This window comes from Marmota flaviventris, chromosome 5 (genome assembly GCF_047511675.1).
Source record: "Marmota flaviventris isolate mMarFla1 chromosome 5, mMarFla1.hap1, whole genome shotgun sequence".
Lineage (NCBI taxonomy): Eukaryota > Metazoa > Chordata > Mammalia > Rodentia > Sciuridae > Marmota > Marmota flaviventris.
The window spans coordinates 60,725,462-60,797,550 of NC_092502.1; the positions used below are offsets into that span (position 1 = coordinate 60,725,462).

Genomic DNA, 72,089 nt, shown 5'->3' on the forward strand with positions numbered 1-72,089 from the left:
TAACCTCCAAAAACAGCAGAGTGAGCGAGTTAGAATGGATACGCTTGGCAAAGCACACAAAAAGCATCAGACTCAGTGTCCCTAACTCAGGATTTTATCTACCTGTGAAGGTCACAGCAAAGACAGTTGGAACAAAAACAAAGCAATGGAAAAGAACTCATTCAAGAAACATGCCCATTCCTTGAGGGGAGGTAGAAAGACAGAATCCTTGAGTAATGCCTTGAGGCTTGGGTCTCCAATAACCAGCCTCTAAAGAAGGCACATGATGGTAAGAGGACTAGAGCAGAAGAATTAACTCAGTCTCAAAAAAAAATTAAAACTCCTCTCTCATAATATAGGTCTGCTCCTTCATAATTTTCATTACATGACCACAAAACTACCAGGAAAGCAATAGTCACCTAAACATGTCTCTACTCTAGGTGGCACCAAAGAACCTAAAACAGCTGCTTGAAGTTATGGTCAGTCTTGCTTAACATTTAACCTACTTCATCAGGCAGGAGAGCACACATGCAAGGTAATTTTGAAATAATGCACTATATGTGAAGTAATCAGCCTTCTTTTGACCTTCATGAAGCTTCCATCAGATTGTCATATTGGAGGGAAGAAGGACATCTGCACAAACATTCTGCTCTTATTCATGGCAGCAACTAACTAATTGATGATCATTGCATTTCCCAAAACCTGGTCCTTCCCTTTTGCTCATGCAGCTGTATATTTGTGACTGATTAAAAGATGACTCAACCCCTAAAGGGGTCTGGCACGCCTATTTCACACATTCAAATATGAACACATACTTACACACTCACCATGCTCCAGACACATCAATGCACCCTGCAACAAAAGCTTGGTATGTGCCCTCACCCATCCCCAATCATGTTCCTTCTCACGCCCACACACAGTTGGCATATTCATGTGCACACTCACTTGCACTTCATGCATACATCCATATAGACTCATTCACACTGACACGTTTGCACAATCTAACATACTCAGGTTAACACATGTAAGTTCTGCTACATATGCACTCATTTCATCTTTGTTGCCTACACTCACACATTTGCTCAGTCAGCAAAAGGTTCATTTACTCCTCAGAAACACTCATTCACACACTCGTTCATGGTGACACATGCTCACACAAACTCATGTTTGGTGCAAACATACACACTCACACAGCACACACAGAAGCACTCATGTAGACTAATGTGGTCACTCATCCACATTCATTCATGCTCAGTGTGCATGATGCCCACACACTCTCATATGACACATGCTCACATCCTCACACAAATACAGGTTTTTCCTCCTCCATGCCTGGGACAATGAATTTACCCAGTATTTGGCTTCTATTAGATGTTCCTGTAAACAAAGAATTGGGTCATCTTTGAGATGCAAGGAAATGGATCAGAGGAAATGGATTAGCGATCTGCTGTTCTTTGGACTATGCATGAATCTTCCATTTCTTGGTGTGTCATTGTCTTGAAAAGATTTGTGACCCACAAAATGGCAAGAGTAGCAGCTGCAGGTGGACTTTCCCTGTGTCAGACTTCCTCTGAGACTATAGGAAGCGTCTCAATTGTAACAGTGTTTACTTGGGTTTACAATAACAACTAGTTTCGTTTCATCCAATATTACTTAGATATATTTTTTTTTTTTAGTGAATCCACAAAAGTTAACTTTTGGAATGTAAAGGAAAGTGTGTAGGACAGTTGTCAGGTTGGAGTGGAAGTCCCTCAGCAGCCTGGAAGGAGCAGTAGGGCTGGCTTTTATCTCTGTGTCTGCATATAGCCTGTGGGTTGGCTAAGGGGCAGAGCCAAGTGCCCCTCCCCTGCAACATTACTCCTAATATGTGCACGGGGAGTGCATGAAAGTATAGATGGAGCTCAGGCCCTTGGCTGAGCCATTTTTTCAGCTAAATAGTCCCAGAAAGTATTCCTTCATCTGTCATTAACTGTTTGCCATATTAATGCACATGTGGGCCTTGGCTCTAGCCCACTCATATTCCTCCTATTGCAGAGCACACTCTGCTGGGTACCAGCAATTGTGGGGTATTGATGTGTGTGGAAATCAGTGTAAAGTCCTGTGGTCACCCTTGCATATCCACAGGTTCTGCATTGGTGGATTCAACCAACTGCAGATTAAAAATATTTTTCAAATAAAGGTTATGTTGTTGCTGGCAGGTATTACATGGTCAGACCTTGTCATTATTCCCCAAACAATATAGTGTAACAACTATTCATACAGCATTGACATTGTGCTAGGAATTATAAGTAATCTAAATTTAAAGTATACAGGATGCTGCACATAGGTCATATGCAAATACTATACCATGTTAGGCAAGGGAATTGGGCATTCACAGTGATCTCTAGAACAAATTCCCCACAGATACGAAGGGATGACTTACTTATCCAAACTGTTTCTATGGTTGTGTCTGTGAACCAGCACAGCATGCCCAAACCTGTTTTTCTACCTGTTAACTGCCACTGATCCCTGTAGAGGAGACCCTTAGACCTGCAGACCTAGTCCCAACTTTCTCTCCCTCAATCATTATTAATATAACCTATTATCCCTTGGTGGGGCCTTACCAGCTGCACACTGATGGCACTGAGCTTCAGTTATAGGACCTTCTGTGGTTGTGCCTACCCAGGCCCATGCAACACTTCCAGGCATGGTTTGGTCTGAATCATAGAGATCAGAGTGTGTGCCACATAGTGCCCCTGTGCCTATGGGTTTGTGTTCATGAACCTGCAGGAGCACTGACCTGGAGGTTCAGGAAAGATCACCAGAACATAGCCTGGAGGCAACTGTCCCCAGGCTCTCCCCTTTGAGTATCCTGCCCAAATGTTATTCCTGGATTCTCTCCTCTAGACAGAGGCTAAGGAGTCCTTGTGAGGAGGAAGAGGCCCTTCTGAAGGAACCCAGGAGCCAAGTTGAACTAGGAGTGGCAGCCATACCCAGAGAGAACTGGACACCATAGGAGCATCCTACTAAGTTCAAGTTCACTGAGTGAGACTTCCAGTAAGGAATGCATTTCATAGAGGAACCAAGTATACATGCACACAAATGGGTAGCATTTGTCACAAAACAATTTGCCTTATATCCACCTCATATTTTCATCTCTTCTACTCCATTCTGTTGCACTTCATAAATGTTCTTTAATGTGTTTATTTGTTTTTTAATGTTGGACAGAAGCCACTAACCTGATTTCATGAGCCAAGGCATGCAGAATGAAGAGCACAGATTAGTGGATTCTACATGCAAGTTTACATATTCTTCATTTCTTGGCCAATTATCCATATGGCCCCCAAAGAGTACTTAAAGTAGGACCTGGGATTAGCACAGTTGTGGAATCTAGGCATCAGACGACTTCATAAATGCAGAACCCATTGTAAACCAAGTCCCAGGGTTTTTGCCATGTTCAATCACTATTATAAAAGGCTGAGGGGAAAATCAGTATAATAATTTATTCAGAAACAGCATAACAAATTTCCATAGGATCAGTGGGGTATGTGCTGGGCAGGACATTTTCTGAACATGATAAAAACTGCCAGGCCCCTTCTGTTAATACACACACATACACACACACACACACACACACACACACACACACCAAAGTCATCTACAAAGGAAAGATTAAGTGCTCTGTGGTAAGGGCAGGACTCTCCACTGCTACTTTGACACCTAATCTCGGAAAGTCTGTCTCCCAGGTGTTACACATTAGTGATCCCGCCTGGCAAACTGATTGATGTACTATTTAGGCTACATTGCCTGGTGCTGATCCTGATCTCCAGATCACATCTATATGTTGAATATCAAGAGATTCCAACTTAGCATCTGAGGAACATGAGTGGCATAACAAAGAAATGCCCATCAGAAAACTACTAATGCCAGGACCATCCAGGTGGGAGGGGCACTGTCTCCCACTCTCATGAGTTGGTAGAGTTTAGGGCAACAAAATGTCAGAAATGAGATCTGCTCTGAATTGGTCACTGAAATGAAACAAGTCAGATAGAACCTAAAGCTCACTTATGTTGGTTCCTAGGACTTCATCGCTTCAGGTCTTCAGAGGAGCCTGTTTATTTGCCAACTTGTCATCTTATCAGCCCTCTCACTTAAGCTTCTATGGTCCCTCATAGAAGGTCAGCAGTGACACACCCTTCCCAAATCCAGAGGCCATTGGGGCCAGACTGACATGTAACATGTAAGTGACACTTTTCCTCCTTTTGACAACTGCTCTTCCTCTCCATATCCCCCTATCTTTGGCCCACACTCCATACCCCCCATAAAGATCCAAAACTGTGGAACCACATAGCAGAAGATGTAGAGGAAGAAAAAGATCCGAAGCTGACTCCTTTTGATCCTTACTGCTAATTTCTCAGTGTGAGGTAGGACCAAGCCTGGCCAAGGTAGATTCTAGTGCGACAAGGGTCTACTCTTTATTTCTTAGGATGTGTGATTCCCTGAGTCGGCCGTGGAGAGAGGATGCTCCCTAGATGATATTTCAGCCAACTCTTAGGGAGGGTACATCTTCTGACCACAGCAGTGCTGAGGGTGTAGTGATGAGGAGGAGTTGAGTTGCTTGCAGTGGCTTCAGGCAGATCCCTCAGCTCTGTCTCACTGTGTCCCTAGTGCCCAATGGCAGCTCTCCATAGTCAACAGGAGTATGGGTGGAACAGAGATCCCAGCCTGACCAGCATTCATGGAGGGAAAAAGGCCCCAGAACTGAGCAGCCAGGAGAAGAGGTTCTTACTGGCATTTGCACTGACGCCAGAATCCATCTACCCACGCAGAAAACAACTGCGCTTACTGAGAGCAATCCTCTTCATAGAACTCTGTGCTAGGTGGCCTCTGTGTCATTAAAAGCCCTGGACCTGGCCCAATTGACTTTTTGCCCTTCATGCTACACTGAGCCATCTAACAGGGTGGCCTGACAAGTGCTCACAGAAACTTTCAGTTTCCTATTCCTTGAAATACCTGCTATGTTGGGAAAAGAAGAAAACATGTCTAATTTCACTTCCCAATCCTATTGACATTTGAGGCTTTCAAGGAAAAGCCAAAGACGTTGTTTATTGTCCAACATCCTTCCACTTTATCATCCCACATCAGACTTTCTCTTCCACTGACTTTGTTTGCAGAACAATCGGATGTGAGGCTCACTCTGCCACCCCCACCTGAGGAGAGATTGGGAATTCATAAGCTCTGCATTGGGCCTGGGCGCCTTTGCATATTAATCAGCAGTGACCGCTTCAGGGCTGTGGGAGTCACATTATGAAAACCTCTGAGGTGCCCTGTGACCCAAGGGCCCCATGCAGGCTTCACTCCCCAGGGCCCCTACAGTTCTTGCCACCACCGACCAGCCCCAGTAGGCCACAGGGTTTTGCCAGCCCTTCTTCCCTCCTTCTTGTGACAGCAGCCAATATTTGGGATAATGCTGTATGGTGGAGTGGGCTGGCTATCGCAGGAGGGGTTCCTAATGAAAGGATGGTGTCTGACCCCTTCCCTCTCTTGTCTGCATGTACTCTTGTTATTCCACTTGCAGCCAGGAAACATTACAGCAAGAAGGTCCTGGCCACATGTGGACCCCTCAATCTTTGGACTTCCCAGACTCCAGAACTTAAGAAATAAATTCCCATTCTTTATAAATTAAAAAAAAAATTAAAAGTCCTATCCTGTGGGCCCTTTGAGGCAGTGTCAAGGGTGACTGGTCTTTCTTCATATGGTACCAGTTTAGCTGCTGGCTGCTTAGGGAGTGCTGGGGGTGGGGGTGGAGCTCAACAAGCACAGCATGTGTCTCTTGCTCCTACTGGAGCTCAATTATTTCTCATGAACTTAATTTCTATTGTAAAGCATTCTATCTGTTTCAGGCTTCGCATGATACATTTGAATGACCAGTCTTTGAAAATGAAATTTATTGAACTGTAGCTAGAGGAAAACTGAACGCTGCTCCCATAGTTGTTCTAGGAAACATAGTTAAGCACGTGTGTCTCTTTGTTGTGTCTGATTTCGGTCAACCACCCGCCACCAGCTCTGAAATAGCCTGTTACCCCGAGTCCCTGGTTGGATCTTTTATCACAGAAATCTTTCAGACAGTCTCCATGGGATCCTTCTGGCTGGAACTCAGTCAACACTTTCCTGTTCAGCTACTGCTCCTAATATAGAGAGCTGATTTACTATGTGTTCCTTATAAATTTTGCTCCAATATGGAATTAAAAGCAACTGGGTCAGATCCAGGGCTTTCAATGACCATGAGATCACCTAGCAGAGCCCTAATAAGAGGATTGTTTTCAGTAAGTGTGGTTGTTATCTGCTTGTTTGGAACTGGGTCAGGTCCAGGGCTTTCAATGACCATGAGATCACCTGGCAGAGCCCTAATAAGAGGATTGTTTTCAGTAAGTGTGGTTGTTATCTGCTTGTTTGGAACAGGTTCTGCTGTCAGTGCAAATGACAGTGAGCGGCTCCCCTTCCCCTGGCTGCTCAGCTCTGGAGTCTTTCCCCTCCAGGAGTGCTGTTGAGGCAGGATCTCTGTTCCACCCACACTCCTATTGACTGAGGGAGAGCTGCCATTGGGCACTAGGGACCCAGGGAGAAAACTTCTCTATATGTCTGAACTTATCTGTGGCCCCAGAGCTCATTTAGGTATTGGACGTTGACAGTCACTCTGGACTGAGAACTAACACATAAGGACACAGTTAGGGGGAAAAGAGGCTGCAGCAAGTTGGCTCAGGCAGCAGGAATCTCAAAAATGCCTCCTCTGAGCATCTGGACAAAGGCCAGTGGTACTTCATCTTCTGCACCATTTATTTGCCTCCTATTGTTTCTACCGTGAGAAAGTGAAACCCTGTGCAATCCTGCTTTTTCAGAGACAAAGCTGATTCCAGAATAGAAATCAGAAACTGTCCTCATTTGATACCCTTCCCACAGATGTCACCTGGAGATGAGGATCAGCACCAGGCAATGTAGCCTAGAATAGTACATCAATTAGTTTGCCAGGCTGGACCACCAATGTGTAACACCTGGGAGGCAGGCTTTCAGAGATTAGGTGTCAGATTAGCAATGGAGAGTCCTGCCCTTACCACAGAGCATTTAATCTTTCCTTTGTAGATCATTTTGGGATGTGTGTGTGTGTGTGTGTGTGTGTGTGTGTGTGTGTGTTAACAGAAGGGGCCTGGCAGTTTTTATCATGTTCAGAAAATGTCCTGCCCAGCACATACCCCACTGATCCTATGGAAATTTGTTATGCTGTTTCTGAATAAATTATTATACTGATTTTCCCCTCAGCCTTTTATAATAGTGATTGAACATGGCAAAAACCCTGGGACTTGGTTTACAATGGGTTCTGCATTTATGAAGTCGTCTGATGCCCAGATTCCACAACTGTGCTAATCCCAGGTCCTACTTTAAGTACTCTTTGGGGGCCAAGGAATGAAGAATAAGTAAACTTGCATGTAGAATCCACTAATCTGTGTTCTTCATTCTGCATGCCTTGGCTCATGAAATCAGGTTAGTGGCTTCTGTCCAACATTAAAAAACAAAAAACAAATAAACACATGACAGAACATTCATGAAATGCGAAAGAATGGAGTAGAAGAGATGAGAATATGGGGTGGATATAAGGCAAATTGTTTTGTGACAAATGTTACCCATTTGTGTGCATGTATACTTGGTTCCTCTATGAAATGCATCCTTTTTGGAAGTCTCACTCAGTAAACTCAAGAAAATGCTTTCTATGGTGTCTGGTTCTCTCTTGGTATTGCTGCATTGTTGAACTTGATCCCTAGGTTACCTTCCTAACGGCCTCCTCCTCTTTCACAAAGACTCCTCAACCTCAGTCTAGGGAAGAGAATCCAGTGATATCATTTGGGCAGGATACTCAAGGGGAGAGTCTGGGGACACTTGCATCCCAGGCTGTGTCCTGATGATCTCTCCTGAACCTCCAGGTTAATGATGCTTTCTATTGCATTTTTTAATTTGGTTTATTGTTTCCTTCATTTCAATTATTTCTGATTTTTTTTGCCCCAAAATCTCTGCCTCTTTATTGAATTGATCTTTCACTTTCTTTTTTGTCTCCCTGATTTCATTCCTTATACCATGCTTCACTTCACAGATCAGTTTAACTATGTACATTCTAAAGTTCTTCTCTGACATTTCTTCCAATGTAGTGTTGATGGATTCTGTTATTGGAGTATCTTGGGTTGTTTGGGACACTTTTCCCCTTGCTTTGTTGTGATGTCTGTGTTTCTACTCACCCCATAGTATGGATCTGAGAAAGGAGAGTTTCTACCCTGTGGACTTATATGATATCCCTGAAGGTTTCCATTACATCACTGTTTAGAGGGAGACAAACAACATAAAGACAAACAGTTACTACTGTGATGTCTACACTGTTAATTATCACAATAAACAGAAATGATATGATTAGTTATTTCCTACAATACAACAGCAAGTTTGCAAAAGTGTTTACAGTTTCAAATGGTGAACAGGGAGATAAGAGATGTGATATAAGATGTGATGACTATGAGGAAGGAGGAGAGAAAAGAGAAGTAAAAGATTAAAGGAAGAGTGAAAGAACAATAGAAATTGTCTGTTAGTGGAAGAAAATAGAGAATCAAGAGAAACAGATTGTAGAAAATATATATATACATAAGTGAAATTTTTTAAAAATTAAAAAGAATACATTACAAAACTAAAATACATTAATCAAACATCCTAGTTCATGGAAAACAAATTCATTAATAATAACTGGCTTCAGAAATGCTAGAAATGAGAAAAAAACAAATATGATGATGTATAAATGTACATGTACCATCAAGGTCACATCAAACAGAAAAAGAAGAAAAGAAAAGAAAGCAATATTGATGAAAAGTTAAAGAAACCTTTCCATTGGAGCTTAGAATATTCTCAGCTTCTCTTCTCAGCAGTTTTCCATGGGGTCATCTGGGGTGTGATGCTCCACCCTCTGGATTGCTGGAGTGACAGAGGTAATCCCCTAGGCCAGAGTCCTGGAGGCAGGGTTTAGGCTTAGATGAGTTCCAGGGTCTTTGCTGAATACCAATTGTTCTGAAGATGTTAAATCAGGACACCTCCAGTGCCCAGTGCTTTCTATCCACACTTGAGAACTTTACCCCAGGGAGTTTCCCAGGTTCCACTCATGTGGTGGAGGAGCCCATCCTTAGTCATCTGTGTCACCTGCGGATCCCATGTTTCCTTGTCTGGGGTTCACTCTTCAATCAGTTTCTCAGCCCTCGCCCTTCTGAGTTCCTGGCCAGATGTGTCTCTCTCAGGCAGTCCTGCAAGCAGTCAGAATGGAGGAGGGAAAGAACCAGGTGGGATTCTGAGATCAGTTGTCCCCTGTGTAAACCTCTCTCCATGTTTGATTTTCTCCTGGTCACTTAAGCACACTCTATGCTGTGCAGTGTGTGTTTCCTGAGCCTATATTTCAGACCAAACTCAGGTTTGCCAGGAATCAACTTCCTCAGCTGCAAAATAGTTCCTCCCTTTGTCCTCTTCACAAACCTGGGGAGAAGGTGGCTTCTTTCCCTGCACACAGACATCGTGCAGCACATCTTTCAGGTTTGTTGGGCAATAAAGTCCTTGATCTCTAAATGCTCTGTACCCACAGGTCTCTACTCAGATTCCTTTAATTCCCTCATGGCTCTACTATGCTCATGAGGGAATTCTCTGGCTGCACTGTGCCAATGGGGATTTTTTCCTTATTTTATTATATCCAATCTCTTCAGCCCCTGGTCTACTTTGAATGACCACTTTAAATTCGAGTAAAGTCTAGAATCAACAAATGGGACTTACTCAAACTAAAAAGTTTTTTCTCAGCAAAAGTAAATAGAGAGCCTACATCCTGGGAACAAATCTTTACTCCTCACACCTCAGATAGAGCCCTAATATCCAGAGTATACAAAGAACTCAAAAAATTAGACAATAAGAGAACAAACAACCCAATCAACAAATGGGCCAAGGACCTGAACAGACACTTCTCAGAGGAGGACATACAATCAATCAACAAGTACATGAAAAAAATGCTCACCATCTCTAGCAGTCAGAGAAATGCAAATCAAAACCACCCTAAGATACCATCTCACTCCAGTTAGATTGGCAGCCATTATGAAGTCAAACAACAAGTGCTGGCGAGGATGCGGGGAAAAGGGTACACTTGTACACTGCTGGTGGGACTGCAAATTGGTGCAGCCAATTTGGAAAGCAGTATGGAGATTTCTTGGAAAGCTGGGAATGGAGCCACCATTTGACCCAGCTATTCCCCTTCTCGGTCTATTCCCTAAAGACCTAAAAAGAGCATGCTACAGGGACACTGCTACATCGATGTTCATAGCAGCACAATTCACAATAGCTAGACTGTGGAACCAACCTAGATGCCCTTCAATGGATGAATGGATAAAAAAAAATGTGGCATTTATACACAATGGAGTATTACTCTGCATTAAAAAATGACAAAATCATAGAATTTACAGGGAAATGGATGGCACTAGAGCAAATTATGCTAAGTGAAGCTAGCCAATCCCTAAAAAACAAATGCCAAATGTCTTCTTTGATATAAGGAGAGTAACTAAGAACAGAGTAGGGACGAAGAGCACGAGAAGAAGATTAACATTAAACAGGGATGAGAGGTGGGAGGGAAAGGGAGAGAGAAGGGAAATTGCATGGAAATGGAAGGTCCCTCAGAGTTATACAAAAGTACATACAAGAGGAAGTGAGGGGAAAGGGAAAAATAATACAAGGGGGACAAATGAATGTCAGTAGAGGGGGCAGAGACAGAAGAGGGGAGGGGAGGGGAGGGGAGGGGGGATAGTAGAGGATAGGAAAGGCAGCAGAACACAACAGACACTAGTATGGCAATATGTAAATCAATGGATGTGTAACTGATGTAATTCTGCAATCTGTATATGGGGTAAAAATGGGAGCTCATAACCCACTTGAATCAAAGTGTGAAATATGATATATCAAGAACTATGTAATGTTTTGAACAGCCAACAATAAAAAAAAATTTTTCAGAAATAAATAGAAGGAAAAAAAAAAAATTCGAGTAAAGTCCCACTGCCTTTTGTTTTTTGCCCAATCACCTTAAAGAGAAGCTGCCTGTCTGCTTTTTATCATGCCATGGAGCAGCCAGGAACACAACTTATATTATCATTTTTAATTAGTGCATTATAATTATATATAAAAGCAGGATTCACAGTGGTCTACTCATACATGGAAATAAAATAGCATAATTCAGTAGATTTCATCCCCCCAAAACTATGGCATCTTTTCCTTTCTTTCCTCTTAATCTGCTTCTTCTACTCCATTTGGTTTCCTATTTTTCATGAGATCCCCTTTTTTCTTTTTCCCAGTCTTTTTTTTTCTTTTTTCTTGTCCTTCCCAGTTTCTACATATAAGAGAAAACATTCAACTCAGGACTTTTTGAGTTAAGTGAAGCTTCCACCCATTTGATACTTCCCATTGTGGATTAAATTAACTCAAGAAACCTTGGAAGACACACTGAACATACTTACACCACAGCATCTGGGTATGTCCCACTTTACTATTTGCAGACACTTCTTTGTTGGTTATGATAACAGATAATGCACAATCATGCTTGCCTGTGTATTTTGGTACTTACATAGTGTAACCACAGGGGGCATTGAGCCAAAGGGATTAGAAAAGAAAATCTAGTGATTGAGTAAGAAAACGAAATAAGCCTGGAATGGGAAATTTTGCCTGGGACTTGGGGTCAGGAAATTATAGAACTTGGATTTAGAGAGAACCATAAATGACTGTAAGAATAATGAGACAATTATCTTAGCATCATCCCAAAAGTGTGAGACAACATATGGAGGCTTTTGACAAAAAGAGTGAAAATACAAATTTTTAAATCTAAATTTGTTGGCTGCCTGGAAAAATAGTCTGATAATAAATAATAGAGTTTTAAATTTTTATCTATTGAAATCAGTGCTTGAGCTTAAGGTAGTAATTCAGTGCTAGAGCACTTGCCTAGCATGTGTGAGGCACTGGGTTGGATCCTCAGGACCATATAAAAATTAATTAATTAATTAATTGTGTAATTAAATAAATGTATTGTGTTCACCCAAAATCAAAAAGAAAGAAATTAGTGCTTACTTTACATTTATTTAGCTGTGAGGAATTATTTATATTCATGAAAGTAGAGAACATAAGTGTGCTCATAGGGAAGAAGAATACATGAACATATTTTATATACTCCCAACACATGTTAATTCATGTTTTCACATTTAATATCCTTTCTAAAGTTAGCAGAAGTACCATCTGGGGGAGACAATGATGCTTGGTAAATCAGACAGAGTACTATTTCTTGCTATGACTAAAGAGTCTTAGTATGCTTTTCTCTAAACTCCCTCCCGCAACCCCAGCTCCAGAAATAACCAACTCATTGGAGAATTACTAGAAGGAAAAGAAGAAATAATTGCAACATTTATGTGGTCATAGAGGAGTGATCTGGTAAACATGGTTACAAATAATGGAATAACAGGTGTGAAAATTAAAGCACTATTCAGTATAAATGGTAAGTAACAAAAAGTAAAATACAAAATTGTACCTTTTCAATGACACCCCCAGAATTTTTACATAATGGGCTAAGAGGTGATAAGTTACTTGGAGAATGGAACATGAATCTATAATATTTTATAGCCCTTTATATAAGACTGGGAATGGTCAACTGCTCCTGCAAAATAACGCGGGAGAGCTGCAAATAGAGATAATATTTTGAATATATATGCATCCAAACAAGAGTGGGAAGGAAAATAGAGAAGATCTAGACAACTTTACTTGGGGCAGAGACATTATGGTGACCACTTTCTTTCTGTTTGTCTCTTCATTAGTCACAATTATCTATAATAAAGTTATGAATGCACGTTATCATTAATGAATTTATTTCTGTGACATTTGTTCCATTTCTAGTTACAGGGTAATTTCTGCTATTGTATCTTAAATGTAAAATGTCTTCATTAGATTTACTTCTTCAACTAAACCTGTGTCTTTGGAAACCTACATTCCAAGTGCATATCTCTATACATACCTACCTAGTCCAAAGGAATACAGTTTGGGAGATTGTGTGTGTGTGTATGTGTGAATGTGCACTCCTGTGTGTTTAAATGAGTAACTTGATCCACCTGAAACACAAGTGCAGCTTCTCACATTATTTGCTTAACCATCCATTTAGTGATAAATATGTTTTGTAATACACAGATGTTGTAGAAATAACTACAAAGCACACAGAACATCTTACCATTGTTATGTTTCTAGAAATAGTATTTAGTATTAATTGTCACTAATGTATTGTTTTTTACATAGCTTTATTGAGATAAAATTGAAATACAATAAAATGCATGTATTTGAAGTATGCAGTTTGATAAGTTTTGACATGTTTCAACACATGTATATCCAATACAATCAATATAAAAAATATTTCCATTATTTTTTTCATTTCAAATCATGCAGACTATGTTTTCTCCATGATTTATTACTTTAGAAATCAATTACCACAAGATATGTAGAACCCCACCCCCACATCCCAACTACTTCAAAATTAAATGGCACACTTATAAACATCTCACAGGTGAAAGAAGAGAACACAAGAAAAGTAAGTAAAAAGTGGTTTGAATTAAGTGATAATAACACCTTAAAATATAATAATACCTGAATTGAAATAGTACTCAGATAAACATTTATAACTTAAAATATTTGTATCAGAAAGAAGCTAAATTAACAATCAAATTGTTTTCAGTTAGGTAGTGGGAAGGAAAAGATAAGAGTAGGAGCAGAAATATATGAAATAGAAAAGAAATAGAATAGCTAAACGTTGCTAAAAATCAAAGATGGGCTTCTTTCTCCATTATAATTAACTTTGGCTTTGAAGTACACTTTATTTGATATGAGGATAGAAACTGATCCATGTGAGTCACATGTTTTTTGCCCACACTTTTACCTCAGTCTGTGGATGTCTTTGCCTATAAAGTGAGTGTCTCAGAGACACCATATTGTTGGGTCTTGTTTTTTAATCCAATCTGCCAGTCTATGTCTTTTGATTGATGAGTTTAGGCCATTAATAGTCAATGTTATTATTGAGAAATTATCACACTGTACAGAAATGGTGAATTCAATTATGATCTACAATATAATCAGCAGGTTTGTAAAAGGGTTTTCAGTTTCTGATGGTGGACAAAGAACTGGGGGTGAGGTGAGGGAAGATAGGCTGAGGAGGTAGAAGGTGAGAATATAGAGTTATTATATCTTAGGAAGTGTGAAAGAGGAAACTAAAGAAGAAGGATAGTAGCAGGAAAATAGAGAAGAAGTAATTTTTGGTAGACAAGTAGGTGGGAAGAGAAAAGAGTACATAAAACAAACACACATATATATTAAGAAAATTTTTAAAATGTTGAAATAGTAAAAACTGGAGAAAAAAAGAAAAAGAAAAAAATGAATATAAAACACAACTGTGGTATACTATTCAGTCATCCCAGTCCTGAGTATTCTAATTCATGCGAAGTTCTCGGTTTCACATATGTTGGGGATGTGAGGGCGGGTGAATAGAGAGGGAGAAGAAAAAAAATTCTCAACGGAAGAAACAAGGATTGTTTTGGTTGGAGATCAGTATCTTTCCTGCTTCTCTTCTCATCCAATAGGTTCTTCTGTTGTTACCTGGTGTCTCTGCCCTCAAGATGGTGAAGGTAACCAGGGTGGGAGGGTTGGTCCTGAGTGGAGGGCACATAGAAGTGGGGTGTGGCACCTATCCATCCCCGAAAGGAGACTGCACCTCAAGGATCTCTTTTTGGGCCCTCTCATGTGATGTGAGTGCCTGGTCTTATCTCCTTATTTTATACAAAGAAAAGAAATAAGAAAAAAAAATAAAATGTTTAAAAATTGTGTCCATTGAAATTCAAAAGATTTTCAGCTTTCTTTCCCAGCAATGTTGGGTAAGGCTGCTGGGATGAGATACATAATCCTGTAGGTAGAATCCTGGAGGTGGGGTTTAGGTTTAGGTAGGCTCCAGGCTCTTTGCTGAATGCCAGTTGGTCTGGAGACTTTAAATCAGCACACCTCCAGAGCCCAGAAATTGCTGGTTCACACTGAAACACTGCATCCCAGGGATCTCCCCTGGGTTCCACTCATGTGGTTGAGGAGCCAGTTCTTAGTCAAAGGATGTCTCCTGCACTCCCCTCACATCCTGGTCTCAGGTTCGGTCTCCCAATACAATCTCTCCCACTTCTCCCATTTGAGTTCCTGGCAAGGTGCACCTCTCCCAGCTGGTCCTGCAAGCAGTCATAATGAAGGGGAAGGGGTAGAGATGGGTTGGTTTCCATGACCAGTAGTCCCCTGTGTAAACTTCTTTTTACATTTAATTTTCTCCAGGTCACATAAGCACACTCTATGTCATGCAGTGTGAGTTTTCTAGGCCTGTATTTTGGGCTAAACTGAAGTTTGCCAAGAATTAGCTCCCCCACCTTCTGCCCCTGTGCTGTGGCTGCAAAATTGTTCCTTCCTCTATCCTCTGCACACAACATATAGAGATGATGGCTTCTTTCCCACACAAGGATATTGTGCTGCACACTTTTCAGTTTAGTTGATCAGTGTCTTTGATCTCTAAACTCACCATACCCAGACATGCCCCCAAACTCCTAAAAATGTGGATTCCTTTGATTCCCTTGTCTCTCTACTTTGCTCACCCAGTGACCATTCTTCTGGTGCTCTGGCCAGGGAAGCAGCAGTGGGCCTAGGGATTTCTTCCTCATTATATCCGACCTCCTCCATTCCTGATCTGCTTTGAATATTCAGAATTAAATTCTAATAACCCCCCCCCCTTTTTTTTATTCATCCAACTTGCTAAGAAGCTGCCCATTTGCTTTCTTGGTTTTATATTACATAGCATCCTGAAAAGTAACCTTCTGTATTCTACCATCTTGGAACTCTCTGAACTAATGAGTTACTTTTAACTTGAAACTGGAAAGATCATCTACTTTGGTTGATCATGGACCATCCAGTCATGATGATATTAATGGTTGAATGTCAGAAGAAGGTAATGTGAATGGTTGGAGATCCTTAATGGTTGAAAGCTTCTTTTTGTTTTTTTAAACCAAAATTTTTTGAGGAACATTGTAATCAAAAGTTGGTGTCTGTCTTTTTAAATCCATCAACAAGTTTCTGCAGAGGTTGTGACCTTTGTTGGTCATGTGGATAAATTTAATTTGCAGTCTCTCTGCCAAGAGTTGAAGCAGTATGAAACCTTCACCAGATCTGAGCAGATAGTTGCCAGTGCCATGCTTGGACTTTCTAGCTTGCAGAACTGGGAGATAAATAAACCTGCTTTTTTTTTTATAAATTACTCAGTCTCAGGTATTCTGTTATAGAAACAGAAAACAAACTAAGACTGCATTGCTGAATTTTTAAAACTAATATACACATGTTTTATTTAGCATTTTAAAACACAATATGTTTATATAGTAACACATCTGTCACAGAGATCATGAATATTTGTACTTTAGTACTACAAAATGGAGAGATATAGAGAATGGTAATTGACTACCCAGCTTTCATTATTGTTGAACTTACCAGTGGGATAGTTGGAGACCACCACAGGTACAAAAAGTAAATGAACTCTTGGGCCTTGCATATGCCTTGACAGCCATTAAAAAGTCCCAGCTTAACCCACAATTTGTCAGATACCAAATGTGCTTCATTTATTCACTTTCAAATGGTCTTGCCACATGCTTTACAGAGAGCTAGGGTGACCTTGCCGTATCTCTTCCAATACTAGAAGGGTAACGCTGTGATTCCATTTACCTAGCATTATGTGAGAGCTAAAACTATACTATGTTACTACATAAGCATATTGTGTTTTAAAATGCTAATGGAGGAGACGCTAAAATGGAAAATTCCCAGGCCCTTAACTTGCTACTTGTTCTCTCACTTAGTTCATCCATCTCACCGTTTAAAGATGTTTAAATTAGAGTACACCTAAATTCAATTCACATCCTAGACTCCAGTCCACTCTTGAAAGATGTCAAGAAACCTAGCTCCTTCTGTTTCAGCAAGCCAGCCTGCCGCTTTTGGGGTGGGAGGTGCTGGAAATTTGACCTAGGGGTCTTTTACCCCTGAGCCACTACCCAGCCCTTTTTATTTTTTGTTTTGAGAGAGGATCTTGCCAAGTTGCTCAGGGTCCTGCTAAGTTACTGAAGCTGGCCTCAACTCAAATTTGTGAACCTCCTGCCTCAGCTTCCTGAGTTGCTGGGAATATAGTCATGTGCAAGCACGCTGGCCCCTGACATTTGCTTGTTGAAGCTATGTCTCCCTTCCCATGTGGTTGTCCCAATAAAGGCTTTGCCTGTATGTTTATACTCATATGACTGGATTTTGTTTTTATCATCATCAAAGTTTTCAGTGTCTAGCATCATTAACAGAACCCTAATGTGATTGGGACCAAGACTCTTACTGCTTTGGTTTCTTTAGATTCTGGGGAAAGTGAAGACAAAAGTCTAGCACAGTGTTTTCACCTTAACATTGAATTATCCTTAATTTTTGACTGAGTCTATTTTTATTTATATCACTTGAAAAATCTTTTTAAAATTTATGAACAGTATAATTGACCTGTTTGCTATGAGATTTGAAATATATATAGACTCATGTAATCATCACTGCCAACAGGATAATATGCATTCTCCACACCCCAAAACACTGTTATAATTTGCTTTTTAATAAAATCATTCCCCCTGCCCCAGTACTGGGGACCAATGCTGTGTTCTCTGCCAGTATAGTTTTAGCTCTTACATAATGCTAGGTAAATGGAATCACAGTGTGTAAACTTTTGAGTCTGACTCCTTTGACAGTGTATTTTTTGAGATGTATCCATATTCTGTGAATCAATACTCTGTTCCATGTTGTACAGAGTTGTACCACATATTGGTTATCCATTCACTAATAGGAGGACATTTGGGATGTTCTCAAGTTTGTATTGCAACAAAACAGCAACTTGCCTAAGATGTGTGAGGCCTAGGTTCAATCCCTAGTATTGCAAAAAAAACAAACCAAAATAAGGTCTTTTACAAACTAAAAATAAAATTCTTAAAAATATCAACTTGACCAAGATTTGAAATATTTTTTAAAAATTAGTGTATATTGAGGCAAAAAACAGGCTTTTTAAAAAGAAAAACCTTCTTTTCATTATGAAAAAGAGACATCTTTATAAAAATATTTTTTAAATTTTACAGTAAAATGCATTTTGACATATTTTCACAAATGGAACACAACTTCTCATTCCTCTGGCTATACCTGGTGAATCATTCCAATAGTATAATCATACATGTATATAGGGTAACAATGTCTCATTCTACAGACATTCTCATCCCCACAACCCCATCCTTCCCCTCACTCCCCTCTACACAAACCAAAGTTTCTTCATTCTTCCCTATCCCCCCAAGTCAAAATAATTTTTTAAATTATGCTGAACAGACAATGCCATATAATTCTAGTTTTCTAGTCAATAAACCAAAAGCAAGCACTTAAGGTCTTCAGCATTGATATTTTGTCATTTCTTATTGCTGCAGTTCCATCTTCATTTCTTCTTGTTGGATGACTAAACTAGAAGAATATAGAGATGTCTTCTGGCATTCACTAGTCTTCCCTGCTCAGCCTATGGGGCTGATAAATACTCAGCTAATGCATCAGTAGCTCTTATCTTTTTGCCATCACATGGTTTAGGATTTTCTGGTATTTGTGTAGGTAAATGAAGCTGTAGTTTCATTACTAAGTTACTCCTGATGAAGTGGCAGCTGACCTTGGATCTCATTTCCTTGGTTTTCTCTGTCCTCTTCATTGCTGTCCTCCCTAGGCCATCTCAGTGAGAAGGGTCCCTGTGGACTGTGGCCTACAACTCCACTAGATGTTCTGTCTCACTCTTTCATCTTGCTTTCCTGCAGCCTGCTTGTCATCAGCCTCTAGCACTTCTCCCTGCACAAGAGGGTTGAAGCCTCATTATGCAATGCAGCAACATTGGATTAATAAATTGGTGGCATTATTGGAACGAGGCAGTGGAAAATTTTACAATGTAGGACCAAGTTGGGAGAAGAAGGTCACCTGAGCATGCTCTCTCAGGGTATCTCTTATGCCCTAGCCCTCCCCTCCCTCTTTGTCCTCTCCTCTCCCCTCCCCCTCTCTCCTTTCTGGTTGCCATGAGATGAGCAGCTTTCCTCCACCATGCCCTTCACCATGATGTTCTGTCTCACTCAAGCCCAAAGGAATGGAGTGGACATGCAATGGACTGAAACTTGTGAAATCATAAGCCAGAATAAATCTTCCTACTCTTAGTCGTTCTTGTTCAAGTATTTGGGACATAGTAACAAAAAGCTGACACAAACATGAAGACACATCCTAGTGGTATTCTTCTTGATGCCAGCCTGGTACATTGCCTTTGGTGTCATTCCTGTTGATGAAATCATCCCCTTTTCTTACATTGAACCATTTTGTTATATTCCCAAACTTACATTGGGAACCTTGTCCAAGCCAGTAGATACCACTCATGTTTTCCCAAGTAACCACTCTTTGGTCTACTGTATATGGTGGTGGGATGAAGGGGCACAGCACCAAGAGAGGAAGCATCAGTTGAATGATGGGTCTAGACCTCAATGCCCATGCTTCAGATGATAGTGACTATGACAGGCTGCAGTAGATCTGACTCCGCCTATGTTTGAAGATAAGTAGATCTGCAGAGCTATAGATGCTCATGGCTCTCTGGGGTCCACTGTCTGTTCTCAATATTGATAGAAATTAGTAATATAATCTTGAGAAGGAAGTTCTGTGTGGAAGCAAGATTTCTGTGTATTAGAAGGAGAGATACAGTTGTAGATATATACCTGTTTATAATAGAAATAGGTCTCTATCTCTGCATCTATCTATACCTCTCTTTGGAATAATGCTAAAATCTCTAATTTGGGATCCTACCCTTGGTAAGGAGTGAGAAACCACAACAATGTCTTAAAATGCAATAAATGATGATGACTTTGATTTAAAGCAGCCCATGTAGTTAACTATAGATGCTTTTCACATTGAGTACCACATCTCTTGAAATATATCACTATAATATGCTGAAAACATGATAAGATTTGATGTAATTTAATAAGTAACTCACCAGACTCAGATGAGTCATCTTTGTATCCTGTGGAGGAATAGCGGAGGGTTGTATGTCTTCCAAACTACTTCAGTGGCTTTGTCAATCTAATGTACAGAGATGCCAATTGGGAGGGTGTGAAGATCATTGCATTAATTTTGAATCTATGTTTATTATTCCATTTTCAAAAGTAAGCTAATGAAAACATTAACTAAATAAGTATGCCATTCTGAAACCTAAATTTTAAAATTACTAAAAGAATATATGGGGGGGGGGGGTGATCCAAGATGGCTGAATAGAGATTATGTTCCTGGCTGCTCCATTGGGTGAAACCAGGAAAGCAGACAGGCAGCTTCTCCACAAGGTTGATGAACAAATAAAAAGGAGGAGGGTACTTTGCTGGAAGCTGAAACTGGACATTCAAAGCAGATTGGGGTACAAGAAGTTGGACATAATAAAATAAGGAAAAAATCCCCAGTGGCACAGCTGGGCTGCACACTACAGCCAGAGACATCCCTCCATGAGCATAGTAGAGGGAAAAGGGAATTAAAGGAACCCACATATTTTGTGCTACATGATATCTGAGTGGGGGAAAGAAGCCACTATTTCTCCAGGTGGTATTCAGAGGGTAAAGGAAGGAACCATTTTGCAGCTACAGCACAGGGACTGGTTACTGACGAAGCCAATTCCTGGAAAACCCAAGTTTGGCCCAAACTACAAGCCCAGCAAACATACACTGCATCATATAGAGTGTGCTTAAGTGACCCAAAGAAAATCAAACATGGAGACAGGTTTACACAAGGGAATACTGGTCATGGAAACCCACCCAGTTCTACTCCTCCCCCTCCAACCCAACTGCTTGCAGGACTGGCTGTGAGAGTCACATCTGGCCAGAGACACACTCAGAAGGGCAGGGAAAGGAGAAATTGTTCGGAGACTGAACCCAAGACCAGGAAACGTAGGGGCTGCAGGCGACTATAGGGTACTAAAAATTGGCTCCCCCACCACAAGAATGGAACCCAGGAAAGCCCTAGGGTAAAGTCCTCCATCATGGACCAGAAAGCACTGGTCACTGGAGGTGTGCTGGTTTAAAATCTCCAGACAAATTGGTATTCAGCAAAGCTGCGGGAGTCCACCTAGACCTATACCCTGCCTCCAGGAAATCTGCCTATGATATTACCTCTCTCAATCCAATCCGGAGTATGGAGGATCACACTCCAGAAGATCCCATCTAAAACTGCTGAGAAAAAAAGCTGAGAATATTTTTAACTCCAGGGAAAGAATTCTTTAACTTTTCATCAAGATTTTTAAATTCTTTTCCACAGTTTACTTGTGACCTTAATGGTACATGGACAGTTATACAGTTTCCTATTTTTTTTATTCTCATCTCTAGCATTTTTTTAAGCCAATTATTTTACTTGGGTTAATTTTTGTGAACTAGGATGTCTGATTAGTATATTTTAGTTTTGTTTTGTATTCTTTTATTTTTATCATTAGTTTTTTATTTAAGTTTTGGCTTTATGTATATTTTTTCTCTCATGTTTCTCTGGATTCTCTCTTTTCTTCTGCTAATAGCCAATCTCTATTGTTCTGTCTTTGGCCTTCTTCTAATCTTTTACTTCTGTCTTCTCTCCTCCTCCCTCATATCATCACATCCTATATCACTTCTCTTCTCTCACTTTTCACCATTTGAAAATGTAAACCCTTTTGCAAACTTGCTATTTTTATTATAGGCAGAACTGATCATATCATTTCTGTTTATTGTGATAATTAACATTGTAGATGTCACAGTAGAAATCTTTGGCTTAATGCTGTAAATTGTTTGCATTAGTTGTTTTTATTATTTGTCTCTCCCTAAACAGTGAGATACTGGAAATCTTCAGGGACACTATAAGTCCACAGGGTAGAAACTCTACTACCTTGGATCCATACCATTAGATGGGTAAACACAAAAACAACATGAAAAACCAAGGGAACAAATCACCCCAAGCAAACCAAGAAACTCCAATGGCAGAATCCATTGACACCATAGTATAAGAAATATCAGAGAAGAATGAATGAAGAGTCAAACTGATCTATGAGAAAAGGATGACGTAAGAGAGCAAATGCAGGTAGCAAAAGATCACTTCAATAAAGAGATAGAAAAAAAAAGAAATCCTCAAAATGAAAGAAACAATAAATCAAATTAAAAATTCAATAGAAAGCATCACCAACAGAATAGACCATTTGGAAGGCAGAACCTCAAGCAATGAAGAAAAAATATATAATCTTGAAAATAGAGTTGACCATAAAGAGAAGATGTCCAGAAACCATGAACAAAATTTCCAAGAATTATTACAAGAAAAGACCAAATTTAAGATTTATTGTGTTAGATGAAGACACAGAGATACAAACCAAAGGAATGCAGAAACTTATAATAAAATTATAAAAGAAAACTTCCCACAGTTAAAGAACAAAATGGAAAATCAAATACAAGAGGCTCACAGGACCCTGAATGTACCAAATTACAATACATTCACAACAAGCTACATTACAATGAAAATGTTTAGCCTACAGAATAGGAAAAAATTTTAAAGGCTGCAAAATAAAAATATTCAATTACAAAATATGGGGAAACAAACTTGGAACTCAGCTGATTTCTCAACCTAGACCCTCAAAACTAGGAGGTCCTTGCATAACATATACCAAGCTCTGAATTAAAAAGAATGCCAACCAAGAATCTTATATCCAGCAAAATTAAGCTTCAGATTTGAAGATGAAATGAAAACCTTCCATGATAAACAAAAATTAAAAGAATTCATAACCAGAAAGCCTGCACTTCCAAGTATTCTCAAGAAAATATTCCATGAAGATGAAATTAAAAAAAAAAACCTGAAAACCAGTGAAGGGAAGAACTACACTAAAGGATCAACCAATCAAAGGAGAAACTAATACAAATTAAAAACTAGAAATAAACCAAAATGATCAGGAACACAAATCATATTTCAATAATAACCTTGAACATTAATAGCCTAAACCCATCAATCAAAAACATAGAGTGGCAGATTGGATTAAAAAACAAGACTCAATGATATATTGTCTCCACAAGACTCACCCCATAGGCCAAGACATCCACAGACTGAAGGTGAAAGGATGGGGAAACCTATCACATGGATCACGTAAACAAGCAAACAATTCTATCCTTCAAAATAGACCAAGTTATGTAAGCTATATAATTGTAATTAAACAATTGTAATATTACCTTAATACATTTTCAGTGTCTGTAGGATTGTTTAGAATAGCTCCCTTTCCATTGCTTTTTTTTTTCTTGCTTTTCCTTTCATTAGACTTGTTAGTTTTTTATCAAATTTTAGCTGTATTATTTCTTTTCTATTTCAAATATTTTTGCCTTTCTACTACCCAATTAGAAAATAACTTAATTGTAAGTCTATCTTCTTTTGATACAAATACTTTAAGTTAAAAGTGTATATCTGAGTACTTGTCATCCCAGAGACTCTGATATTTTAAATTTTATTATGAGTTCACAGCACTTTTTATTACTTTTTTGTGTGTTTTATTTTTGAACTGTCAGATATTTGTAAGTGTGCTGTTTAATTTTGAAGTAGGGGAGACATAGGAGTGGGGTTCTATGTATCTTAAGGTGAATGATTTCAAATGTAATAAATTATGCAGGAAACACAGTCTGTATGATTTCAAATTTTTTAAATTTCTCAAAGCTTATTTTATGATAGAATATAGTCTATCCTTATGAATTTTCTACTATTTTCTACATTTTTGTGCATACTTTTCTACATTTTTGTGCATAGTTCTTTATAAATAGGTCAAGGTAGCTGATAATGATGTTAATCCTTCTATATCATAACTCCTTCCATCAAAGTGAAGGGGTTTAAAATCTCTAAATCTGACTGTGGATTTGTCTTTTTAGTTTTATTAATTTTTACTTCATGTATTTTAAAATTTTGTCATTAGGTACATACACATTTAAGATTATTAAACTTGGGCTGGGGATGTGGCTCAAGCAGTAGCATGCTCGCCTAGCATGCTCGGGGTGTTGGAACGTTTTTGTTGCAATTATTCATTCTCTCATTTAACATATGGTACACAGCACCACATACAAATAAAATAAAGATGTTGTGTCCACCGAAAACTGAAAAATAAATATTTAAAAAATTCTCTCTCTCTCTCTCTCTCTCAAAAAAAAGAATGTTAAACTTACCTGAAGAAGTTACCCTATTATGGTTATGAAATGTTCCCCTTTATCTCTGAAAATACTTTTTCTTGAAATTATTTTATATAAATAGCTCTATTTTAGATTTCTCATGCTTATTTTCACTTCTTTTGTTTTGTAACCTATTGGTGTATTGGTATTTCAAGTGTAATATATGTATAGAGAATATATTTATTAATTGCATTTTACACATGTTGAACATTTATACCTTTTAATTATAATATTTAGGTCATTTATATTTAAATTAATTATTGATATTGTTGAAAAATAAAATAACACCTGGCATGAAGTTCAGTGGAAAACTGTGCAAATGATAAGCTTGATGATGTAATATTTTGTGTGATGTTTTGTTTGTTTGTTTTTATATATGACAGTGGAATGCATTACAATTCTCATTACACATATAGAGCACAATTTTTCATATCTCTGGTTGTATACAAAGTATATTCACACCAATTCGTGTCTTCATATATATACTTTGAATAATAATGATCATCACACTCCACCATCATTTATAACCCCATGTCCCCTCCCTTCCCCTCATATCCCTCTGCCCTATCTAGAGTTCATCTATTCCTCCCATGTTCCCTCTCCCTATCCCACTATGAATCAGCCTCCTTATATCAGAGAAAACATTTGACATTTTGTTTTTTTTGGATTGGCTAACTTCACTTAGCATTATCTTCTCTAACTCCATCCATTGACCTGCAAATGCCATGATTTTATTCTCTTTTATTACTGAGTAATATTCCATTGTATACACAAGATGCCACAAGATAATGTAATATTTTGAAAAACATGTTGTACAGTCCTGCTGTCAGGTTCAGAGAGAAGATTTTTGGAACGTTTTTGTTGCAATTATTCATTCTTTCATTTAACATATGGTACACAGCAACAAATATATTTTATTATTTGTTAACATGTTTTATTTTGCAAATGAAATATTGTATATATGCATATTATATTTGTATATATTATATATTATATTTATATAATATGCATATAATATATATATATATATATATATATACACACACACTTATATATTACAATAGGCACTCACTTAGGTATTCTATTATGGCTTAAATATAAAATTTTCTAATAAATATTGCTGGGAATTTTTTCATATGTTTATCTGCCATTTGATTATCTTCTTCAATGAAATACCAGTTTATGTGTTTTGTTTATTTTTAATTGCATTATTTGCTGATTGTTGAGTTTTTCAGTCTTTGTATATTCCTAAAGAAGTACATGTATTGCAAATGTTTTTTCACGGTCTATGGATCACGCCTTTATAAATGATTTGTTGATTAAAAAAAAATTAAAAAGAAGAAAAAAAGAATATATGGATTGTTTATTCCCAAAACTAGAATCAGGCTTAAATCAGATTTGAAATCAGATTGAAAGATTTTTGTTTATGTCATTTCCTTTAATTATATTTCTATAAAAATTTATTATTTAACATGATAGCATATTAAATAAATTTAAGATCTCACCTTTTATTTATTTGTTTGTTTGTTTAGATGATTCAAGATTTCAATTTTAGAGAGCAAATGGTGATGACTATAGTGTGGCACGATCAGAGGCTAGGTACTTTGATAAGATAGAAAAAGATCCAAAAAGAGAATCAGAGAGAGAGACAAAACAAGGAGGCAAGTTTCCCCCTCACCCAGTGGCCACTGACCTCCCTTCGGTGTTTTTCCCTTCTTCCCACCTCCTGAGTTTGCATACCTCTTTCCTGACTAATGATCAGTAGAACAGAAAGGTTTCACTTTCCCATTCCCAGCACTGGACTCCAGATGTACAGCTTTCTTTGTCATGTTGACCAAGGGTCCAAAGACTGAGCTCCTAACACTGGCAAAAGAGCCTTCACTTTTCTCCAAGGATGATGCCCAGACACTATTACAGGGCCTAACATAGCCTTGAGTCAAAAGGAATTACCGTAATTACAACTGCGGGAATGAGCTTTGTGGTCCCAGCCAAATGATAATATCACCATGACAGACATATGTATTTGAATTGGATGATCTCTCCTGTCTTAGCACCTGATCCTACTCAATATTGTCCAGCAGAGCTTCCTTAGGGCACTTAAGGTCTTGGAATCAGTTGTTTATAGTGACTTATGTCTTCTTCCTCACGAATTTCAATTTCCCTCTAGATCTTCTTATCATATGGTACACAGCAACAAATATATTTTTGTCATGCTGTTTTGTCATTCAACATTAGCTGAATGACAAAAATTCAAAGTGGAGTTTAAATCTCAAATCTTCCATCTTACATCTGTGTGATTTAGGGCAAGAAACTTAATTGTTAGAGTGCCTCAAATATTTGAACTGCAGTGTGAATAAACACCACCTCTTCCTGGAGTTAATATTAAGTGGCATGCAGAGTGTGCCCCTGCTCCAAGTGTAACTCTGCTCAATGGAAGGAATGAAAAATGTTGAATCAGAGGTAGGAGAATAAGAACAGGATATGAGAGACATGGTGATGTTCCCTAATACACTGAGGAAGAAGACACAAGTCATTATAAACAACCGATTCCAAGATCTTAAGTCCCCTAAGGAAGCTCTGCTGGACAATATTGAGATTTAAACTCCACTTCGAATTTTTGTCATTCAGCTAAGGTGGCTGACAAAAGTGAGGATTTGCATATGCACAGTAGAATAAAACACACAATTTTATCAATAGTGACTTCCCTATCCTTTCTGTCTTCTCATGACCTCACCACAAACTCCCAAACCCACTATCCAGTTCTCTCTCCTGTCTATAACAGCAGTCATGAGGTCTGAGGGAAATAAACCCACAGTAGTCAGAAAACTGAGCTACCATCACCAAGGCTGGATCGTAAGACTGCTGTTGTGTGACTCTTAGTTCAGGCTGCATCTGTGGAGTCTGGGATCAGAGAAAGTGACCTTTCAGGAACTGTGGAAGGTATTCCAGCCTTGTTAATAAGTTGCTTCTCTATGCTCTCACTTGTCAAGTCATAAAATTTAGGTAGGTTATTTGTGATCACAAGACTGTTAAACTTTTCCTTCACAGAACTGAGTTCCTGGTAAGACAAATTTTGGTTTCACTTTTCTGTTCTTGGAAATACAGTCGATTTTGAAATGGGACTAAATCCACCCTACTTCATGATTGGGCAGCAGCACACAAAGGATGGGAGAGAAGCCAAGTGAGTGTATAAGCCCTGTCTAGCAGCCTCGTATTTGCTACTTGGCCCAGATGAAGAAGAGGTAGGTTTCACATGAAGAGACTGGACTACAGCAGAGGACTGTTCCTGAGCCTTGAACAACAGGGAGCCATCAACCAGAATCAGGATTTTCTGCTAATCCAGCAAGGGCATTCAGAGCTGACTTCTGACCCAAAAGGTCTCTTTCCCTAAGAAACCTTTGGTTATCAAGACATTTAGGAGCATAGGCTGCAGGGCTGCGATGCTCAACTTGAAAGATAGGGAGCTTTGATCAGAGGGAGGCAGAATGGGCTAATAGTCCAAGCTGATCACTGAAGTTCAGGTAAATCTACAGCAAGTGTTTTGGATATTATTTACTTGGTGAAATGCTTTTCCATTTGTCTTGGTCTGTCTCTAGCACCTCCCCCTGGAGTGGTTGAAAATGCATGTGTCACAGTGTATTAGGGAACATCACCATGTCTCTCATATCCTGTTCTTATTCTTTTACCTCTAATTCAGTATTTTTCATTCCTTCCATTGAGCAGAGCTACACTTGGAGCAGGGGCACACTCTGCATGCCACTTAACATTTATGGCTGGGGAGTCTTTCATTTTTCAAATGGAAAGTAGGAATGCTAATGATCTCCTGTGATGAAAAGTAGAGCAAGTCAGAATACATTGGGAAAATAATGTCATTGACACATGTATCCTTTTGTAACAATTAATAATTTAGATCCTTGTCACTTGTGCTCATAGCTAGTATAAAAAAAATCTAAAACAAATTATGGAGTGTGTCATTATTGGTAGGCTAAGAGAGAAAAATTGAAAATGAGAAATCTGCTAAAAACAGCATGTGCTCTCAGGGACCTTCTGAACATTCCTGGAGTGTTCTTGTCTCTTTCCTCAAGTGAATGTGGCTTTGGTATTTTTTTCTCTGTGTCAATTGCAGGTTTTGCATCTCTATTCCCTTCCTCTCATCTTTCTGATCAACAGTCAGAATGATCTTGTCACAGGAAAATAGGGAGTGGAAATTCCAAACCTCAGTTCTTATGTTCCAATGAAAAAAAAAACTTAAAGTCAGACACACACACAAAAAAAAAAACATGCAAAAGAACTTTATTATGGGTGAAAGGTAAGTAAAAGCAAACTGAGGCATAAGCAGAGAGTACTCTTAAGAGATAGTGAGTCATCTCTGAGCAGAGAACAACAAAGAAGATAGTGCTATCTCCAAATTTGATATTTACCAGGAGAGCTGGGAACCACATTCTGTACCACAATCAGGTGTTCAACTCCTCTTCACCTTGACAAGGGAGTTGGTCCTCTCCAGAACTGTCATGGTGGCCATCCTATTTAGGGAAACTTCATTTACAAATCAATCCCATGCTAATGTGGGCACTGAGGTTAGTAGCTTATCAGAAGTTACCTTAGTGTGTCTTTGCTACTAAAGGGATCTTCTTTGCTCAGTGGTAGAGCACTTGCCTAACATGTGTGAGGCACTGGGTTCAATCCTCAGCACCACATAAAAATAAATGAATAAAATGAAGGTATTGTGTGCATCTACAGCTAAAAAAATATTTTTTTTAAAAAGGAAACTTTAAAAAAAAATATTTACCACACAAAGGAAGACACATTTAGCCATAGTTCCTAGCTTCACATCAACATCAATGAATCCTGTCAAGAGTTAGTCCCATTAATTTCTTTTGTTGTATTTTCCCATTAGCTCCTTTGCTTCTGTTTATTTTCTACAAATTAAATACAAACTTTGCTTTCTCTTCTTCTTTGAAAGTAGAGTAAATAAGACCCTAAAGTAATTTAAAAACACTTGTGACCTCTCCATGCATTTCATTGCTCATTGCTAGCTACCAGCTACCAATCTCACCCTGGGCTTGGTCCAAGATTCAGCAACTGGTTCTTCCCACCCCAGCTTGTCTGTTTCTCAGGTGCTCTGAGGTGGCTCCCATGACCTTCTGGGGTCAATGTGGGCCCATCAACCCCCAGGTTACAGAATTCAATGGGCTTCACAAGCACCACCCAGGGGACAGGTTGCCAAGCTGCTTGCTTTATGCTTCTGAGGTTCATCATGTTCTTTATTATCCTCCTCATCTTCCAATCTTCCCTGGGGATTGGTTTGAGAAGAAATTCCCTGATTGCCACGTGAGGTCTGCATAGTTCCCAGAAGTTGCCCTCATCCCCATCCTCCCTCTTCAGTCCAACACCCTGGATGGATTCCTTCACATTTCTGTGTGTTTTCCTTAGTTTCAAGCAGAAAAATTGGCACCACTATTAAGGAGTTCCCTGGCCAGACTTCGTAACTATGAAAGTAATTTTTTTCCAAATCATGGCTCTGCCCTGCTCAGCCCACCCCAGTACTGTGATATGCTATAAGGTGCTTAAAGGAAGAAAGACTGGATTCCCACTCATCTCTTAGCATTATTGACATTTGGAGCCTGATAATACTTCAGTGTGTGTGTGGTGGGACATTAAGCAGCATCCCTTGTCCCTGCCAGTAGCATCTCACCTCCCAGTTGTGACAACCAGAGACTTCTACATAGACTGCCAAGTGTCCCTGTGGGCTCAAGTTTGCCCTGATAAAGAGCCATTGCCAGAGGCACATGCATTGACCATGTTCTTTAATATTGGTTCTAAAATTCGATGTACTGGGCCCTTTTCCTTACTTACAGAGTTAAAATAGAATAAGAGAGAAAGAAGATCAAGGATTACTGCAGAATTTTGCTGTTTTCTTGAATAATGGTGGGGTCCATAAGTCATATGGGAAGACTTCAAAGAGAGAGGGTAACTGTAAAGGTGCCAATCCTGAGCTGGTTGAAAATCCTTCTCAACATCATCTTGTTTCCTCCAGCTTCCAGAATGTGACACTCATGACTAATTGCCTGTTTATTTATACCTACTATTTTTATTGTGTGTGCACACATATGATGCTTTCAGATATCCAATGTTATTATTTATCACTTTTCTAACCCTAATTATAATTAATGTTGGTCTGTCATCTTTTCTTCATTAAGTTTTATCATCAGTGTATTTTATATTTAAAATGAATTAAGCATGGGTAAAACATTTTTACTCTCCTTTCCAAATTTACAATTATATACAAAGATACTTTCTGAACTTTTATACTTGGTAGAATTTTTTGAACCATTTCAATCTGAGCTGTTTTGTAATAAGGAAGTTTAATTTTTTTCTTGGTTACAGATTGTATGTCATTTTGTATTTCATCTACAACTAATTTCCATATGTAATGTTTTCCAAAAACATATTTGTTTTATATGGTTTATTTTTTCAGTTCAAACTGTTAAATTTTAGACTACATACTTTATGTTCCCATAAAGTAAAATAGAGATAGTCTAAATCAGTGTTAACAGAAAAACTTCATGAAATGAAAGTTTATGCTGTTTGATGAATAAGACTATGCTATGTTTAAATATACATGCTCTTTTCTATATTCCTGGCATCCAGGATGAAAAAAAAATCTTTAAATATACATCTAATGTAGGTAATAGGTTCTTTGCATGTCTCTCTTCAAAAAATGCTTTATAAGCTGGGAATGGAACCACCATTTGACCCAGCTATTCCCCTTCTTGGTCTATTCCCTAAAGACCTAAAAAGAGCATGCTACAGGGACACTGCTACATCAATGTTCATAGCAGCTCAATTCACAATAGCAAGACTGTGGAACCAACCCAGATGCCCTTCAATAGACGAATGGATTAAAAAAATGTGGCATTTATACACAATGGAGTATTACTCTGCATTAAAAAATGACAAAATCATAGAATTTTCAGGAAAATGGATGGCACTAGAGCAGATTATGCTAAGTGAAGCTAGCCAATCCCTAAAAAACAAATGCCAAATGTCTTCTTTGATATAAGGAGAGTAACTAAGAACAGAGTAGGGACGAAGAGCAGGAGAAGAAGATTAACATTAAACAGAGATGAGAGGTGGGAGGGAAAGGGAGAGAAAAGGGAAATTGCATGGAAATGGAAGGAGACCCTCAGGGTTATACAAAAGAACATACAAGAGGAAATGTGGGGAAAGGGAAAAATAATACAAGGGGGAGAAATGAAGGTTAATAGAGGGGGTAGAGAGAGAAGAGGGGAGGGGAGGGGAGGGGAGGGGGGATAGTAGAGGATAGGAAAGGTAGCAGAACACGACAGTCACTAGTATGGCAATATGTAAATCAATGGATGTGTAATTGATGTGATTCTGCAATATGTATATGGGCTAAAAATGGGAGTTCATAACCCACTTGAAGCAAAGTGTGAAAGATGATATATCAAGAACTATGTAATGTTTTGAACAACCAACAATAAACAACAACAAAAAATGCTTTATAGCAGCATATAAATTGTTTACATACACATTTAATTTTACAATTTTGCCCCCAAACAATAGATCTGTTTTATTTTTATATCAATTTTGCCCAACATTTATAAATATGACAATGTGTTGAAATGGAAATGTTTTTGTCATTCACAATAGAAGTAGCAATTTGACAGGGGAAAAAAAACCTACAGTAACCCTGGTCAGTTGTTTAACCTGAGCATTTGACCTACTAGAGAGTAGCATCTTCTTGCTTTCATAAATGCTCACATCCACATCACCTCTGCACACAGGTTGGGCACATGCTTCCAGACACTGGTAGACCACAATGTCCTTCCCATTGCTCTAATCACTGAGAAGCAATGTGGCTGATGATTAACCACACTCAGTACACAACTAGCCAATACCTTAAGACAGCCATTGTAACGAAGGGCAGATTTGATATTTCATATCAAGTCAACCTATGTAACTCATAAACACTCATAAAAACTCATACAATTTTGTTTTTAACCCTCCAAAATAATGTTTTAATTTTTTTTAATTTTATGCAAATTTCTAAATATTCTACTATTGAAAGCAAAGAGTTCACCTTCATAAAAGGTCAGAAAATAGGCTTATGTTTCTCCAGAAGCATTTCACCTTGCACATTATTTTTTTATTAACACACATAACTTTTAAGGGTGGACATTGGAGCCCCAACTATGTACTAAAAATTATTTCTAGTAAAAAAAAAATAATAAGTTTTTCAAGGAAATAAATTGATTTGAGTTATGGACACTGGAGCTCCAAAATCTAAATAATTATTTCTATTAACAAACACAAGTTTTGAAAATGTGAAGAAAGGACCAGAAAAAAAGCAGCTTCAAATGCAGGAAAGCAAAGTAAAATGGGGGGTGTGGGGACTCAAGTTTATTAATACTGAAACTTTCACCAGGACCAACTTTCATCTTTTTAGGAATTTAGAGGAACTCATTTGTAATTTTCTATAAATAAACTTAAGTTAATTCATATCTTCTGGTGCAAGCAGAGTTCTGGAGCCATGATTGCTTGCTGTTGGTCAAATCCAGTATTAGTCTTTTGATGTGAGCCAGTTTGTTATGAAGATACTCACATCTGTATTTTCCTTAGTAATCAGGACTGCAGTGCTTGATTGGCTGATATTCTTGTAAGACTTCTTCATGAACCTTCTGATACTCTTTTATCTGGAGAACGGTGTGTGTTCTTTTGTTTGTTTGTTTGTTTATTTGTTTGTTTTGCACAATGTTTGATAAAACTTCTAGCTGCCACTTTCATCTTGGCCAGCAAAGTCCTGTTCTCATCATACTCAGAATTGAAATTGTCCTTGTAGTTCCCTCATTGCTTATAGCAGACGATCACAATATAGTTATCCTGGGAGTTCAATGTTGAAGAAGGCACCAACCAAGGCACCGACCGTGGAGGCAGTGCAACCTGCTGTAACTCCCTCACAGCAATCCAGACTGGAGTTACTCAGCTTGGCAATTTCTTCTGCTCTTCAAACGTCTTCCTTCTTCTTCTAATTGTCGCAATGTTAAGTATTTTCCCTTATGTTTTTTAGACTGGTGGGGGGATGGGGTACCAGGGATTGAACTTGGGGGCACTGGAACCACATCCCCAGCCCTATTTTGTATTTTATTTAGAGACAGGGTCTCACTGAGTTGCTTAGTGCCTTGTTGTTGCTGAAGCTGGCTTTGAACTTATGATCCTCCTGCCTCAGCTATTGGGAACCACCCTGGACAGGACTATGTACACACCTTTAAGTCCTGAATTAAAGAGGTGCTGGGCTGGTATTGCATCCATTGCAATGCAAATGGACTTTACCTCTGATCTGATAAGAAAGGTGCAGCTCTGGAGTGGGCAGTCGCCTGATGGGGTTGAATTACACCCACCAACCTGTTTGTTGGAACCTTACCCTTTTTACCCTTTGCCCTTTTTTGACAGAATGTACTTTGGAACAGCTTCCCCCAATAAAACTTGGGTTGGAGGCATGCTCTCTCTCTCTCTCTTTCTTGCCTGCCTTGCCTCCTTTGTGGCAACTGGATCAGAGGGACCATCACAGAACCCAAAGAAAAAGATATTTCTCTGTCTTTGTGTGATTATTTCATGCCAGCCCACTTCTCCTGGAGGGACTGACTGGTTTAATCGTGAGTCACCACACTCAGCCTCCTGAGCCACTGTGATTACAGGTATGCACCACCCTGCCCGGCTTTTTTTTTTTTTTTAAGAGCTCTTTCTGGAATTTTTGTGAGACATTGGTTTCTTCCATAGGCTATGGACACTTTAGAACTGAACCAGCTGGTAAGGTTTCCAGAGAAGACCTAGAGGTATTTTGTCGTGCTGGTCTTCATAGACACTACCATTTTCATTAAAACTTTCAAGAGGTAGTTCATGAGTTCCCCAGCCTTCTGGAGTGTTAGGGAAACTGGAGTTCAAATTTTTCAGTCTGAGGAGGATTTGAGACAGGCAGGAGAGTTGAAGACAGTGGAGGAGGGGTGGGGATGGAAGCAGATGCAGGGTGGTAGGGCACCTACCGAAGATTTGTCTTTAGTGGGATTCAAATGTCCATTTAATGTTGGCTGTATTCTCTATGTCAAATGAGATAGTCTATCTCTTTTATTCATTAAAGGATCAATAAAACCTGAATCCAAAGGCCATTTCTGAGGAGCGGATGCAGAATATCTACTAGAAAACATGAGAGATTCTGAACAACCAGGGCCAGAGGAATTCTGAGATGGATTTAGTTTTCTAGAGAGTATGAACACCAATATCATCTGTTTTGTTTTATCCTGGGCAGTCTTGCCAAAGCTCCTTAAACACATAATCCTTTAAAGTATAGAAGAAGTGTTTTGGAGTCAGAATGGCTCCCAGAGTGCTTACTCCACCTTTCTTCAGTGGAGCCCACAGTTCAGGTTTCTTGTAGGACTTTAGTGGCAGTAAGTGAATTACCCTGTCCCTGTATGGCAACTGAGAAACACCGCTATTGTCTTTACTCTTGCTCTTTTGGGTTTATTCTTGCTCATTCTCTATGTATCTAAGCTAAATTCCTCAGTGCATTTGTTTTCATCTTCTTTGGCTCTTTGAAGCTTAGAAATAGAGGCAGGAATAATTCCAACACTTCCTATATGGAAAGACTATCTTATTTCTCCCTTCTCTCATCTCTGTATATCTATATCCAATCTATATCCAATTTCTATATCCAGTAGCCAGGGAACAAAGCATAGAGAAAGACTCCACAGACAGGAGGTAGGACAGGAAGGAAGACACAAGACTTTGCCTTGGGAACTCAGTTGAACTGGAACATGCTATTACCAAATCATCAGTGCAAAAGTGGAAAAGCATTTAGTATTCTCTGAAAACTCTGAATTGTCTTGAGGCACTAATAATCTATCTTCACAGTTAATCTTAAGCCACTTCTCATATGTAGAAACTGGAGATGGGCAACAACTTAGGTTCTCAAGGGCAAGAGCTTATTAATTTCTGTTGATGAACCTAGTAGTCTTCTTCACAATGTAATTGTCACCCCTCTATCAAACTCAGAAACAATAGGACAAGACCATTTAACATGGTATGACACAATCAAATATATATTTGGGTAACAGAATATTTATTCAGAATTTTCAGCTATTCTATTTTTGTATCACTTGTTCAGATACATGGTATCCTTAGGGAGGAAAGGATGCACATATCCTTGCAGCACCTCACTTAAGAGAAAATGAGACATGTATTACAGTATATGGAGGATTCATCAATAAGCCTTCAAATTAAGAGAGTTTGATGCGAGAGCAACTTCAGAAAGTTAGCCCAGGTGAGGCAGATCAATAAGGGATAGTGAGGCACCAGAAGCCAGGAAATATAAAAAGCCATTATCAAAGCTAGCACAGGAGCAAGACTGGGAGAAACATTTTCTAAAAAACTCTATTGGATTACGAACACTTGATTGAGGCCACTTAGCAGTGATTCTCTTAGTGGCAGATGCAGCTACCATCAGAAATACAGCCCAGGCAAAGAGACAGCAAGCAGACCATGTTCTCACCTCTCATTTCACACTCAGACACTGCTGCTGCCTCTCAATAGCTCCACTTACTGGCAGCTGGGAGGTGAGGGAGCTATCCACCTGAAGACTCAGGCCAAGAAAGTTCAGATGGATCTGGGAATACATTATGGAAAATCTAACACTAAAGTCACATTAGAAATTCTTGGTCTGTTCTGCTACCCACGTAAAAAGTGTTCTTCCTGATCTCATTTATATGTGGAATCCCAAGTAGTCAAACTCATAGAATCAGAGAGTGGTTGCCAGGGGCTGGAAGAAGGGAATAATAAGGATGTGTTGGGCAAATGATACAAAGTTTCAGTTACACAATGTGAACAAGTTCTGGAGACCTAATGTATGGAATGATTATAATAATTAAAAATACTTAATTATACACCTAAAATTTGCCATGTGAATAGATCTTAACATTCACTCTATACACCATACACACACAGACACATGCACACAGACAATGTAGGGGTGCTAGTTTTGTTAGATAAACGGACTTTGATTATAAGTTAACAGAGTTCATATATCAAAACATTAAATTGTACATATACGGTTTTTATATGCTAGTGATATCTTAATAAACCTATTACAAGAAATGATCTCACATGGTGACATTAAAGAGTAGCAGGATTTCTCAGATACTCTTCCCAAAGAAGTGTTGCATTTCAAAAAGTATTCTGTACAGTTAGATTACTCTCATAAAAAAATTGTTTAAAAGACAACAAGGGAGCTAGACATGAACTCAAATGTGCTGAAATGTTCTATTCATTTAGTGGGTTTAACCATTATTGCAAGTTAATAATACTCCTGAAAGACAAGAACTCAACAACGTGAGTTCCAAAGCCAAGAGAAGTACCTAAAAAGCAAACCAATGAAACTTGAGAAGTACATCAATCAAATAAAATAGCTTGCCTTTGTTAACATCTAGACCCATACCAATATTGCAAAACAAAAATACAAACAAAAACGTGGCTGTCAGGGAAGTCTGATCTGATTAAGAATTGTGGGGGAGATGCTAAGAGCCAAGTATATGATGCATGGCATTTTTGGTTGAAAGGTGACGCCAGCTAGCCATTGAGATGATATGATTATGTTAAGATTTGCATTCATATGGATATTGGACTCCTGCTGTTCACCTAGGCCGGCTATGGGACTCCTGGAGAGTTCCCATTGGTTGGGGAAGTACAGTAGGAGGGAGTTCCGGGGGAGGAGCTCGCTCGGCGGTCCGAGAGGAGGCCGCGTGGGTGGAAAAAATCTTCCCGGGCGGTACCGGACATTGGCGGCAGTTTCAAAAAATAAACTTTGTTCCTGCTTGAGTGGCTCGTGATTTTGTGCCCAGCCAGACTGCGGCAGAATTGAGGACAATGAAGTATTATTGTTACTTCAGTTTGGTAATTTTATTGAACTTAAGTTAATAAAAATTCCTGATAATTAGGAGAAATATACCAAATGATGATATCTTGGGTTGGCTTTAGAGTCCTGCAGTAGGATTAGGTGAATTAGGATTGAAGCTAGTTAAAAACACATGCAGTTTTTTATGATGTTTTCCCTAACTTTGTTTCAGTTTCAACCTTTCCCTAATAAAGAATTTAAACAAGAAAAAGCAGACTGATACAACTGAAGCAGCTCAGGACATAACTAAGGACATAATGGCCCTGAGTTTACAGCACTTTTGGTAAGATCAAAGCTGTAAGATGTTCTCTGGTGTAATAACCCTTTCGACTTTATTCTTCCCTCTTTCTTTCAGTTACTTTGCTTGCTTGCAGTCATGGGTCAGTTGTTCTCTGCTACTCCTAATCATGCGCAACACCAAGCTTTGGTTCCTAGATTTACTTCATATTTTAACAACTTCGAGATGGGAAGCATAATCATCTCTCAAAAAACCTTCAGTTTGATAGTGTCACTCCTACAAAAAGGGAACATTCAGGAGGCAAATTCTACAATCAGGTATGCTTTAAAAGAAATTGACAATACCCAACTGGACATTGCTGTGACAGGGGAGTCTGGAGCAGGGAAGTCCAGTTTCATCAATGCCCTGAGAGGGGTTGGACATGAAGAAAAAGATGCAGCTCCTGTTGGGGTGGTGGAGATGACCATGGAGAGAACTGCATACAAACACCCAAACTTTCCCAGTGTGACAATCTGGGAGCTGCCTGCCATTGGAGCCACTAATTTAGAGCCAAAAGATTATCTGGACAAAGTAAAATTTAGGGAGTATGACTTCTTCATTATTGTTTCTGCTACACGATTCAAGAAAATTGACCTAGACTTGGCCAAGGCAATCAAAACTACGAAGAAGAATTTCTACTTTGTAAGAACCAAGGTGGATTCTGATTTACGAAATGAAGAAATGTCTAAGCCAACTACCTTTGACAGAGAAAATGTCCTGCAGCAGATCCGAGAGGACTGTGTGAGAAATCTGAAGAAGAATAACATTGATGAACCACAGATATTCTTAATTTCCAACAACAATTTATCTGAGTATGATTTCCCAATCATGATGGACACCCTAATAAAGGATCTCCCTGCTCAAAAGCGCCACATTTTTAAGTTTTCCTTGCCTAACATTATGGAGGCAGACATTGAAAGGAAACGGGATTCTCAGATGCAGTATATCTGGCTAGAAGCCTTCAATGCTGGAGTATCTGCCTTCACACCTTTCAAGATCTTCTTCAGTAACAATGAGGTGGAGAAGCTGAAGGCAAGTTTAAACCAGTATCGAGTCCTTTTTGGAGTTGATGATGCATCCCTGAAAACTTTGGCTAAGCATTTGCAAGTGCCAGAAGAACAACTCAAAGAAATCATTAAATCTCCAACTTTGTTGGAAACTGAGAAGGAAGAAACAATAGGGGAAATGTTATTGAGATATTTGAAGAATTTTTTTATACATGGTGGAGGCCCCCTTGGTGCAGCTCTTTACTACAATAAAATATATTATTTGCAACTTTATCTCCTTGACACGGTAACGGATGATGCTAAAGTTCTCCTTAAAGCCAAATATTCAGGAAAACAGTTCAAATCCAAACCTCACACAGCTGCTGACCACAAGAGAACCTAATGATCAACACCAGAGCCATCCTCTGCTCACATTTTATCTTGAAACTACCCAATCAGCAACCTCCATGGGAAATCCTAGAGGAAAAGACACATGGGCATTAATTCTAGGATAATCCCAGTGGGCATTTTCCCTCTCTCTCTCGTGCTCTCTCTCCCCTTCTACCCATCTTGCTTTCTCTCTGCCCTCCTCTCCCTCTCTTCCTCAATCTCCCACACACACATTGTCAAGCTCCCTGTCACCTCTGCCATTCCTCTCTGTGTCCTGACTGCACTCCTCTCCTCCCTGGAACATGGGAAGAACCGGCTCTTTGTTTCATGGATTTTGTTTCCCATCCTCATCATCTCACCTGACACACACACCTGAGCTTTACACTCCCTCCTGCCCTCATCCAACCTGTGAAGACAGTGACTATCATAGCTTCTGGCCACTCTCAATAGGGAGACCTCAACACCAAAGTAGAAAGAAACCCATAACCATAGGAAACACAACTCAAGATAAATGATTATTAGCCAGTTTCTATGAATCCTATTTAGAAAGAATCTTTTCTGAGACAATAACTAAAGGAAATCTATGATTCTGTATTGGAAGCAATGGGGAGCCCTAGGAGAGCTCTCTGGTTTGAGACTACTGCTGATCTTTTGATTGTTGTGATGGTAAGGAATTGCTTTAATCCATATCTAATGCCAGAAAGTATTTGCTGATGCGATTTTATATTCTCAATACATCATGACACTTCATATGGATTGTTGTACTGTTTTTATTTACTGATAATCTCCTTGACTATTCAGTAGCCTATCACTTGATTTTCCTTAAGGTGAAAATACAGTATCTGCTTTAGAAAGACAAAAAAAGATTCCCCCGTGAGTGGTAATGTCTTGTTCAGTTTGGACTGCTACAATAACACCACAGATTGTGTGGATTAAACATCAGAAATGTATTTCTCACACTTCTCAAAACTAGAAGACAAAGATCCAGGTGCCAGCATGGTTGTGTCCTGGGGTGGAGCACTCATGCCAGTCTTGTCCTCACATGGCCTTCCTTGGTCCATGTATGCAAGGAGACTCATTTTTCTCCCTTCTTTCCATAAAGGCATCAGTCTCCTCATGACATGCTCTGACCCTAATTAGTACTTCTTTATCACATCTATCCAAGCTGGTGACCTATACTGGGTTCACAAAATCTGACTACTTCAATAACTTAAGAAAATGGTGAAGAAAGCACGCGAGCACACAAAAGTACCTTTCCAAAATCCAGGAACGACTCTGAGACCTTAAGGTCTGTGGAAAGAGAGAGAGCCACTGGAACACACAAGGGGAGGTTCCATGGAACATTCTATCCAAAAAAGGGTAAAGGGTAGGATTACCAAGGAACAAGGAAGCAGCCCACTCCAGTTGGGCAATGCCCATTCCCAGAGCTGCACCTTTCTATCTGAGCAGACGCGAGTCCACTTACATTGCAATAGGTACAATACCAGTCCAGTTCCTCTTTAGTCAGGACTTAAAGGTGAGTGCATAGCTCCTATCCAAAGTGGCTCCTACATATTTCCCCTTTTTTCTTTGAAAGAGTAGGTGATGAGTTGTTATCTTGAATTCCTGGATTCTTGTTCTGAGGGCATGACATCATATTGTCACAATACAAAAGAGGATTAATAGCAAAGATAACAGTCCAATAATATACCATGCAGAATGCTTCAGTATTTCTCCAGGATTGAAGTCATTTAACTGACTCAAAAAGACCCAAGTTATTATCATTACTCTGCCAAACACTCATCAGAAGTTTTTTAACCTTTTCCCAATTTTAGTGGGAAGCATTGTGTTTGACCATAGTAACACAGACACATTTAATTGGCGTGGCATTTAAGCCTTTCCTCAAACCATAGAGCAGAGGGCTCATTTGTATTATTCATTACAGTGGCTTCAACTTTGTACCAATCCTTCCATCAGTATTCATCTGACTATGGAGAATCTTGGAAGTAACTTAATTCAAATTATTAAGAAAATTCACATGTCATAAGTTTTGAGATATAGTCACAAAGGCCTTGATTGTAGAAACAATAATTTTTTAAGTAGACACTTTAAGGATCATGAGATTAAGATCTTGCCTAGGTCTGGTTAATTGGCAGGTACCTGTTTTAAAGCCTGAATTTTAATTTCATCACAGCAGGGTTCTAAAATGCCAGCTGACAATAAGACAATGGAACATTCGTGAAGGATCAATGTCCTTTTTCTCTATTATGACTAGTGATACAATTAGGCAAGTTGCATTTTTTATAGGTTACAGGATATTTATCATCCTTTCTCTTAATCCTCACATTTAAGGAATGTTTTAGGTCTGTCAGTAATACAAAAATTCTGGAGGCAGAAGTTAAGTATCAAACTTCCTTTTGGATGCCATCTCACTGAGGGTCAAAGCTCCTAGGAATTATGGCATCTTTATGTAATTGTTTTTGTAAATTCTAGGAGACCAGTCTGTGAATAACTGGCCTATATAGGAAAATTTTATTTCAATAATCTTTTTATTTTGACAATTGTTCAGATATATAAATATAGTCCTAATTTCTAAGGACCAGAATGGTTGGCAGATTTAGGTTTCTCATATGCTTTTTCTCAAAAAAAAAAAAATATTTTTAGACAGCCAACATGTATCATAAGATTAACATAGGTAATCGATCATTACAGTCAATATAATTAATCTATATAGTCAATATAATCAATCTAAGTTACATGGGTGGACTTTCCAGTTCACATTGCAAAGCACATTAAAAGTGGACCTGAGAAATGGATCCACAGAATTCTTCATAAGTTTTACTTACCTGTCAAGCTCGTGAAACCTGCATTGCTGCCAACTCTGCAGATGGAAATTTACCTTTCTGTATCAGGTTTTTCAGCCATTCTATGATGACCAACTTGAACTCTACCTTTTGAAATTTGATTCAACTTACTAAATCATGTTAAGCAGCAGAAAGACTCTCAATATCACAATTAAGAAAAAATTAAATATTTTGTAAGATCTAATGTGTTCTTATGGGGTCCTATTTTCCTCCTTTCTTTATTTAAAAAAAATGAGTAGAGGCCTGGGATGCTGTAACATCATTAATTTAAGTTATAGACAATAGTACAAGTATTTAAATAATAAGAAGGGTTTTATTATCTTTAGGTGGTCATAAAACTTGACAAAGGTCACTTACTAGTTATGTTAAGTTTAACATTAGTGAATTGGAAAGGAACCATGTTAAATAGAAGTTTAGCCTTTACTAAATGTATGACTTGATTTGACTTTAACAGAATTACCAATAATGAAGAACATGATAAGTTGTATATAAAAATGTGTACTTTGAAACTAGTTCTAGATTAACTTAAATAATTATCTTATTTTGGAATTAAATGAGAGACAGAGTTTTTAATTTAGGAGATTTGGCCTTTACTAAGGGCATAAGATACACACACACACACACACACACACACACACACACACATATGAGAAAGAGACATCTTTCCAAGATAGGAAATACATGTGTTTAATAAGCACAGGAAAGGTATTTTATTTTTTACCATTAATAAAAATGAAGTAGAAAAATGAATAGTTCTTTGTTTATCAATCTATGAAAAAACTGTCATTACTGTTATCAAACTTAGTGTTAACCTAAGTATGGGGAGTTAGTATCTCAAATATTAATGGGTAAAAACAAGTCAACAGTATGGTTTAAAACAGTGATCTAATTTAGAATTTTATATGACATTGAGCTAGCAGTGACCTTTGAGGGACTTATGTCAAAATAATCTTTACATATAAAGAAATGGTTGAATGAACATCTTTAATAGTTTTACTTAATATAGCAAAATTGGCTCTAATAATTATGTATATTTTATGACTTTATTAATTTCAAAAATATGAACGTGTGATATAGGTCATTACCTTGTTTTTAGTTAAGGTAGAGAATGGGTTTATTATGTTTTAAACTTTCTACTGAGACTAACTACTGGCTATTGAACTGACCTGATCATGGCTGTCTGTATAATATTTTAAGGGTAACTAATTTTTATTTTCCTCAGTTATAAACTGTTGACAGGGGCTCAAAGTAAGGCCCTGTTTCAATGTTTAGAGGCTTCCAAAATCTGTTTGTAACTTAGAAGAGGACTGAAATTTTTTACCCAGGAAGCTTATTTTTCTTGGGGCTAAGATTAGCATTTTAATCTCTTTCTGTCTGTATGTTTTCTATATTTTCTATTTAATCTCTGTACAAATTTTGGGATAACAGCTAAATTTGGTTAGGATAATGCCAATTTCTGTAATCCTTTGAAATTGGGTGGCCCTCTATAAGTTTAGGATGCTGTTTGCTTTCTTTTCGAGTCTATCTATGAAAATAGAAGGATTTTTCTAAAGGCTTACTAAAATTATTTTTGTGGCATTTTGTTCATCTGTTGGATATTAATCTGTTTGGGGGAGTTGTCTGTGCTGCAGATGGACTATCAGGTTTGTCCCTACTTTGTGTTACTGGGACATGGTTAAGATAAATCCTTTTTAAAATTATTTTGGGTGGTCTTTTACCTTAAAATTTAGCTAAGCATAATATCTTTCTAGGTGAGGTCAGATATTTGGCATAAATTTTGAAACATTGCAATACATGTATTTGGACCTTTTAAAAATCTCTCTCTCTCTCTCTCTCTCTCTCTTTTTTTTTTTTTTTTTTTTTTGTCTATATCAAGTCTGAGAGGTCCCCTTTGATAGTTTTTTCCAGTAGGCAATTTTTTTAAGTCCTTCTCTGATGATAATAGTTGAAGCTAGATATAAAATTTAGACATCTTTTATTAATCATTGTAATTTTCCAGTAAGTATATAGACTAGCTGATCCATTTTGATGTTACATGTAAAATGGACAAATTAAAGAAACTTGTAATCCCTTCCTGAGAGAAGGTCTCAAATTATCCTTATTTTTTAGAATATTAGAGTCAGTTGTTTTTAAAAAAAATTTATTAAGGTTATTTCCCAGTGTAGGGAGTAGCATACAAGTCTTATCATATATCTGACGGAAAATAAGTCCAGTCAGAGAACCCTACATGATATAAATAAATTTTCAATTAAGTTTGCAATTTTATTGTTTAACACTAACATATGCAAGAATTAGCAGTAATTATTGAGATCAATTAAATGTTAGTCTTTTTTTATGAAACAAGATTCAGCTTTTATTCTCCAACTGAAACTATCCCACTTGGAGACAAAAATATGTATGTTCACTTCTCTTTTTTTATTTTTTATTTGTTTTAATTAGTTACACATGACAGTACAATGACCTTGATATATTATACATTTGAATCAGATAGGATATAATTTCTCATTTTTCTGAGTGTACAGGTTGCAGAATCACATTGGTCATGCAGTCACATATAAATCTTAGTCTTAAAACAGAAATTTCAAAATTGGAACTCAAGGTAGTATTCAAAAACACTTATTGTTTAATCAAGGATGTAAATTTTATTCACTAAAAATTTAGTCCTTGTTCAAACAGTAAAAATTATTAGGTATAAGCTTAATGTTTAATAAGTTCTGTCATGTCAGAATATAGACAAAAATTTTAGCTTACATCCTTTTATCATTAAAATCTTAGAATATATAAAGACCTTTTCTTTTACCCAAAGATGATTTCTTTTTTTCCTCTTATGACTCTCCAATGTATCCTTTCTCTCTGTAGAAGCATCCTTTTTTCCTTCTAGAATTTCTCCTTTTAGAATTCGTTGGTTATATTTGGAATAATTCTTGTAAATCTTAGAATCTAAATAATCATTATTTTTTTTTAGTAAGAATTTATCCGGACATCTCTGCTTCATAGAATTATATCTGTCTATCATTTACAAAATCCTGAATAATGATTTAGGAATTAGAGATCATTTGATGGTTATAATTCAAACTTTATAATGTAGTAAGCATAGCAAATTACATTTATCTTAAATATTTTTAACTATAAAAGGCAGAGCATCAGAGAAATACATATGTAAAAGTAGAAATTACATGTTTCCTTTTGCGGGAAAACAATTAGAAGCAAATGGGCACATATATGTTAATTAGCTTATGAATTTAAGACTATAGATTATTTACATAACTGGAAAAATGTGCATTAAGAATAAAGGTATGCTCATAATTACGTAAATCTTATGAAACCACGTGGTTCTTAAAATATCTTGATCCATTTTAACTTACTTTTAACTATGAGTGCACTCTTACATGTGATATCACGGGGTGTAGCCAAAATAAGATCCTTGTGTGTACATTATTTATCTTCTGTATTTATATAGTCAGAAAAGAGAAGAATAAGAATTTCTTGGTCATCACAGGAACATCGTGAGAAAATTGTCTTGAGAAACTGATGTGACTCCATTTTTGAAAACCCAGCTTCTACCTCAAGGCCTGTCCAAAGGGAGGGGCCTGACCCTTGTCCTTGGAAAAACCCACAGAGCACTCCTAGGCACACAGCCACCCTGCTGAGTTGTTTGTCTGTAAATAACAGGAGAGATCTGCCAGTCAAGTGTCCCTGACTCAATTAGGCTAGGTGAGGACCCATAGCAACCCCCTAGCAACCACCAATCAGCATGAGACAGGGAAAATACCTGAGATGCCAGATGACCCCACCAGTAGTCTTGGTAATTGATAACATGTTGTGAAACCATGCAGTTTAGCACATACACCCCTCACAGATTAAACCAATCGGTTCAGAGGAATCCCCCTCTTGTACTAACCAATCACCCTTACCCAACTTTTCCCCCCCTCCAGTGAATGTGCTAATCAACTTTAAGAGTTGTTGTTTGATTTTCCCCGCAGCATGGAATGATTTGTTGTGTGATGTTGTGATGCATAGAGTATCCAAAAAAAACCTATAAATCTCACTGAACAAAGGACCAGGGCTCACTCCCCAGGACCGTTGCATTGGAAATGGTTGTGAGTCCAGGCTCTAGCTTGCAATAAAAACTCTTGTGTGATTGCATCCGATTTGGCTCCTGGAGGTCTATTGGGGTCCCACGAATCTGGCATTATAGTCTTGGGTTGCCAGCTTTTGTTCCTGTGAGGAGCAAAATGCATCCTCATAATCTCCAAAAATAAAAGCAAAATACAAAGAAGCATAGGTATGATACCTTTCATCATGTAACATTTTTTGGTAACAACCATTGAGAGGAAAAGGAAGGATTTTAAAGGAACAGGTTGAGTGATAAAATATAGGGTTATTTAATGAAAGAGTTTGTCAAATCAAATTTTACCAGAAAAAGAAATATCTTTAAGTAGTGGGAGTGTATTAAAATCATGAAGGAATTTTCTAACAACTGGGTGCAGGCCTTGTAATTCTGGTTGTCAGCCTGGGTGAGAAAAAAAGTATGTTAGTAGCTGTGAGGCAGAGCGGGAAGTCCTGCTTAGTGACAATGGGAGGGACCAAAGGAAAGCCCAAGAAAGCAGGAGGAGGGACTTTTCCACAGTTTGATTTGGCAGCCATGTAGCTGAAGGATTTCTGGGTGTAAAATCATGGACCCAAAGTGTAACCAAAGTTTTGCTTGAAATGTTAGGATTTTGCCCCCCTGCATTGTATCTTTTGACCATAACAATCCTGGTTGAAGTTCTGCAGTGCCCAGTGATGCGGAAACACGCCTCTTACAGTCCCTTCTGTTTCCTTGACGGGCTACCGTGGTAATCAGGACAGCGGAATTTTTAGTGCCACTTGTACCAAAATAACAAAGTTCCCCATTGGCTGTCTGTGTCTTGCTGGGGCGGGGCCGGCGCCTAGAGACACGTGTCCGTGGCTTGGCGCCATCCAGCCTGCACTTTCACCAACTTGCAATAGCTGCAAGAGCCAGCAGGTGTAGCCGGCTCACTCCTGGGGTGGACTTTGTGTCTGGGAAAAGGCACAAGTGAGCAGTTGCCCCAGGGACGAGCCCTGTTGGGGCAAACGCTCCCAGAGCTTCCCCAGTGGATCGCATTCCGTCCCATCTGTCTGCCTGGGAGGAATTCCATGGGCGGGCGGGGGTAGCTTTGTCTGCACCCCTGCCAGTCGCTGCCATCCGGAGCCTCGCTGTTCCTTGCTCTGTGAACCTCAGGCCCGCAGAGGCCCGGCCACCAGTAGTAGCGCCCTCATCTGGGTGAACCTTTGTGGCGGCCATGCCAGCATTGTGTGACTCCCACCTTGCGCTGGGCACTGGGCGCCGGGCTCCTCCGCCTGTACCTCTCCATTGCAAATCTCCTTATGACTGGGCGCGGGCATCCCACCAATCCCTCTGGGGCTGCAGAGTCCCTGCAGTGGCAGCTGGGTGTTCCACATCATCCCAGTTGTGGAGGCAACTGGGCTCTTGCCTCTGCAGATCGTCAGCACTCTCCAAATGGTGGGAAGGTGTACACCTATGGGTGGTTCTCCTCTCCCTTAGCTCCCCCTTGTAGCGTGAGAGCACCCTAAAAATAAAAATAAAAGTTTTTCAAGCCCCAGAATGGGCCCCAGGGCAGCCTTTATTTGGCTAGACCAGGCCCTACAAGGGAAGAACTAGCTGGGCTCCACAGGGAACAGTGGCCAGAGTCCTGCATCCCCCTCAGAACAGCTGGGCCATAGTCACCAGATGGATATGCATACTTGGCAAGGATGTAGAGAGAGATTCAGCAGATCCACTAGCTCAATTTAACTTTCCCAAACAATTCCAGAAAGTAATAACCAAACAAAAAAAAAAATGGGGGGAAAAATTTACTTTTTAGAAGCAGAAAACTTCTGGAATTTTAAGGTCCCATAGTGAAAACAATGTTTTCCTCTCATCCTTCTTTCTCTAAATATTAATTTCCAGCATATAAATTCAAAAATCTCCTCTAAAATATTTCAAAAAAAATCTACATTAATTTTGCAATAAGCCATAAAAAGCATGCTTATGAGAGAGGGCTACACTTCAACCGAATACATTTTATTAACTACCTTACAATGTGATGAACCCAGCCTAATTCCATTTTAAGATTGGGAGCCAGCTCGTCACAAAGTCACAAAAAGTTCATTTCTGTTTTACTGTAAAATACCAAGATTTCTATTTGACCTGAACATAATTGGATGTTTTTAAAACTTGCTTGGAATTCCTGCCTGTGCTTTCAACTTACTGGTGCCCTGCTCTCCTTGGCCAGATAACAACCCTCTCTGAAATCCCAGCTGCTCCTCATTAACTTTGATGTTAGAATCTGAGTTTGCTCCCTACCTTGAGATGTAAACAATGTAGATCATAAACCTGCTATCTGCCCTTGTACTATGCTTGCCAGAACCCTGTTAGCTGTAAGTTTCCGACACACACACCCCGCCTTTGTAACTTTTTGTGCTATAAAAACTTCCCTGTAATAAGACCAGGGGCTCTTCTCTAGCCCGGTTTTGGGGAGACCATTGTTGATCAGCTCACTCAGTGTACACAAATTAAGCTTACTTTAATTTGACTTAAGTTGGAGTCTGTGGTCTTTTCTTTGTGTCATGATTCAACAAACTATCCCAGTAGGGCCTCCATTTATCGCTGTTTATCGAAGCTGGCGACCTATGCTGGGTTCACAAAATCTGACTACTTAAATAACTTATGAAAATGGTGAAGAAAGCACGCAACCACACAGAAGTACCTTTCCAAAATCCAGGGACAACTCTGTGACCTTAGGGGTCTGTGGAAAGAGAAAGAGCCACTGGAATTCTTTACTCTTATATAGGGGACACACAAAAAAGGGCAATGGGTAGGATTACCAATGAACAGGAGGCAGCCCACACCAGTAGGGCAATGCCCATTCCCAGAGCTGCACCTTTCTATCTGAGCAGAGGCAAGTCCTGAGCAGAGGCAAGTCCACTTGCATTGCAATAGGTGCAATAGCAGTCCAGTTCCTCTCTACTCAGGACTTAACGGTGTGTGCACAGCTCCTGTCTAGGGCAACCCCCAACACCTCCTAATCTGATCCCATTGATTGTTGGGTTATTGACCTATGAATTTTGTAGGAAAAAAAAAACAAAAACAGGCAGTACATAAGAGCTAGGTTGTGCTAGTTATGCCTCTGGTTCAGTTGCTCTTTTATTAGAACCCAGGATACTCATTTACCAACATGAAACACTTCAAAATATTTTGAACACAAATTGAGATACTAGTTGCAGATCTCGTATCCAAAATGCTTGGAACCAACAATATACTTGTCAGCTTTCCATCACTATAACCAAATACCTGAGAAAATTAACATAGAAGGAGAAAAGGTTTATTTGGCTCTTGGTTTTAGAGCTTCCTTTACATGACTGAGCAGAACCACTGCTTTTAGTTCTCTGGTAAGGATGCCAGATAGCCATGGTTGTGAGCATGTGGCTAAACACAGCACTCACCTTGCAGCCAGAAACAAAGAAGGAAGGAATAGGATCCCACAATCCCCTTCAAAGGCGCACCCCCAATTGACCTGAGTACCTCACACTAGGCCCCACCTCCTAAGGTTCTACCTCCACAGGATAGTGCCACCCTGGGCACCAAGCCTTCAGCACAAGGGCCTTAAAGAATCATCCAACATGTAAACTATGACAAGAAAAGTTTCAGATTTCAGATGCTTTTCAGATTGTAGAATATTTGCATATACATAATGACATATTTGCGGGGGATGGACTTGAGGTTAAATACAGAATGCTCTCATGTTTCATTTCTACCTCATACACACAGCCAGGATAATGTTATACAATATAATAATTTCACAAACTAATATAAATAATAATATAAATTACACAAAGTAATAATTTTATACAATATTTTTGGTGGACCTGCCATTTGACTACATTCCATCCATAAGGTCACATGTCTGTGGCATCATGTCAGTACTCAAAGGTATTCAGATTACAGCATTTTGCATTTTAGATTAGCAAAATAGATATGTTTAAACTCTATTTGAAATTAACAGCAATGAATCAGTTGATTTTTCATTACTATAATGAAATACCTGATGTTTAGCATATATATAAAAAAAACAGACTTATTTAACTCACAGAGTGGAGGAAGAAATTCCAGACTTTTACTTTCAGGGGTCTCCTTGGCTGCCTCATCTCTTGGCAGATGGCAGCATAAAGGCAGGAGCCTCTGTGAGAATGAAAAATCACATCACCAGAGGAAGCCACCATAGAGTCTGAGGAGGGGCCAGACTTATCCCTTTACAACAATCTTCTTAAAAGAACTGATACGTGAGTCCCCTGGGAACCACCTCAATTCCTTCCAAGGAAAGAACCTCAGTGACTCAAGGACCTCACACCCACCTCTTAACATCACTTGGATTGAATTCTATGTTAATTATTTCAAACACTTTTTTGATCAATGGAAAATGGGGACAATCACACTAGAGTAATTATTCTATGTGTTCAATATTACCTACAGCACATATATTTTACCTACTCACACATATAAATATAAAAACAAGAAAAAATTTTTCTTGGTACAGGCTCCTTTTTAGTGAAATATTCCAGATTGTTTAAATGGCAAACTGAGCATATATCTCAGTAAAATGCTTGCCTGGCATGCATGAGATCCTGAGTTCAAATCCGAGCACCATATAATAATAATGATAGTAAATAAAATAAATGCACATATGATTTTCTCTTCATGCCAATGGAAATTTTATTCATTGATTTCCAATTTAGTAAATTTAGATTTATCTATGACATCTACAGTTTTCATTTATAATATCATCATAAAACACGTAGTTTTTCTTGGTGTTAAATTTTTAAATTGAATTTACACTTTTAATAATGTAATTGGCTTCATTCTTGACAAAATAAATTTCAAAATAATTCCTAGACTATGTAAATTGTATGAAAGTATTAAATCATTATTAACATTATTTCTTCTTGATATATCTAATGACATTAATACAAATGGGCTCATTTGTAAGTATTATTATTATTATTTTTGTTGTTTTTTGCAGTACTGGGGATTGAACCCAAGGATGCTCTACAGCTGAGCTACATAGCCAGCCTTTTTGATTTTTTTATTTTGTTTTTTCATACAGGGTTTTGCTGAGCGGTCCCAATTGGCCTCAAACTTGCAGTTCTCCTGCCTCAGCCCCCAAGTCACTGGAATTACAGTATTGCTCTCCACCATGCTCTCAATTAGATTCTTAGCACAAATGTTTTCAAATGAAAAAGCAGAGTAGCACCAGCAATACACACAAGAAAACTTGGAAAAAATGGGCAGAACTGAAGATGGCTGACTAGAAGTTCCTACAGTTGTACTCTCAGAGGAAAAAAATAATTTTAGAAATAAACAACTATGTGTCAACCAAAATAATGAAAGTAAAGCACCAGGGTGCAGCAAAAGTACACCAGAAATACTAGAGAGCACAGAAACTTAGGATGGCCACATATATAAGGGAAAGGAACATTTTGTTTCCACTGTCCATGTCCCAGGTAGGATCAGCTCAGAATCAGGGGAAATTTTGCCTGTGAAGAAAAGTTGTCATAAGGTCAGAGCCTAGAATAGGGGACTTCTGGTGTTCACAGGACTTCATTACCCATCTGACAAAATTCAACACTCATTCACATTAAAAACACTGAAGAAACTAAGGAGGGACAGAACTTACTTCAACATCATAAATACTCTAGAGACGAAGACAAAGCCAACATCATACTGAATGGAGAAAAACTGGAAGCATTTTCTCTAAAATCAGGAACAAGGATGTCCACTCTCACCACACCTATTCAATATAATTCTTCAAATTTAGCAAGAGCAATTAGGCAAAAGGCAAATAGGAAAAGAAGTCAAGTTATCTCTATTTGCTAATGACAAGATCATAAATGACCCAAGAAAACTCCACCAGAGAATTTCTAGAGCTGAAAAACAAATTCAGCAAAGTAGCAGGATAGAGGATCGACATACAAAAATCAATAGCTTTTCCTATACAACAATAATGAACTTGCTGAAAAATAAAAAAGGAAAATAATTCCATTCATAATAGCACCCTAAAGTACAATGTCTAGGAGTAAATCTAAAAAGGAAGTAAAGGATAAAAGTTATAAAAACTTGAAGAAGGAAATTGAAGAAGATGCAAGAAGATGGAAAGACCTCCCATGTTCTTGGATAGGCAGAATTAATATGGTTAAAATGGCCATATTACCAAAAGATGCCTATAGATTTTATTCAATCTCCATCAAAATATCAATGACATTCTTCACAGAACTAGGAAAAAAAATAGTCCTAGGATTTGTATGGAAGAATACAAGACCCATGACAGACAAAGTAATCCTAAGCAATAAGAGCTTAATGACAGCTAAATCACAGTACCCAATCTCAAATCATACTGTAGAAATAAAGGCAGCATGGTATTAGCATAAAAACAGAAACAAAGACCAATGTAATAGAATAGAAGGCACAGAGAAAGGTCCACATAGATACAGTAACCCAATTCTGCACAGAGGGGCCAAATCTATATTGGAGAATAGATAACCTTTTTAATAAATGGTGTTAGGAAAACTGGACATCCATATGTAAAAGGATGGAACTAGATCCCTTTTTCTCAGCCTGTAGCTCAAACTGGATCAAAGCCCTAAGAATATAGACCAGAAACTCTGCAACTACTAAAAGAAAACACAAGCTCGACACTCCAACATATTGGTATGGGCATTGGTCTCCTTAATAAGACTGCTAAGGGGCTGGGGAACGTGGCTCCAGTGGTAGGGCGCTCACCTGGCATGCGTGCAGCCCAGGGTTCAATCCTCAGCACCACATACAAACAAAGATGTTGTGTCCGCCGAAAACTAAAAATAAATATTAAAAACTCTCTCTCTCTCTCTCTCTCTCTCTCTCTCTCTCTCTCTCTCTCTCTCTCTCTCTTTAAAAAAATTCATTAAAAAAAAAGACTACTAAGGCCTAAGAAGTAAAACCAAGAATCAATATGTAGGATGACATCAAATTAGAAAGCTTCTATGCATCAAAGGAAACAGTTAAGCATGTGAAGAGAAAGCCTAGAGAAATTAGGAGAAGGTCTTTGCCAGCTACTCTCCTGATAAGAGATTAATATGCAGAATATATAAAGAACTAAAAAAAACTTAATACCAAAAAAAAAATCAGTCAATAAATAAGCAAGTGATCTAAGCATAAATTTCTCAAAAGAAGGAATACTAATGGCCAAGAAATATATGAAAAATTGTTCTAAATCATCAGAAATCAGGAAATGAAAAATTGAACTACCTTGAGATTTCATCTCACTCCACTCTTAATGGCAATTATAAGTATAATAATTAATATACAAACTTTATATTCAGAGTTATGAAAACTTATGCTATAAATGGGTAATAAAGAGTGTAATACATTCCACTATTGTCATGTATGTAAAAAATAAATTTAAAAAAATAATAATAATTAATATAATTATAATAAATGTTGGTGAGGGTGTTGGATAAATGTACACTTATGCATTGTTGATAGAACTGCAATATCATACAACTGATCTCTTTATGGAGATCAATATGGACATTCATCAAAATACTAGGAAAGAATGCACCATAAGACCCAGCTATCTTGCTCCATTGTATTTATTTAAAAAAAAAAAAAAAACTAAAATCAGCATGCTATAAGTGATACATGCATACCAATGTTTATAATAGCACAATTCACAATAACCAAGTTGAAGAAGGAAACCAGCCTAAGTGACCTCAACATACAAATGGATAAGAAAATGTGGCATACATAAACAATGGAGTTCTACTAAGCCAAGAAGAATAAAATTATGTCATTTGCTGGTAAATGGATAAAACTAGAGAACATCATGCTAAGTGAAATAATCCAGAACCAGAAAGTGAAATATAGAATGGTTTCTTTTCTAGGTGAAGGATAGAAAGAAAATAAAAAAATGAATAAGAAAGGAATCTCATAAAAATAGGAGAACTAATGGAGTAGAGGAAGAAGGTCAAGAGGGAGGAAGGGAGAACATGGGAAAGTTACTGGATAATGAAATCTACCAAATTACATTATCTTATGTCCATGTATGAATATACCACATATGAATTATATATATATACCACGTATGAATTATATATAAAAGCATAATTTTATATATAATTATAATGTATTGATAAAGAAATAATAATATAAGGATGACCAGTACTGTAGATCATGGGAGTCAAGGAGAGGGAGGGAAGAAGAGAATGTGGAGGAATGAGACTGATCAAATGACATCGTGTGCATGTATAAATACATCACAATGAATCCTATTATTACATATAACTATAATGCACCAATAAAGATGATAAAAATAAAGAATAATTCTGTGAATTTGCTATTTGCCCAGCATAAGTAAATTTTAAAACAAATGTCAAATATTTATTTATACATACAAAAAAATGAAATAATTCATTATCAACAGAACTGCACTACAAGAAATGTTAAAGTCCTTTAATCACAAGTAAATTTTAGCTGACGGATATCTGCATGTGCACAGAAAGATTATCATGGAAATGCCAATTATATACAAAAATATGACTGTTTCCCTTAAAATTCAAATTTCTTCAGAATATAATTGACTGATGAAAGCAGAAAAATAATAATGGTCTATGGGTTTTATAGCATATACAATAAAGTGAATGATAAAATCAGCACCAGCACACCTGGCATAGTGGTGCATGCCTGTAATCCAGCTACTTGGAGAGCTGAGGAAGGAGGCTCTGAGGCCAAGGTCAGCCTGGGAAACTTAGCAAGACACTGTCTTGAAATAAAATTAATAGGGCTGGGTATAGAGCTGAGTGGTAGAGCACTTGCCTGGTATGCACAGGCCTGGGTTCAATCCCCATTGTACTATACATGCCAAAAAAAAATAGCTCCAACACAAGATTGGGGTGAATGGAAGTATGTTATCATATAGTTATTCAACTGTCATGAAGTATAACATTATTTGAATGCATTCTGTGATAAGTTAAAGATACATACTAAGTTTGCCCCTAAGAAAACATCAAGAAATAAAATCATAAATATAACTAATAAAAATAAAGTAGGACATATAAAAGTGGACATAAGGAAGGGTAATGGGGTGGATATGATCAAGGTATAATACATGTAGAAATATGTCACAGTGGAAACTATTATTCAATATAATAAATGCACTAATAAAAAATGGGTAAATAGATAATAAATAGAAAAGTAGTAGAGTTAAACAAGCATATCATTATAGTTTGGGTTGTGAATATTTCCCACATGCTCATGTGTTAAAGACTTGGTCCTCTGCTGATGGCACTTCTTGGAGGTGGTGAAACTTCCAGGAGATGGGGCCTTGTGGAAGAAGTCAGGTCATTGGGGCGTGCCCTTGAAGGAGATAATGGGAACATGGACACTCCCTCTCTCTTTCATGGCTTCCCATTCAACCTGAGGTGAGCAGCTTTGCTCATACACATTCCCACCATAATGTTCTGCTTCATAACATGCTCAAAAACAAGGGAACCAGTTGACCACATACTGAAATCTCTGAACTCTGGAGCCAAAATAAAGCTTTCCTTCTTTAAATTGATTTATCACAGGTATTTTGTCTCAGTAATAGAAAGCCAACAAACAAACATATCAATAGTAACTTTAAATATAAATGATAAGACCTAATTGTTAAAGATTGTCCAATTGGATTTTTTTAAATGATATGCTGTCTATAAGAGACCCACTACAAACATTGATACACATTGCTTAAAACAGATGGAAATGTCAATCTAAAGAAAGTTGAAGTGTCTATGCTAATTATCCATCAAACACAGAGTATAGAAAGCTACTACGAATAAAGGGCCATTTAGTCATGACAAAAAGTCAACTTATCAAGATAAAATAATCCTAATGATAAGTAAGTATAAGCAAAAGTTCTAAACAATGCATGGACCAGTTAGCTTAGGGCTCAGAAAAAAGGCATACCACATATTCTCTCTCTCTCTCTCTCTCTCTCTCTCTCTCTCTCTCTCTCTCTCTCTCTCATCTCTATCTCTATCTCTCACTCTCTGGCTCTTTGTCTAATTCAAATGTAGCCCAAATGCCCAGCTTTGCAGCAGCACCAGCAAAAAGAGCTCCAATGGAAGGCCTCCATTTCTGGACTAAGGAGATCCCTGAGGGTAAGAAAGAAATCTTATCCATTCTCCCCTCCCAACTCCAGTAGTAGCAGAGGCAAGGCAGGCACCTAAGTCATCAAGAAATAGCAGCCCTCTCTCTGACCAGGGAAATGGTAATGCCAAGAATGTATAAAGCATCCCCACTGATTCTTTTTTTTTTTTTTTTTTAAGATTCCTGCAGTGCCTTTTATTAGCTGGGTAATTTGGGGCAGTGTATATATAACCGATTTAAACATCATTTTTTCTTATGGAAAATGGAGGTGCTACCCATTATATAAGTGTTTATGAGAGTCAGTATGCAAATTTTTTTAATTTTAACATGAAACTTTTTAATGAATTTTTAATTTGTTCTAATTAGTTATACATGACAGCAGGATTCATTCAGGCACTTTGATATATCATACATAAATGGGGTTTAATTTTCATTTTTCTGATTATACATGTTGTAGAATCACATTGGTCATGCAGTCATATATGTGCATAAGGTAATGATGTCTGTTTCATTCTACTATCCGTACCACTTCCCCTCCCTTTACCCACCCCTACCTATTCTAAAGTAACTCTATTCTTCCCTAGCACTCTGCTCCCTTATTGTGAATTAGCATAAGCACAGAGACAGCATTTGGCCTTTGGTTTTTGGGGATCGGATTATTTCATTTAACATGATATTCCAACTTTATCCATTTACCAGAAAATGCCATGATTTCATTCTTTTTTAAAGCTGAGTGATATTCCATTGGATGGAATATCATATATATCACATTTCTTTATCCATTCATCTAATGAAGGACACCTAGGTTGCTTGAATAGCTTAGCTATTGTAAATTGAGCTGCTGTAAACATTGATGTGGTCACATCACCGTACTATGCTGATTTTAAGCCCTTTGGGTATAAGCCAAGAGTGGGATAGCTGGGTCAAATGATGGTTCTATTACAAGTTTTCTGAGGAATCTCCATATTGCTTTCCATTGTAGTTGAAACAATTTGTAGTCCCACCAGCAATGTATGAGTGCACTTTTTCCTCCACATCCTCACCAACAATTATTATGGCTTGAATTTTTGATAATTGCCATTTTGACTGGAGTTAGACAAAATCTTCAAGCGGATTTGATTTGCGTTTCTCTAATTGCTAGAGATGTTGAATATTTTTTGCATATTGATGACCATTCATATTTCTTCTTCTGGGAAGTGCCTTCCCACTCCTTTGGCCATTTATTGGTTGCATTATTTGTGGTTTTGGTATTAAGTTTTTTATCTTGGAGATTAATGCTCTATCCAAGGTCCAGGTGGCAAAGATTTTTCTCTCATTCTGTAGGCTCTCTATTCACATTCTTGATTGTATCCTTTCCTGTGAAGAAGCTTTGTAGTTTGATACCATCCCATATATTGGTTCTTGATTTTACTTCTTTTAATTGAGGAGTCTTGTTGAGGAAGTCAGTTCCTAAGCTGATATAATGGAGATTTGGGCCAACTTTTTCTTCTAATAGGCGCAGGGTCTCTCTGCCTAGTGCCTAGGTCCTGGATACACTTTGAGTTGAGTTTTGTGCATGGTGAGAGATAGGGGTTTAATTATATTTTACTACATATGCATTTCCAGTTTTCCCAGCATCATTTTTTGAAGAGGCTACCTTTTCTCCAATGTAGACACATTCCATTTTTAATTCATGCTTAGTTGCTAAAATCTGAATATGATGACATCCAGTTCACATTCATATTATAGTTTAAAATATTTAAATTTTTTAATTTAAAAAGTTCAGTTCATTTTAAAATGTTTTGATTTGAGAAACTTTAGTATATAGTCTTTTTCCCCTGCTGTCAGATTTCACTTTATTATTTTTCATTTAAATTTTTATTGATTCATTTTAGTTATATATAATGTTAGAATTTATTTTGACATAATTATTAAATCATAGAATATAATTTGCTCTAATTCAGTCCCCAGGACTTCCACTTTCCCCCCTCTGCTCACTATACCTGTTTCCTTCCTTCCTCTCTGGATCTTTCTGATATTTACTTTTAGTTTTGGAGGGTTTTTAAAATATTTTTCAGTTGTAAATGGACACAATACCTTTATTTTATTTGTTTATTTGAATGTGGTGCGGGGGATTGAACCTTTGTTCAGTGGTAGGCAAGAGCTCTACCACTGAACCACAGCCTCATCCCTAGCTTTTTTTTAATTAATATCTTGTGCATACACATGATGGTGAGATTCACTGTTGTATATTTATATATGTACGTAGGAAAGTTAGGTCAGATTTGTTCTGTTGTTTTACACTGTTCTGTCCTTATCCCATTCCTCCTCTCCCCCATCTATCTCCAGCATCTACTTCACTGATCTTTCTTCAATTTTGCTGAATTTGTTTCCTGCTTTTCCCCTTTCTCTCTGCCCTCTCCCTCTTTCTCAGCAAAGTCTCCAGTTCCATCTATTTACCAGAAAATGTCATAATTTCATTCTTTTTTATGGCTGAGCAATATTCCATTGTGTGTGTATCACATTTTCATTATTCATTCATCTGTTGAAGGTCACCTAGGTTAGTTCCATAGCTTAGATATTGTGAATTGAGCTGCTCTAAACATTGATGTGGCTGCATGACTGTAGTATGCTGATTTTTAAGTCCTTTGGGTATAAGCCAAGGAGTGGGATAACTGGGTCAAATTGTGGTTCCATTCCAAATTTTCTGAGTAATCTCCATACTGTTTTCCAGAGTGATTGTACCAATTTGCACTTCAACCAACAATATATGAGTGTACCTTTTTACTCACAACTTCACCAACATTTATTGTTAGTTTATTCTTGATAATTGCCATTCCGACTGGAGTAAGATGAAATCTCAGTGTTGTTTTAATTTGCATTTCTTTAATTCTACAGATGTTGAACATTTTTTTTCATATATTTGGATTTCCAGTTTTCCCAGCACCGTCTATTGAAGAGACTATCTTTTCCACAATGTATGTTTATGGCACTTTTGTTTAGTATAAGGCAACTGTATTGTGGGTTTGTTTCTGTGTCTTATACTCTGTAACATTGATCTTCATGTCTATTTATGTGACTATACCATGCCATTTTTTTTTACTATGCCTCTGTAGTATAATTAAGGTCTGGTATTGTGATGCCTCCTGCATCACTTTTCTCACTAAGGATTGCTTTGGCTATTCTGGGTCTCTTATTATTTCAAATGAATTTCATGACTGCTTGTCAACTTCCACGAAGAGCATAAGTGAAATTTTCATAGGAATTTGATTAAATCTATATAGTGCTGTTGGTAGTATGACCATTCAATGGTATTAATTCTTCCTATCCAAGAATATGGAAGATATTTCCATAATCTAAAGACTTCTTAAAATTCTTTCTTTTATATTTAAAGTTGGTATAGATATGTGTTTCTTGTATTTCTATCACTGAAACAAAATACCAAAGATAAATCAATTTATAGGAGGAAAACTTTATTTTGGCTTATGCGTTCAGAGGTTTTAGTCCATGGTCAGTTGGATCCATTGCTTTTGAGCATGTTATAAAGCAGAACTTCATGGCAGGAAATGTGTATGGAGCAAAGCTTCTCATGTCAGGTTGACTGAGGCAGAGAAAGAGAGAGGAAGTGATCATGGTCCCAATATCTACTTCAAGGGCACACCTCAATGACAAGACTTCGTCCATAAGACCCATTTCCTGGAAGTTCCACAACCTCCAACAAGTGCCATCAGCAGGAGACCAAGTCTTTAACGCATGAGCATGTGGGAAGCATTCACACTCCAAACTATAAAGATATGTTTGTTTAATTCTAATACCTTTCTATTTTTGTCTATTTGCCCATTTGGTTTTTTATTAGTGCATTTTAACTATACAGAATAATGGGTTGCAAGGTATTTCTACATGCAAAAAATTATACTTTAATCATATCCAGCCCTCAACCCCTTCCTTATGCCAATTTCTATATGTTCTACTTCATTTTTATCAGTTATACTTATGGTTTTATTTTATTTCTTGATGGGTTCTTTGTGGCAAACTATAGTATGTATCTTTAACTTATCACAGAACACATTCAAATAATGTTATACTTTATGACAGTTCAAGAACCATATGATACCATAGTTCCATTTACCCTATCCTTCTGTTGGTGCAGTTTTGTTTTCACATGTGTGGTGTTGAGGAGATTGAATCCAGGGCCTTGTGCATGCTAAGCAATGCTCTACCATTGAGATATACACCTAGTCCTTTTAATATTCTCTTGAGAGAGTGCCTTCCCAGGCTGGCCTCCTCCCTCAGATTCCCTAGTTGCTCGATTACAAGTGTGCACCATTGTGCCAATTACCATGGTGCAAGTTTTCTCATCCATTTTATTGTATATGTTATAAACCTATTTTCCACTATTATTTTTCTACTTTCATCAGTTATATTCTGAAGAAATTTAAATGTTAAAGGAAACAGTTATATTTGTCTATATATTTATCATTTCCATGATAATATTTCTTGTGCACATGCAGAGACCCATCCCATAATCTTGTGATTATGGGACTTTAACATTTCTTGTAGTGCAGCTTTGTTGCTAATGAATTATCTAACTTTTTATAGGCATAAGGAAATAATTTACATTTGTTTTAAAATTTATTTATGCTGTGCAAATAGCAAATTCACAGATTTATCCTTTTTATTGGTGAATTATAATTATACATAATAATAAGATTCGTTGTGATAAGCAAAAAATGTCATTTGATCAGTCTCATTCTCCCACTTTCTCTCCTCTCCTCCTTCTCCCTGATTCTCATGCTCTACCCTACTCTATTACAGCAAAGTTAACGGGTGTCCTGGACACTATCTCCAGAGTCTCCGTGGTGGCAGAAACCACCTTCAGCAAATTCCCATCCCCTAACATTTTCTCAGTGTTCACAGCCTCCACCTTCATAAATTACCCCAGTCCCTGTGGTGTGGCAAAAAGAGGTTAAGGATGCAGACGACAGAATGTGAGGAAACCATAGGAACGCTGTCCTATTGGTGAGCAAAAACAGCAGAACCTGCAAAAAACAGCAGAATAAACGAGTTAGAATGGATGGGCTTGGCAAAGCACCGAAGAATCACCAGACTCAGTGTCCCTAACTCAGGACTTTATCTACTCATGAAGGTCACAGCAAAGACAGTTGGAATAAAAACAAAGCAATGGAAAACAACTCACTGAAGAACCTTGGTGAACATTCATTGAGGGAAGGGAGAAAGGCAGAGTCCTTGAAGAATGCCCTGAGGCTTGGTCCTCCAATAGCCATCCTCTAAAGCCAGAAGGAGGTTGTAAGAGGACTTGAGCAGCAGATGAACCTAGTCTCAAAAAAAAAAAAAAAAAAACAATACTCCTCTCTCCTAATATAGGTCTGCTCCTTCATAATTTTCAGTACTCACTGCAAGACTGGGAAACTACCAGGCAAGCAACAGTCACCTATACACTTCTCTACTCTAGGTGGCACCAAAGAAACTAAAACAGCCACTTCCCTTGGCCTGCTTGAAGCTATGGCCTGTCTCTACTTAACATTTAACACTTAACCTACCTCATCAGGCAGGAAAGCACACGTGCAAGGCAATATTGAAATGCTGCACTATATATGAAGTAAGCAGCCTTCTTTTGACTTTTTTCCCTTAGATTGTCATGCTGGGTGCCAGCCAAAGTGAGAGAGGGAAGGAGGAAGTCTTCTCAAATGTTCTGCTTTTATTCATGGCAGTGACTAAATATTTGATGATCATTGCACACCCAAACCTGGCCCTATCCCATTTGCCCATGCAGCCAAGTTTTGGGGACTCATTAAAAGATGGCTCAGCTCCTAAAAGGGGTCTGACATGCCTGTTTCCCACATTCGTGATGAACACATACATACACATGCACCATGCTTCAGACACATCAATACACCTGCAGAATAGAAGCTTGGTGTGTGCCCTCACCCACCCCCAACATGTTCACTCTCACACCCACACACAATTGGCATGTGCATGTGCACACTCACATTCTATGCACACATCCATATAGACTCATTCACACTGACACATGTTTGCACACTCTAACATACTCAGGTTGACACATGTAATTCTGCCACATATGTACTCATTTCATCTTGCTGCATGTGCTCACACATTCACTCAGTAGGCAACATGTTCACTTACTCCTCATACACACTCATTCACACACTCATTCATGGATGACACATGCTCATCCACGGTGCAAACATATACATTCACACTGCACATATTCACGTTAGCCTGATGTGTTCACTCATCCACATTCATTCATGCTTTGTGGGAAGCCGTTCTTGCACATGATTTGAGCTCCCTCCCTGGCTGGGTGTGAGGCGCTTAGACAAGCTGTGTCAGAGCCTTCCCCACCCTTCCCCAGGTGCGAGCGCTTGTCCCTGTGGGGGTGTGACTGACCACTGACCTGAAAACCAGTCACTGACCCTGACCTTGGAATGCTGTCCCTCTCTACCTTCATTGGATGGAATTTTCCCCTGAATTTTTGGTTCCCCAATAAAAGCTCACTCCCTGGCGTGTTTCACTCTCTCTTGGTGGTCTCTTGTGTAAACCTCGCTACCGCATCAGGTGGCTAGAGGCAAGAGCTGGGGGAAGCCGTCTCTGAGCTGGACAAGAAAAAGGTAATTTGAGAGTTATGTGTCTTTAATTTGATCTCACTAGTTAATTTCTATGTTTTGAACCTCTAGTATGAAGCTAGTGTGCTGATCGCGTGGCTGAATGCTTGGTGTACACGATGCCCATACACTCTTATGTGACACATACTCACGTTCTCACATGAACACATAATTTTTTCTCCTCCACACCTGGGACAACGGACCTACTCAGTATTTGGCTTCTCTTAGATGTCAGAGTAAACCAAGAACTGGGCCACCTTTGAGATGCAAGAAAAGGACCCACTGAGGAAATAGATCAGAGATTCACTGTTATTTGGACTGTGGATTGGGCCCTACCTATTCCATGGAAGATATCAGATTGAGGCCCCAGGGTCCCTCATTGAAGACCAGCAGTGGCACACCCTTCCCAAATCCAGAGGCCATTGAGGAAGTCTTCTCAAATGTCCTGCTTTTATTCATGGCAGTGACTAAATAATTGATGATCAATGCACCCCAAAATCTGACCCTATCCCACTTGCCCATGCAGCCAGGTTTTGGGGACTCATTAAAACATGGCTCAGCTCCTAAAGGGGTCTGACATGCCAGACTGCCATGTAACACACAAGTGAGATTTTTCAACCTTTGACAGCTGTTCCTACTCTCCATATTCCTCTCCCTTTGGTCCACAGTCCATACCCCTTATAAAGATCCAAAACTGTGGAACCACAAAGCAGAAGATGTAGAAGAAGAAAAAGACCAGAAGCTGACTCTTATCTAATCCCTACTGCTACTTTCTCAGTGTGAGGTGGGACCAAATCTGAGCCAGGTAGATTCTAGTATAACAAGGGTCTACACTTTATTTCTTATGTCTGATTCCCTGAGTCGGCCATGAAGAGAGATGCTCCCTGGGTGATATTTCAGCCAACTCTTAGGGAGGGTGCATTTCATAAACACAGCGGTGCTGCAAGGGCAGTGATGAGGAGGAGTCTAGTTGCTTGCAGTGGCTCTAGGCAGATCCCTCAGCTCTGTCTCACTGTGTCCCTAGTGCCCAATGGCAGCTCTCCCTCAATCAATAGGAGTGTGGGTGGAACAGAGATCCCAGTCTGACCAGCACTCCTGGAGGAAAAAGGCCCCAGAGCTGAGCAGCCAGGAGAAGAGGCTCTCACTGGCATTTGCACTGACATCAGAACCCTGTTCCAACCATGCAGATAAAAACTGCACTTACAGAAAACAATCCTCTTATCAGGGCTCTGTGCCAGGTGGTCTGTCCATCATTGAAAGCCCTGGACCTAGTCCAATTGACTTCTTGCCCTTCATGCTGCACTGAGCCATCCAACAGGGTGGCCTGACAAGGGCTCACAGAAACTTTCAGTTTCCTATTCCTCGAAATACCTGCTATGTTGGGAAAAGAAGAAAACATGTCTAATTTCACTTCCCAATCCTATTGACATTTGAGGCTTTCAAAGGAAAAGCCAAAGACTTTGTTTATTGTCCAACATCCTCCCACTTTATCGTCCCACATCAGGCTTTCGCTTCCACTGACTTTGTTTGCAGAACAATAAGGCTCACTCTGCCACCCCCACCTGAGGAGAGATTGGGAATTCATAAGTTCTGCATTGGGCCTGGGAGCCTTTGCACATTAATCAGCAGTGAAGCTTCAGAGCTGTGGGAGTCACATTATGAAAACCTCTGAGGTGCCCTGTGACCCAAGGGCCCCATGCAGGCTTCATTCCCCAGGGCCCCTACAGTTCTTGCCACCACCAACCAGCCCCAGTATGCCACAGGGTTTTCCCAGCCCTTCTTCCCTCCTTCTTGTGACAGCAGCCAATATTTGCTAAAACAGAAAAAAAAAAAATGCATACATCATCAGATTTATTTAGTGTCCATGATGATAGAAACTTGCAGCCTTTTCCTTACAAATGGATGACTTCAGCATGGATCAAAACTGTGATTTCCAGCCCAGAAGAAAAGAGGAGTCTTAGAGGAATATATATATAATAGGAATGTATTTGTTTTCTCAAATTTCCAGGTTTTTGTTTCTCAACACCCTGTGGCACAGACACTAGGTTGGGGGGGCGGTGGGGGATGAAGAATCTTTTATCTGGACTCTACCACTTACTATTTGCTAATTTAATCATGCAACTCAATTATTCTAACAACCATGTAAATCTTAAAAAGCATTAAGCAAGTTTTTTTTAATAAATGTTGACTTTTATTACTAGAAATTGGTAAGAAGCTGAAATACCTTTTTTTCCCCAGCAAAACCAAAAAAGGGGAGTAGGTTTATAAGTTCCACTAAAATACCTGTGGAAGAAACCTCAACTTCCCTATAGAGGTTGAGAGGAAAGGAGACCTGTGCTCTGTCTAGCACCCCCTTGGTGTGTCCTTAGTCAATATGCTTGGGGACAGTTTGCTGTAGGGAAACTTCCCCTTCTGATACCTGACCTAGATAGAGGAACAAAGGGAGTACAGTGACAGGCACAGATGGGGCTGGGATTCCAACCAGAGTCTTCCTTCAGCCTCATTCTAGACGTCATGTCCTACCTCCTCACGGAAACAGTTAAAAAGTTATTGCTGTATCCATGAAAATGAAAATGTCCACAGAGGCTAGAGTAAAATAGAGGAAAGAGAAAGGCAAGGAGAGGATGCCATAAAGAACCAATCAAATATGAATTAACAGATGAGCAAAAAGAAGTCAAGTAGAGTATTGGAAGGAGATTGGGAGAGGGCAGGGAGGACCAGAGGGAAATGGCGAGAGCAGATGAGGTGAGATTGAACTGATTTCCATGCGTGTATGAGTTGGTCTGGGTGAACCCAACTACTATGTATAACTATAAAGGCCAAATTAAAAGCAAAAAAAAAAAAAAAAGAAGGAAGAAGAAGCAGCTAGAAAATCAAGAACCCCAAGGCATGGAACTGGAGGACAATGTGGTTTTAATGTGTCCACAAAGTTCACATTTGGAAATTCAATGCTCAACACAGGCAATGGTGTTGAGAGATGGGGTCTTTCAGAGGTGACTGGGTCCTGAGGGCTCTGCCTTCCTGGGTGGGTTAATGCTGTGCTGGTGGAGTGGGTTGGCTATCGCAGGAGGGGTTCCACATAAAAGAATGGTGTCTGACCCCTTCCCTCTCTTGTCTGCATATACTCTTGTCCTTCCACCTGCAGCCAGGAAATGTCACAGCAAGACCCTGGGCACATGTGGACCCCTTAACCTTGGACTTCCCAGACTCCAGACTGTAAGAAATAAATCTCCATTCCTCATAAATTAAAAAAAAAATTAAAATGTCCTATCCTGGGGACCCTTTGAGGCAGTGTCAAGGGTGACTAGTCTTTCTTCATGTGGCACCTGCTGAGCTGCTGGCTGCTTAGGGAGTGCTGGGGGTGGGAGTGCAGCCCAACAAGCACCGCATGTGTCTCTTGCTTCTACTGGAGCTCAATTATTTCTCATGAACTTAATTTCTATTGTAAAGTGTTCTGTTTCAGTCTTCACATGATACATCTTTATGACCAGTTTTTGAAAATGAAATTTATAGAACTGTAGCTAGAGGAAAACTGAATGCTGCTCCCACAGTTGTTCTAGGAAATACCGTTAAGAACATGTGTCCCTTTGTTGTGTCTGGTTTTGGTCAACAGCCCCCCACCAGCTCTGAAATAGCATGTTACCCAAAGTTCCTGGTTGGATCTTTTATCACAGAAATCTTTCAGACAGTCTCCATGGGAGCCTTCTGGCTGGAACTCAATCAACACTTTCCTGTTCAGCTACTGCTCCTAAGGTAGAGAGCTGATTTACTGTGTGTTTCTTACATATTTTGCTCCAATATGAAATTAAAAGCAATTCCATTCTGGGTCCTGTTGGTCAATGTAACAATTAATGCAAGGGGAGAAGTTCTCACGGACTTGGGGACCATGATAGAAAGAGTCTCTCATCTCTATTTTGATGTCTTTATATAAAACACTATGGACTGTAAAAGCTTACCCATGTAGACACAATTTGAAAGGACAGGCAAGAGAAGGCAAATTACAAAGTGCACCTTTGCTTTGAAGCTGTAGATGGTGGAATTCACACCCATTTAAAGTGAGACCACAGAGTTCTGCATGCAGAATGCACATTCCAGTGTGGGCTCACTTGTGAAAGATAGTCTTCATTCCATTAGTCAGCTTTATCCCATGGAGTTGATGTTGTTCTTGTTTAGACTGTTACCATATAATTATTTTATGAAAGGATTTTTGATGCAGAAGCAGGGAGTTGAATAGAACCTCTATCACTTATCAAGTGTGGTTTATTTAAAATCAGCACCAAGTGTTTCTACTTCTACTGCAGAACCCTAGAGAAGAAAAGGGAGAGAAAAAAGAATGTGGTTGAACAAAAAAGAGAGCCAGGGAGGGAAACAGAAAGACAAGTGAAATTCGATCTCACTCCAGTCAGAATTGCAATTATCAAGAATACAAGCCATAGCTCAGTGGTAGAGCACTCGCCTTGCACATGCAAGGCCCTGGGTTTGATCCTCAGCACCACATAAAAATAAATAAATAACATAAAGTTTAAAAAAATAATACAAGCAAAAATAATGTTGATAAGGATGTGGGGGAAAAGGTACACCCATACATTGCTGGTGGGACTGCAAATTGATGCAACCACTATGGAAAACAGTATGGTTATTCCTCAGAAAACTTGGAATGGAACCACCATTAGACCCAGCTATCCCACTCCTGGTTTATACCCAAAGGACTTAAAATCAGCATACTACAGTGATGCAGCCACATCAATGTTTATAGCAGCTCGATTCACAATAGCTGAACTATGTATGGTACCAACCTAGGTTCCTTTCATCAGATGAATGGGTCAAGAAAATGTAGTATATACACATAATGGAATATTACTCAGACTTAAAGAAGAATGAAACCATGGCATTTTCAGTAAATGGATGAAGCTGGAGAATATTGTGCTACAAGAAATCAGCCAATCCTGAACAATCAAAGGCTGAATATTTCCTCTGAAATGTGATGCTAATTGACAATAGGAGAGCTAGGAAAGAAAACAGGTACTTTGGATTAGGCAGATGGGTATGATGGGAGGGGAGGGGACATAGGGTTAGGAATGATAGTAAAATGAATCAGAAATTATCACCCTGTGTGCATATGTGATTACATGATCTGTGTAACTCTACATCATGTACAACCAGAAGAATGAGAAGTTACACTCCATTTATATGTGATGTGTCAATGTACACCAGTGCCTAATCGAAGTGGTCACTGTATTCCAAGGCAGATGGGTCAGAGATTTGTGTTTCAGAAGTGGGGGTGTGCAGGTTGAGAGAGATCTTAGAGAGGGAAACTCAACCCAGCTTCAGGACTGACTGGCTGGTGCTTAAGTGTGAGAGGACCGGGTGTCAGAACTCATTGATATGGGAATCGCAGAAGTGGTGAGAGGTGGAGATCTTTGTAAGATGGAGAAATCTGGAACCACCACCCACACAACCTTTCCTGTGTCCTGAGCATTTTGAGTCATTTCACTAAGGGGGCACTGTCAAATTCCACCAAGGAAGAAGTGGGCACTGAGGTAGTAAGAAAAGTACCCAAGGTTTAAACTGTCAGTGTTTGGAGCAACCAGGACTGTAATGTAAGCCAAGTGCATCGGCGTCTCGGCTCTCACTACTGCCCTTTCCTGAGGACCGAACACGGCCACAAGTAGACATTCTCACGTCAGGGACAATGGCCCCCTGTGTATTAGGTTGCTGTGTATCAGTCTTTCTTGGGCATGAGGTGTACTGTCTAGAAACTTTGGATTCAGATGAAAGATTCTGAGATTTGGGACAGAGGTGACTTCAACTCTGCGTAGGAAATGGCAATACCTCATGCTTGGGACAGCAGGAACCTCAGTGTGTGGGACTGGGGTTGGGGGAGGTACTTGAGCACCAGTTTGGGGAGATGTTGGATGTGGTAGCTGCTGTTCCAGCATATGTGTCTTGCTACTGATATTGTACTGTGGCCCTGCTTGAGGACTAAGAGAAACTTTGGCTTCTACTATACGACATTCCAGGTCTTTCTTGATCCATGTCCTGAATTCAGAGAAGCCAGGGCATTTCCCAGAATTTGAAAGTAAAAATGATAGCAGTGTGTTTTTTCCAGTTAAGAACTAACATTTTCAGGAAGACAAGCTAAGCCGGCACCTCCACTTCCCTTGTTTATCCTGGGATGGTGATTTAAAGGCAAAGTGCTCAGAAAGGGAATTAGCCGAGGAGTCCAGAAAGATTTCGGTTCTGCTTCTCCTTCACCTTCCACTGCCAACCCCAGGACTTAACTCCCACATGGTCTCTGTAAGCAAAAATAACTGAGTCAGGAGCAGACCTCAAGGGATCAGTAAGCTGTCTTTACTAACCAGAGGCGGAATGGTAAATTTTGAGGAAAGAAAAAGGAATCTGGTTTCAATAGGGTTCTGTTTTTTAGAGGTTTTAATGAGAGATAATCAGAATAGAATGTTTAGTATGACTTACTCATTAGAGACTTGGGCAGTCCAGAAACTAGTTGTGCAAGTTCAAAGATTAAATCAGGAAAACCGATGTTGCCACAGTCTGGCTGGGCACAAATCACGAGCCCCTGAAGCAGGAACAAACTTTATATCCGAGCTCCACCAGCATGCTCCACACACGCTCCTGGGAACTCCTCCCCAGCGCCATGCGCAGGAACCAGCAGCCAGAAATATCCTCTGGAAAACCCTCCTCCTGCACTTCCCCAACCAATGGGAACTCTCCGGGAATCCCCACGAGAACTCCAAAGTAGCCTGAGAACTGCAAAGTAGTGGCCTAGGCGGATAGTAATGCTTCGCCTGTCAATCAATACTATTGGCAAAATGCCAGGGGCCATTCCGAATCAGTTGTGGCTTTCAGCAAGATGTAAAAGTTTGAAAACCATAATTACTAGGATGAAAGTTCAGAGCCTGCAGCCCCCTTTTTTAAATTTATTTTATTTGATTGATTGACTGATTGATTGATTGATTGATTTTTGTCTTTTCCACTCGGGACCCATCCTTTCTCCCTGGGGGTTGTTATTCCATGTCCTTCTGTCTCCTCCAATTCTCCTTCCCTACTTATTTTCTTGTCACTGGCACTAGAAAGATTCTTGACTTTTCTTGATGAGGGGCATTTTATTTTCAATATGAATGCAAATGTTTCAATGTATCCCTGACATTGCCTTTATTTTTAAGTGAGATAGAGAAAGAAAAAATCATCTACAGAGAGGGGGCAGGAAACAGGCTTCAGGAGTTAATAGATAATGAGGTTTGTGTAGTTCTCCTGAGCAATGGTTGAGCAAGTTGCCTGCAGAATGTAATCACATTTTCTTACCAAATTGAGGCCCTTCAAGGTCAGCTACAAGAAAGAGCCATAGCAATGTAGAGGGACAAGGGATTGTGGAGGTATTTGCAAGAAAACAAAATTCTGGACCAGAAGTAACAGCCACGTAGGAGGAGTGTGAAGGAAAAAAGGCCTCTAACCTGCTGCATTCCATCACTACTATTTACTAACAGGCTACCTCTGCATGGAAACCACTGAACAAGAATTTCTAACATAGAATCCTCCCAGATAGGCCTGCACTGGCTATCACCAAAGAATACAGATCATTCTAGCTTCATGAAATTCAGCTGCTCAGGTTTTCTGCTATTCTCTGGCCCCAGCAAACTACTTGTTATGAAAATGAGAATTTCAGGTCTTCCTATGTTGTGAATGCCAGTATTTTCAGGTTTGTGCAATTGGTTAGGAGACTGTTGAGTTTCCACTGGGGCAAAGAAAGCAGTGGATTTGTGATCTTTAGATTATTTCAGTTACTTTGAGCATTTATTTGGGCATTACAGTATCCTTCCTATCACCCACTCCCCTCCGTCCCTGCAGGGCTGGAATTAACCACTCCCTCAGTCAAATGGCATGGTCTTGCTTGTGAAGACCAGAAAAGATAATCTCATCCAGTTTCCTAAACTGGGTGTTTGGTTATGACCCACCATTTGCAAAATTTATAATTTTTGTTGAAATGTTGCAGAAAGACCTGATTCTCTTCTTCTCCAAGGGTGTTTGCATCTACATTGCTGTAGTGCCAGTTTTATGCTGAGGAGAGCCCTTACAATGTCAAAGCCAATGTCAGGAAGGGGAGAGCTCAAACAATGGAAGTCAAACCACCTATATCATGCCCAATCTGTCCTTGCTCCTGAATTGCTAATCTCATGGTTCCAGTAAACTGTTTCAGATATCAAGCCACTCTCAGTGGGATTTTCACTTACTTAAACATATCTTAACCTATCCAAGCAAAATTCCTGACCTCCATGTTGTCTGTCCTTGTCTTTCTGTCTCCCTCCCTGGCTCTCTCTTCTCTTCACCACACTTCTCCTTTTTTTTTCCTCTCCTCTTTCCTCCCTAAGGGTCTGCAGTAGAAGTATAAACACTTGGTATTAATTTTATTTGTTTGTTTGTTTGTTTGTTTTTGGTACCAGAATTGAACCATGAGCACTTAACCAGTGAGCTCATCCCTAGTCCCCATCCCTTTTTTAAAAAGTTTTTCTTAGCCTTTTTGAAAAATATTTTATTTAGAGTCAGGGTCTCACTGAGTTATTTAGGGCCTCACTTCGTTGCTGAGGCTGGCTTTGAACTTGTGATCCTCCTGCCTCAGCCTCCCACCCCCACCCCCCCACACACACACTAGGTTTGGTCCTGATTTTAAGTAAACAACATCTGGGTATGTGTCAAAGGTGTTATTCACCTCCAAGCCTCTGCACCAGAAATCCTTTCTTAAAAGAATTATATGGTAACAGTTTAAACAAGAACAATATCAACTCCATGAGACAAAGTTAACCCAATGGAATGAAGAGTATCTTTCACAAAAGAGCCCACACTGGAATGTGCACTCTGCATGCTGAGCTCTGTGGTCTCGCTTTAAGTGGGTGTGAATTCCACCGTCTACAGCTTCAAAGCAAAGGAGCACTTTGTAATTTGCCTTCTCTTGCCTGTCCTTTCAAATTGTGTCTACATGGGTAAGCTGAGAGCCCTTAGTGTTTTATCTATAAAGACACCAGAATTGAGATGTGACAATTTTCCTATCATGGTCTTTCTATCATGAAATCAGGTTAGTAGTTTCTGTCCAGCATTTAAAAAAAACAAACACATGACAGAACATTTATGAAATGGAACAGACTGGAGAACAGAACAGAACAGAACAGATATGGGGTGGATATAAGGCAAATTGTTTTGTGACACCTTTGGTCCATTTGTGTGCATGTATACTTGGTCCCTATGTGGAATGCATCCTCATTGGAAGTCTCACTCAGTAAACTCAGGAAGATGCTCCCTATGGTGTCTGGTTCTCTCTTGGTATTGCTGCCACTCTCTACTTGAACTTGATCCCTGGGTTACCTTCCAAAGGGCCTCCTCCTATTTCACAAAGACTCCTCAGCCTCTGTCTAG

At 38.9% G+C, this 72,089-nt stretch overlaps 1 protein-coding gene and 1 pseudogene across 1 annotated transcript; one reads left to right on the forward strand and one right to left on the reverse strand.

The window, feature by feature from the left end:
* Positions 1-34,047: 34,047 nt before the first annotated feature.
* On the reverse strand, positions 34,048-36,048 carry LOC114103572 (RNA polymerase II elongation factor ELL2 pseudogene; annotated as a pseudogene).
* A 1,648-nt stretch (positions 36,049-37,696) lies between these two features.
* Positions 37,697-38,986, forward strand: LOC114103571 (interferon-inducible GTPase 1-like). Its single transcript, XM_027949307.2, has one exon. It carries the CDS (start codon positions 37,697-37,699, stop codon positions 38,984-38,986), a length of 1,290 nt encoding a protein of 429 aa, XP_027805108.2.
* Positions 38,987-72,089: the final 33,103 nt, after the last annotated feature.

Excerpts from the sequence above, each read along its gene's own strand:
- LOC114103571 (XM_027949307.2), top strand. The coding sequence starts at position 37,697 with ATGGGTCAGTTGTTCTCTGCTACTCCTAATCATGCGCAACACCAAGCT.